Source organism: Ursus arctos, unplaced genomic scaffold (genome assembly GCF_023065955.2).
Source record: "Ursus arctos isolate Adak ecotype North America unplaced genomic scaffold, UrsArc2.0 scaffold_1, whole genome shotgun sequence".
NCBI classification, from domain to species: Eukaryota; Metazoa; Chordata; class Mammalia; order Carnivora; family Ursidae; genus Ursus; species Ursus arctos.
This window is the reverse complement of record NW_026622763.1, coordinates 92,575,983-92,648,071: the sequence shown is the minus strand read 5'-3', so window position 1 is coordinate 92,648,071 and position 72,089 is coordinate 92,575,983. Positions and strand designations below refer to the sequence as shown.

At 41.1% G+C, this 72,089-nt stretch overlaps 1 long non-coding RNA gene across 3 annotated transcripts; it reads left to right on the top strand.

Moving 5' to 3' along the window:
• The first annotated feature begins 27,072 nt into the window (after positions 1-27,072).
• Positions 27,073-67,375, top strand: LOC123000608 (uncharacterized). 3 transcript variants are annotated; one of them, XR_008956703.1, is made up of 8 exons: positions 27,098-27,300; positions 29,492-29,687; positions 29,813-29,963; positions 30,246-35,721; positions 42,501-42,593; positions 54,363-54,501; positions 63,443-66,309; positions 66,676-67,375. It is a non-coding gene; the product is annotated as an uncharacterized LOC123000608 (long non-coding RNA). The 3 variants fall into 3 exon arrangements; XR_008956704.1 differs by having other exon boundaries at positions 27,073-27,300; positions 29,813-35,721; XR_006408693.3 differs by lacking the exon at positions 30,246-35,721.
• Positions 67,376-72,089: the final 4,714 nt, after the last annotated feature.

Here is a 72,089-nt window from a genome sequence, read left to right as displayed (position 1 = left end):
CTTTGACCTTACATTGTTTAGAAGTTTCTGATTTAATATCCCTGCATTTGGGGGATTTTCCAAATATTTTTGTTATTGATTTCTATTTTAATTGTAACATAGTCTGAGAACATGTGCTTTTTTAAAATTTGATTAGGTTTGTTTTATGGTCTATACTGTTGAATATTTCCCACTACCCACTTCTCTCATTTTCTGATAGAATTGTTCTGAAGTGAGGCTTGGATAATATTATTTTTAAAAACTCTTCGGATTATTCTTACATACAGTATTGAGAACCACTAGTAAATATGAGATTCTTCCATCTTTAATTCACGGGGGTTGCTACATAAGGGAATCTTTTCTTTCTTTCTTTTTTTTTTTTTTCATTCTCATGTACTTTATTGAATTAAAGAGTAAAGTACAGTGCCTTAAACTACACTAGGAACATCTTGAGGATTACAAAAATCATTAGGTCCAGGTTACAAGAAAAAACTGAGGCTGCAAAAGCGATGTTGAGGTCCCTATTGCACTCATCCATGAACAATGAAGCAATTGGAGAAAACACACCAAGATACTCTCATTATCTTCTGTGCTTGAGCCTTTGGCAATCACAGGATTTAGTAGAGTGACAGTATTTGCTAAGTTCCTGTGTATATATAGTTACTTAAAACCATTTTCAAACTTGTGTTAAAGAAGGGGCACCTGGGTGGCTCAGCTGGTTAAGGGTCTGCTTTGGCTCAGGTCCTGATCCTGGGGTCCTGGGATCAAGCTTCACATCGGGCTCCCTGCTCAGCACAGAGCCTACTTCTCCCTCTGCCCCTTCCCCCACTTGTGTTCTCTCTCTCAAATAAATACATAAAATCTTTTTAAAAAAACATGTTAAAGAAGAAAAATAACTTTTTTACTATATAAGAACTAATAACAGAAAACAAAAATATTGCACATGTATAAAAACATGGGTGGAAATGAGAAAATTAAGCAGAAGGGAAAAATGAACACTCCCTGAATGAGGAAAAATTTCAGAAGCAAACTGAATAAATATCCAGATAAAATATTCGTCTATATTATTTTTATGATTCTAGTTAAATGTAATTGATAAATTTAAATTGCATATTTTATCAGACTTCGGCTTTTCTCCTAGAAAATAATTAACTATTTGCTATTATTTTATGTATGTATATACCATCTTCATTTTTGGAGAAATATAAAGCCATCTGGAAACTATTAAATGTTGAATGAAAAATTGTTATTAAATTATACTTGATAATATGGATGACTTCATTTATTTTTACAGTTTATCTGAGAACAGAAGAGTTCGCTGTATTTATAAATTTCTTGGCTTGACAATTTGTATTCTGCATATGTTCCAAACCACTAGGAAATGATGTTTGTACCCTTAACTAAATGCATACACCATTAAAATTTCTCCTTATATATATATCCAATGTCAGTCACTATGTTTCAGAGAGGATATTTTCCTTATATTTAAGTTGGAAATACTCTGCATCCTATTTCTGTTAGCAATTTATCACTTATATTGGAAAGAAAAGGGAAAAAATCTTGTATTTGGTTTGCCATTTAGCTCATTTCAATTTCCCTCACCATATGTTATGCTGTGTTTTGCCGCAAATACTGAGTCTGCCGTCTTGTAGAGCTGCCTTAGAAATGATGGAAGGTAGGAGAAATCCTAAACTCTATTATCCTCTAATTCGATTCTTTGATCTTGACCCGCCTATCTGCTTTCACTTGTTCTGTCCTGAGTTGCCCTCTAATAAGACAATTTGTTTAACAATCTTTTCCCTCATTGCTCTCTCACTATATGGTGATCTCATCAAGAGAAGGGAATTGTATGGACAAAAAGTTGTAAACTACAATTGTTCACCTACAATTTCAGCACCATGCTCTGCAGCAGACTTCCAGGTGGGCGTCCAGTTGGCACATTTGTTATAGAGCAGAGACAACTGTCATGTTCAGCTATGAAGTTGTTTCCAGATTTCAGTTCTACCTCGAAGGGAGTTCAGTCCATCACTCACTTCAGTGTGAAGCAAGGGCTTTGCTTGCCATTTCAGACTGTGCCAATAGACTGAAGTCGGACTGGTGTATCAAGTCGGCATCTTCAATTCGGAAAAACAGCACTATCTTCTTAAAGCATCTTCAGATCATAACATCAAAAAAAAAAAAAAAGAAAAAGAAAAAGAAATAAAAGAAAAGTACAGCATTGGCTTAGTTATTTATATCTTCATCTTTAGAATTGTTTTTTCCAGGTACAAATAAGAGCATCCTCTTACACTATTTCTCCCAATGCTGAGAAGAGACTGTGGTTTGGAAGAACAAGCATCTATCAAAAGCTCCTCAACTACTTAAGAGACAAAGCTGGGATTAAAGAAAAAAAAAAAAAAAGCTAATGCCATGGTACAGTACTTCTCAACCTCTTTTTTTTACTCAATTATTTTTATTTTTTTCATTTTTTAATTTAAATTCAATTAGCCACCTTATAGTACATCATTAGTTTCAGATGTAGTGTTCAATAATTTATCAGTTCAGTTTCTTGCAATCACAAGATAAACTATTATTCATGCTAGTTTCTTTTGGAGACTAAGGTATATTACTTTGAAGGTCACATGTAACTAAGCCTTTTAAGACTTGGCAAATAAAAATACAGAAGCACCAGTTAAATTTGAATTTCAGATAAACAGGAATAACTTTTTTTAGTATATGTCCCAACTATTTCCTGGACATACTTCTAATTCTCACTGGAATTAAAATAGAGCTCTAGTTTTAGGAGCAGGGGATTTAGAATCAGGATCTAGGAGCAAAAATAAGAAAGAATTTCTTGACCACAGGGAAGTTTTTATAGACATTGTTATCTATAGCACTGGTAAGGAAATGGCAGCTAAGTCAACCAATACAGTTTAGAGAGGGTCGCATCTTTTGTATGAAGGTAATACTGAATCTGTGCTTCTGTCTGATAAAACATTGAGTGATCTCATTATGTTTTCAGGTTGGTTTTGAGCAACTTATTGACCTAAGAGACACAAGCTATGATATAGGGGAAGGCAAGGGACATTTATTTCATTGTCCAGCCATATTTATATCCTTCCGAAGCCAGGAAGACCCAGGTATGACACCGGTGAGAAGCCCTGTGTCGCGGAGAGGGAATGCACAAGGCATGAGCTAAAGCTACCATACCCAGAGCCCCTCACTGCTGAATGGACCTTCAGGCCAGATGGTTGATGGGGCAACGCAGAAGAGGGAGAACAAAGTGGGTAACAATCAGCACAGATGAGTTGAAAATGTAGGGCTATGGCAGTAACTTCGCCTTGCGAGCCATAAACACGCACTTGCCATTCCCATACACTCTGATCACCGCGGCAGGAGATGAGGCTTGGTTTCTGTGGACACACTTGTTGGTTCCAAGATGATAACTCATCAACAAAACCTTAATTTACAAAAGATTGATTTTGAATAGCGTCATCTTCTCCTAAAAGAGGAAGAAATTACCCTTGTACCTCAAGCGGTACTTGTTCAACCGAGTTCGCCTAGTTCTCCTGAGATAAACCTTTGCCAAAGCTACAGCGGGACCATGAAAGGAAAGTGAAGGTGTTCAGGAAAAGGGAGTCTGCAGCCCTGGCCTTAAGGTGGTAGTGAAAACAGGGCATGTGACAGGAATGCTGTTTCTGTCTGTGCTCTCCCACAGGTTATCTCCTTTACTCCTTATCTCAGTTCTGCCTCATTCCAAAGCGCATGCTCTTTCTTTAGTGCCAGGCCATGCATCATTCCTTCTTTCATTTGTTTCATTTAATATGTACGAGATAGTCTACTTTTCACATGCCATTCAACATACAGGCACAGGGGACACCTGGGTGGCCCGGTCTGTTGAGCATCCGACTCTTGATTTCAGCTCAGGTCATGATCTCAGGGTCCTCAGATCAAGTCCCACATGGGGCTCAGAGCTCAGGGCTTGTCCCTCTCCTTCTGCTCCTCTTCCCACTCTCCCTCTCTATCAAATAAATAAATAAATAAAATATTTTTAAAAATCAGCATAGACATACAAACACGTTCTCCCTCTCTCTCTCTCTCTCTCTCTCTCTCTCTCACACACACATCTTTTGACTTTATCCTTCTATAGTCTCTCAGTGATAACTGACGTTAGAGTTACTAGCACAGCTATACCTCCCTCTGGCGTGAGCAGATACCCTTTCTACTGGCTTGGTTGGGACAGGAGCTGAAGAATATTGACCAAGGGAGGGCTTCCATGCTGCCAGCGGCATGCTCTCAAAGAAGATGATTACTTCTTTGCATAGGAGAGGGGCCATGCATTGCTCCATGAGCTGTTAAACTTGCTTAACCTAAAGGGCATTTGAGGTAGAGGGCATCCAGCATTGCCAATGGCTAATTTATTGTGCCACATGGGATCATGCATTTTATTGACTCTAATGAGAAAACTGAATTTGGGTAAGAATAATATTTTCTCAGTGGATGCCATCCTAGTGGCAGAAGACAGAGGGGCAGTCTATTTCTTTCCTTTTTTTTTTTTCCTCTTCCTCCCCAAGTACAGTAATGAGAAATAGCTTTTATCTTACCTATTTTATTAGTTTGCTAGGACTGCATGACAAATCACTACAAACTGTGTGACTTAAACAATAGCAACTTATTGTCTCAGAGTTCTGGTGGCTAAAAGTCCATGATCAAGGTGTCAGTAGAATTGGTTCCTTCCGAAGTCTGTGAGGGAGAATCTTCCAGCTTCCTCTTCCAGCTTCTGGTGGTTTCTAGCTTTTATATTCCTCAACTTCCCTGCCTTCATCTTCACATGGCCTTCTCTCTGTGTTTATGACTTCTCCAAATTTCCCCTTTTTATAAAGAAACCAGTCGTATTTGTTCAGAGCGCACCCTAATGACCCCGTTTTTCATGAGTACTTCTGTCTCCAACCAAGGTTACCTTCTCAAGTACTGGGGGTTAAGACTTCTACATCTGAATGGGGGGAGGACACAACTCAGCTCACACTACTTGCCAAGGCTGACTGATTTGTGGGAGCTGCTGCCCGGAGGGCTGTGTGGAAGAAGGCTCCCTGGTGATGCCTGGGATTCTCAGAGCCGAGGATGAAGCTTGATGAGTGATATCTACCGCAAGACAGAGTTGTTTCGATGTCCGCGACACTACTGACCATCCCAACCCTAAAGGAAGGGATTAGTGAGGGCATTCACATGGTATGTCAATCAAATCAACATAATTTCTATTCATCTATAATTGGAGGTGACCATTATTCTTAACACACAACAAATAGAATCGCATATCCTTGATTTCTGGACCATACCACTGAGATATAAAAGCAAGTTTATAAAGAAGAAATAGATTATCTCTTGGTGTTGGGGTATAAGATGGGCTTTGGAAGCACACACGTCTGCAAGTCTTGTCTCTGCTATTTACTAGTTCTATGACCTTTGGGAAATGATTTTACCTCTTGGAGCCTCATCCATGAAGTAAGACTGATACGGGACAGCAAATTCAATGACAACTCACTTTAAGCTCTTAGCACGCTGGCTGCTTAATCCATGCCCACGAGTGGTTACACTGCTCATTTCACCCCCACAAAAACACCCTTAGTTCCACACAGAGCTGTTACAAACTTCTCTGATCGTTTTTCCTAGTCTGCGTCCCTAACCCCTTCATTAGAAAACACACCCATATAACCCAATACCTAGTCCATAACAGGAACTCAAAAATTACAGGTGCTTCCTAAATGAGCTGGGGAAGATACTTACAATAACAGCGTCACTACCCCTTAAACCAAGCAAACAAATGATACCAACAGAAGTCTCAAAAGAGACACAGCTCACAGAGAAAGTTGAAGTATAACTTTTTTTTTTTTTTCCAGTCTGTTGTCACAGCCACGGCATAGAAGCCTAGGAGGGCAACAGGAAGTAAAAGAAAAGTCAGCAGGATAAATGATGCACACAGGAAGAAACTGGCACCGAATAAATGAAAGTTGGCTTGACAGAGAGTGGAGCTGACAGAGACCAATGGCTCTGCCTGAAGGAATGATCCAGGAGCTGTTGGACGTGAGGCCAACGCAATGAAAAGGCATGAGGGCAGGTCGAGGGAAAAGCAAGCACTCTCCAGAACCGAACACACGGATTAGTATTTCCCCGGCACATTTCCTAGCCACTGGGTGGACACAAGCTAGGTCACCGCTTACAAGGGTACACAGAAAACTTTCAAATATATTCAGTCTGGAAATGTTTCTTCCTTGTCCAGAATCGGAAGGATAAGTGCTTTGACAGCAAAGGTGAGAGAGCAGGGACGATTCAGCACAGCCTCACGAGCCAAGAGAATTTTGGATTGGCAGAGCCCCAACTCTTCCATCACACAAGCCCTGGTAGACTTTTTCTTTACTAAAATGTGCGGATAATGCCACTGATTTATGACCTATCCCCTCTCCTGAATGTGGAGAGGCAAGGGACGCCCGGACGTCTGACGGCGGGATTCAGCCAAAGCAGCTCTTCACCCTCCCTGGGTTTCCCTTGCGTTTTTCAACGGGTCACAGTGAGTGACACCCTGTATGTTTAGGGCAGAGGCTCCTGCAGAAGGTCGGGTTTTTCATTTCGCAGTGTTCAGCCTGACCGCTTCGCTGTATAAACGCGGACTAAATACAGTGCGGGTTGTTACCGCTGACAATATATTGCTCATGGATATATAATGCAGAAAATTCCCGTGTAAATTTCCTATAGCTTGAAGTGTTGAAACCCTAGCCCAGTTTATCAAAAACACAGCTGCCTTCCTTGGGGTTTCGGAAGGCTCATAACCATTTTTTTCTTTATGAACTTGTGAGAACACCCTGAGGAAAACAGCTGCGTTATTGCAGAGATGAAGAAATCTCAGATGAGTGTGAAGTATTGTAATTTAAATAAGAGCGCTATTTTCAGGCCTTTTCATTTTAAGATCATTTCATTATTTTATTTTCCCCTAAATAAGTTATCCAGGAAAATAAGAGAGCAATTACTCGAGGGACTGCGGCACTATAGCAGGCAAATTAAGGGTTTTAATTGAGAATATCAAATGTTGTACGACTTGATTAATAGAAATACGATACCAGTATTTACATATGTGAAATATTTACCATATTCGCTTTGTTCCATTTAAATAGGAAACCAAAGCGAGGGAAAAATAACAGACTTTGTTGATTTTAAAATTTTCTTAAACTACACTGTCTATTCCAAGCTGCTCATGCCACTCGTCATAAATGGGAGCGCTTTCTCTCGTGCTTGTGTTTGTAAACCATACACATTTTATAAATGAATATAAACATACTGCTGTTCACAAAACAAACCACAGAACGAGAAAGAAGCGTTGATGTTTGAAAACTTTTAAACAAGGAGTTTTATCTGTAACTGAGTTCTCTATTGAACATGCCTTATCCCAACTCAAAAAACTGCCTTGATCTGAGTGCTCTGAAAAAGATATATGGTTTTTATGTTTCATGTCTTTTTTTAATTAAAGATTTAAGTGCTAGTACTTATACCTTGACTCTTAATAAGCTGATTCATGTCCTCAAATTTTTATTCAGGAAACATTGGGGTATAACTGATAGAAACCCAACTTAAACTAGTTCAACTTGAATTATGTATTTCTCTCATATAACTAAAAACTGGATGCAAGGATATGGCTTGAGAGATTTTGAATCCAGTTATCAAAAATTGATATTAAATCACTCCCTAATTGTCTTCCCCAGCCTTTCTCCTTTTACCTCTGTTTCTCCCTGTCTCTTTCCCTCTTGCTTTCAATTTTTCCATTTTTGTCTTGGACTCTTTTCTCCTCTGCAAACAAATTCTTCCAAGTGACTATAAGGAAAAAAACCACAAGTAACCTCTGCATACATTTTTTTTTTTTTATCATAAAGAAGAGAACCTGAGTCTTTCACAGCTTTTATGGCAAATATATGACAAGTCTGCTTGGGGAAGATGCCAGGTCTACACCAATCACCATGTCCAGGAAGCTGGGTTATTCTGCTTGGCCAGGTCCCTGTGTCTTCACCAGGAGCTGGAAAAGGGTGGGGAGGAAGAATCATAGCCCCCTGAACTATACAAAAAGGAAGAAAGAGGACCCAGAAATAAAGAAGAAGTGATAGTGGAGAGAAAGAGTTGTTTACTTTTGATGATGTGATTGTAAAGAAGGAGCAGAGGGGCACCTGGGTGGCACAGCGGTTAAACGTCTGCCTTCGGCTCAGGGCGTGATCCCGGCGTTATGGGATCGAGCCCCGCATCAGGCTCCTCCGCTATGAGCCTGCTTCTTCCTCTCCCACTCCCCCTGCTTGTGTTCCCTCTCTCACTGGCTGTCTCTATCTCTGTCAAATAAATAAATAAAATCTTCAAAAAAATATATTAAAAAAAAAGGAGCAGAGAAGAATAGAATGAAAAGAAGAGGAAAAAGAGGAAGAAGAGAAAGAAGGGGAGGATGAAGGGGAGGACGAGGACATAGTAAGGAGGGAGAGGAACTGTTGATTTATTACTAATCTGTCTAATCCACATCTCAAAACAGGTCCTTAAAAGAAAAAAAAAATAGATATTGGAAAAATCTGTTGTGACTTACTAAGGTGTGGCATGCATGTGCCTGATGGGGCCATTTTTAGCTCTGGGTGCAGTCAAGGAATAAGTGCTATACTTCAGAGGGACTGGAAGTTTTTATTCTGATTTATTTACGTTCATACAAATATGACTCAATTAAAAAGTTTTAAAACACCAGATTTTCTCTGGAAAATATTCCATTGTTTAAAAATGTAAAAATGCTCAGGGCGCCAGGGTGGCTCAGCTGGTTAAGTGACCAACTCTTGGTTTTGGCTCAGATCATGATCTCAGGGTCGTGAGATCAAGCCCCAAGTGGGGCTCCGTGCTCAGGGTGGAGTCTGCTTGAGATTCTCTCTCCCTCTCCCTATGCCCCTCCCCCCACCACACACGCTCTCACTCTCTAAAATAAATTAATTTAATTAAATGTAGAAGGGCTCCATTTCTTCAACATTGCCTTTCTCCTTCCTCCTCCCTTCCTTCATCCTCATCCTCATCCTCGCCACAGTCACCTCTAACAGGCTTGGAATGCTTACCAGGTGCTAGACTCTCGGGCCATTTCATCCTGACAATAATCCTCTATTGTAAGTAGTAGCACTCTCCATTTACAGATAAGAAACTGGAGTCCAGAGAGATTAAGTAAACAGTTTCATAGTTCAATGTGCCATACATACATTTTTAAAAATCAACTCCCCCCCAAAAAAACAAAATAGCAAACAAACCAAAAGACCAAACAAACAAACAGGACCCTTCCCAGGGACCTTCTTAGTATCTTTTAGATCCAATACATGAAAAAGAAACCACTTATATCTTTAATCACACTGTTTCATATCGCAGTAACTTCATTCAGCTTTTGAACTCCTTTATCCAAATTGTTTTTTATGACATCCCATTCTCTACTTTCTGTTCCATGATGTACAAAAGCTCTTCTCTTAAACTACAATGAGAACCCTGATACTTCACCATCCCAAACTTTAGATTTCAGGAAATCTTATGACTTCTACAAAAGCAAGATCCAAAAACATACATATATAAAAATTTAATTTAAAAATACAGAAATTGAATCTGAAATAATCTATTATTGCCCATCAGGAAGCTAAAACTCAGACAGATAAAGCAACTTGCCAAAAACTGTATACGTACTTAGTTGAATTCCCTGACCAAGAGCCTAGGTCTCCTGCCCCCCTATTTTAGGCTGTTTTCATTGTGACACATTTTTGTCTATTTTAAGCAGTAATTGTAAGATAAACATCCACATACTTACTGCCTGTGTTCCCTAAGAGTCCCCCCTTGTGTCCCTCCTTGATCACAATTTCCAAAGAATGCCCCAAAGGTGACCATTAATCTGAATTTTGATTATTTGCTAGTATTATAGTTTTACCATCTATTTGACTCTCCGAACACTATATTATTTAGCTTTGACTGTTGGGGGGGGGATATGTATGTATGTATACATGTAGACACAGCCTATACATTTCATTTTATGTTCTCCATAGTCAGTGAGTGTCCTTATAAGTGAAACTCCATGTTAGCAAAGCTGTTTGGGAAGACATAATACCAACATCTTTGTAAGATCTGGTCCAGCTTTCCTTGCCTTCCTTTCCAGTCTTTTCTGCCATTTCTCAGCTGCAGACCATGTCCTAGCCAAAGTGAAACCTCCACACATTTGTTGGCTCCTTTGATAACAGTTTCTCCTTCACTGCTGTCTTTGATGGTCATTGAAGCCCAGGACTAATGTCCCCGGCTCAGGAGTGCAAATGGGTGAATCAGGGGAGAGGTGGCATTTGTACAGAAGTTATCCCCTTCACTTCCTGCCATTTCCTAACACTTGGTTAGAATCTGGCATGTATAACTTTTTACTGGTATTATTATTAACCTATTTCTTATCTCTTCTACTAGACTAGAGAGAATAAAATGGTCCAAGATATGGTCACTATCTGAAAAACCTACAGCTGGGGCATAAACTGGGTACAGATGGGGTAGCCAGTTCCACTGGGTGGATTAAGATGTTGAGGACCAGTTTGGCTTGTGAACCTCTCCTAGGCCCTACAGTATATGTAAGTCAAAGTCTTCAAGCCCTGTGAACATAACATACTCGAGCTCTCTACTGATCTTTTTCCATCACCTCTGTAGCTATTAGATTTTTAGCTGAGAACATGGCTGCCAGAATAAGGACTACATATCCCAGCTTCCCTTGCAAAACATGTGCCATGTGACCACATTTAGATCAATCACCGGTGGGCACAAGTGAGATGTGGGACTTTCATGCCATGTCCTTAAAAACAAGGTGTGTATCCTCCCTTTGCCCTTTCGTTTTCATAATAGCTGAAATCCAGATATGTGCTAGCCAAGGACGAGGAGCATTATAAAGGAGCTTGGACTTCTGAGGACCATGTACTTCAGCAGAGCTTCCCTACCAGCCTGGATTTTAAGGAGAACAATAAATTAATTTGTAGCATACTTAACTCATTGCTAATTTGGTCTTTCTCACAGCACCACATCTAATATCCTAGCTAATGCAGGCCCTCCAAGACTGAGCCAAAGATCACTTTTCCTGAAACAAAAGCCTGTGATTACATGCATTAAGTGCAGGGCTACTCTGGGGGCCTCCGTTTACTGCAGTGTCTGTAATGTGACATTGTCACCCTGGAGCTTCGAGGAAAGTGGCCTCTTTATCCCCCAACCAGTTCCAGAAGGAGTAAATTTTCATATCATGGATATTTGGTATTACATTACAAGAAGCCATTTAAAAAATAAACAGTGACCTTTGTGTTGTAATTCCTTTGGTTTGAAGTTATTAAGAACTCATTTATGATTAGAACAGATCCACTAACTAGGGGAAAGCCACTAATGAATAGGAAGCTAAATTCACAAACTGTGAAGATTGTATTTGGGTGAATAACCACAGCTGTGATATTGAGGTTTTTATTTTGTAATTACATCTAACTTCTTCAAGATTAAAGTAGTTTCAAACCCTCTCTCCTCTCCCTTCCTCAAGTCTTTTCTCTCAACTTACGTACCTAGTTTAGTGGCTAACACACCCACGATTTCTATCTACTCAGTCCCCCTGCCCACATCCGGGAGGGCTTGGGATATGCAACTGAGGTATAAAGAGAGGAAAAGAAGAAGAAGAAGAAAAAAAAAAACTAGATGCTTCCGTGTCACCCCACAATGACTTGAGATGGAAAGAAGACAATCTCTCTCCTTGTCAAGGCAAGGCTGAATGAGGACCTACTCCTTAAGGGAGACAAGCAGCCTTTGGACATAAACCAGGAAAGCCTCAGGTTATGCCCCACCCCAGTACCACCATCCAGCCACACTCAACTTCTTTGTGATTGGTCATGTCTACAGTAAGTTGGGTCGTAAAAAGTAATACGGAGGAGTTTTCCCAGAGCCCTGTACACCAGCCTTGCTTCTTATGTCTATTTAATACAAAACTCCCATTATATCAGGCTGGATTTCACCCTCATCCTTGACCTGAATACCATCCCAAATTTAACCAGGCCTTGAGCAAAAGACCCTGTGCTCAGAGCATAGTGATAATAAAAACTCATATTTGTTGAACAGTTCCAATGTGCCAGGTGGTTGACATACATCACTGCCACTAATCCTCAGAATGATCCTCCAAGATGGACATTATCTTCCAGTTAATAAGGGAGAACCCAAAGCCGAGAGAAGTTAAGGATTTTTAAGTAACTTTCCTAAAGGCATACACCTAACAAGTGGCAGAGCCTATAGTTGACTCAGATAGTCACATGTGAACAAATAAACTATTAGACACTATACTGTCTGTTGTCATACATTCATTCATTTTTTTTATAACCGATGTTTATGGAGGGCCAATATGTGCTGTGCACTCTACTTAGCACTTTTACACATGCACTCATTTAATTATGTGAGTAACCCTATGATTTGCCTTGTGTACAGACGAGGAAACTGAGCAGAGAGAAGTTAAATCACTTTCCTATATAGAAAGTGAAGAGTGGCTGATTGTGAGCCCAGGTTAAGACCTGGAAGAGAAGGGGCACCTGGGTGGCACAGCGGTTAAGCGTCTGCCTTCAGCTCAGGGCGTGATCCCGGCGATCTGGGATCGAGCCCCACATCAGGCTCTTCCGCTATGAGCCTGCTTCTTCCTCTCCCACTCCCCCTGCTTGTGTTCCCTCTCTCACTGGCTGTCTCTATCTCTGTCGAATAAATAAATAAAAATCTTAAAAAAAAAAAAAAAAAGACCTGGAAGAGAAAGAACCACAAACATGAGGCATGAGGCATCCATCCACAATGGATGATGATGGTGTGAGCCACTGTTTGCAGGAGATGGAAACGCACATACATGCACCAGAATGATGTGGATTCCCCAAATGAAGAGGCCAAAGAGGATGCTTGATGGATGAGGACACAGTTTCTAGTCTTTGGGGCATTTGGTGACCAGACTGATTTAATAAGCCATTGTTGTTTTAAAGGTAATAAAACATTACTTGAGCACTTACTGTTCGCTAGACACTCTGCTTGGTGTGTACCTCATTTGGGAGGTAGAAATTAGGATCATCTTCACTTTGTAGAAGCTTAGAGAGGACCAGGAACCTCACTTAAGATCACTCAACTTCTAGGTGGCGGTGTTGGAGCAGAGACCCCCATTTGTTGGATTTGGTAGACCTGCTTATACCACTAGGCCATACTGTCTTATTATGAAGAGAGGTCTTTTTCTGGGGAAGGACTGGTAACTACACTGGCCTTATTAGAGTTAGCTTTATGAGAAGTAACTAACATCCTCCCAAGGTATCCATGCAATTGTCCTAGACCCTGGCCATCCCAATATCCTGCTCACTCCTACTTAAATCTCAGCTTATCATCCTCTCTATGATGTCTTTGAATCTTAATTCTGACCCTCTTGGGTGGACAATGCATTTAGCATTAGTTCTGCACAACTAGCAACCAGTTCTCACCTCTACTGCCCATCCACTCTTGGCCAAATTCCCTAAGGCTTGTTAGGGCCAACCACAACCACCGCATCCCCTATATTATGTCGCCTTCTGATCTAACATCACCATCCCTCCTGAGCTAGCCTTTTCTCTTTTGGAGAAAGCATAAAATGGATTTTTCAAGTGTGTTACTACCAACATGGGACTCAAAATAAGAAGTAGTTTGAAAAATTAGAAAAAACATGAACGGAAACTCATCAAGCTGTTCCAAAAACTGAGAGGGGAAAAAAGAAAAAAAAGCCAAGACAGGACAAGCCAATTTTGCAGAGGAATAGGTGCAAATACGTGTGCTATAAGAAACCAGAAGTCACAGATTGTCAGCAATGAAATGAACAAAGAAACCAATGGCAGAAGACAGAGACCAGGCCCATGACACACATGTATGGGGACTTGACACATGACAGAATTATGTTCTCTACATGGTGAGAGGAGCAGTTGGTCAAAACTAATAATAGCCACTTTGAATACCTATATTACATCATACCCAAAAATAAAATCCAAATTGACCAAGGTCCTAAATATAAAAAGTAAAGCTTTAAAACTTTTACAAGAAAAGATAAGAGACTATTTTTATGATGCTGAAATATGAAAAAAAAAAAAATCCTAAGTAAGACACTGAATGAAAACCCTGAAAAAGGACATTATAAATCTGACTCCATTGAAGTTCAAAACGTCTATCAACAAAGTAAAAAAGACAAAGGAAAGACTACCTGGAAAGTTATTTGCAACCCACATAAATAACAAAGGATTAATAATCAAAACATGTAAAGAGCTCTTACAAATCAAAATGAAAAATCAATAGCCAAATGGAAATTTTACAATATTTATGATTCAACAGGTCACAGAAGAGGAAATATGAACAGCCACTAAATAAAAGAAAATAGCTCAATTCCACTATGACTGAAGAAATAAAAATTAAAACAAAAATGAAGGCCATTTCATACTCATTACAATGGCAAAAATTAGAAAGTGAAAATTCTAAGTACAACAGAGATTTGTACCAATGGGAAGCACTGTCAGTGGGGATAAGAACTGAAGTTGCTATTTTGAGAACGATTGCCCCATATCTAGTAACATGTGGTTGTCTATAACCAAGTACTCTGTGACTCCCTTCCGAGATCTATATGCTAGAGAAATGTTCGCCATATGCTTAAGGAAACACATGCAGATCTTTTCTACAGCACTGATTAGGATAACAGAACAATTAGCAACAACAGACATGCTATCAATGGGAGAATGGACAAATAAACTGTACTACATTCACACAATGGAAGAACACAGAGCAGTAGAGATAAATGAACAAGAGCTACATGCATCAACTGTAATTAATCTTGAAACACAATATGGAGTGAAGATATAAATTGCAGGACACTATACTCCTTTTTTAAAAAATTAAAGGCATTCAAAATAATGCTATATACTATTTTAAGGAACATGTATACATATAAACATACTAAGACCTACATGGAAAGGTACATGCTAACTTCAGGATAGTACTTATTTTTGCAGAGGGAAGAGAGAAGAATAAGATCTGAAAAGGGTTAAATGTGGCTTTAAATCTATTGGTCTTTATTTTATAGAAAGAAGCAAATACAGAAAATGGTAACATTTCTTAAATTTGGGTGGTTGATGTTGATAACTTACATACATATGTCATATGTATATAATTAATATATGTATGTATACATATATGATATATATGAGATATTTGCTGGGTAGGCTTTGGGGTCAGCAACTCTTGCGTTGGGACTTTGGCTCTGCTTCTTCCTAACTGTATACCCTAAGCAACTTATTTCACCAGAATGACCTCAGTTTCTTCTTCTTTCATAATACATATTTCAAATGTTGTTCTAAAGATTAAATTTAAAATACATTTATATAGCATAAAATATATATAGCATATTAGTGTAATACCTGGCACAGAGTAGACATCAATAAAACAGTACTATTTTTTATTTCTTCAATAAATATCTACATCTTGTGTATTGCCAAGCTTGTAAAAATAAATTATCTGAAGTCAAATATAACGTTTTATCAATAGCCTTAGCATCGTGTGCAACGGAATTGAATGGTACTCTTTTGACAGTTTATAGATATGATTCCAAAGTGGCCTAAAGCAGTTCTCACCTGGAAATTCCTTTAAAAAGTTTTCTGAAGCAGTGAGGGCCCATAGAACTTTCTGCAATGATGGAAATGTTCTCTATGTTGCTCAATACAGTGGCCGCTAGCCACATATGGGCTATTAAGCCCTTGAAATGTGACTAACGTGACCAAGAAACTGAATTTTTAATCTTATTTAATTTTAATTAATTTAACTTTAAATAGTCCCATCGGCTAGTGCCTACTGCATAGGACATCCCAGGTCTAAAGTAATACTATGGATTTTTCAAGAAGAACTTGTTGAAAACCTACTGTATGCAGAACATCATGTCGGGCCACGTAGGAGAAACACGAGGCAGTCTGTGCCTGCGAATTTATAACCCATGAAAGGAAAATAGTCATACATGAGACATTTCAATGACAAGAGGAAGCAGCGATTGAACTTTTACATATGGTGAATATTTGTTAGATCATCTTGGACAGCTGTAATAAAGGAAGGCTGCCTGGCTATGGCAGGCTGTAATCAGGACTGAAGGGATAGACCTGTTTTGAAGGAGTGGACAGTAAGGGGCAGATACACCAGGCACCCAGTATAGCTGAAGCAGATCAGAGGCTGGAATGATGGAGCTGCTGGAGATGTGCATGGAAGACACAACTGTGAATGAAGTTGGACTCAATATGACTTTCCTTGATCTGTCCACATGGCCAACTTCATCTCCTTCTATTGCTTTCCCTAAACCTTCCTTCCAGCAGCTCTGAGCTATTCTTAGTTCACCTACATGTCCCCACCTGCAAGCATTAAGTGATCCTGCCCTGTCTGATCAGGTGCATTGCTTGGGTAACTTCTACTTATCCTTTAAGACTCAGCTCAAGCATCATGTTCTCTTGAGAGGCCACTCTTGACCTCCCACTCCCACCCGGGGCATAGTAGATGCCTTATCTGTGTTTCCAAAAGACCCCATGCAGGTTTTTGGCATTGGTCTTATTACATGCCGTGTAATTAAGTCCATCCTCTGGAACTGATCAAGAGCTCCTTGGAAGCAGAAGTTGCATCACATTTATTTTTTATTCCCAGCTTATTTTATATTCTGCATGAATAAATGAATGACTTTGCCATGGAACAAATGAAGATTCCCTGAAGGTTTTTGAAACATGAATGTGGCATGATCTTTGTAGTGCTTTAGGAAGCGTGATTTGATAATAATATTCAATCTGGATGTACCTGCTTAAAACAAAGCATCGCCTTTTAGAACCAGTGATGACCAAGTAACAGGGATATTTTGAAAAATATTAACATGAATTTCCATTTCTAATTTTATATGACCTTCTCTAGCATGACCTTCTCCCGGATGATCCATATGGCTTGGTCTTCAGCTTCCCTCAGGTCTTGTTCAAATGTCACATTTGAAGTGACTCCCAGCATTCCAACTCCAGCACTTGTTATCCTCCCTTACTTCATTTTCCTTCATACCACATAACATCATCTCATGTACTTTTACTTATTCATTTGGCTTATTACCTGTCACCTTCCATTAGAACGACAGCTCTTTGGAAGCAGGAATTTTTGTCTGTTTCTTTTACAATGGCTTCCCTAGCACCTAGAAGAATAACTGATACACAGTGTGTATGTCTGGGGGGGGGGGTTGTGTGTGTGTTGGGGGGATGTATTTGAATTCTTACAGTTGAAAGAGAAAAAAATAGTTAATTCTCTGTTTCTAATTTCTCTGTATTCAAAATAAAAGTTTGCAATATGACAATATTCTCTGAAGCCAGGCTTTGTTGAGAAATATTTATCTAAAGGACAAAGCATTTTTGCATAACAAGTACCAAACCCAGAGGACTCTGATCTTGAAGTGTCTTCTGTGGTATATCTAAGATGCCCCTTTCCCCCTTGACAACCAGGCCATAGGCTTGTCTGCCAAGAATAGAAGAATGTGCTATGAAGCAAAGACAAGTCAAGCCTGCCTTCTACAGTTTTCTGGGGCTGAGGTAGTAGTAAGGCAGGAAGGTCCAGTCTCCTTTCTCCAGACTTGGACTCAGAGATGAAGAGGTGTTTTAGGTAAGCAGATGAAAAATTCAAGAGCAAAGAACTCCAGAAAGGATGCTATGACAGATTACCACTGTATCAACCCAGTGAATAGGAGAGAAGAGGCTGTGCCATCAAAGATAATTAAGAACCCATGCACGGTCACCAGAGGAATGGTCAGTATGTGGCTTTCTTGGACCTCTCTTGGTTCTGGTATGCTACAGGCGGGACCTAGAATTTCCTGTTGGTTTGTTAAAGATGCAAGGCAGTTGAGTTAAGAAATTATACACCCTGCTGATGGTGAGGAGAGAGGAGACTCTGTGTCAGTACTGGGCTAGGAATGGAAGGGGAGGGTGGCTGAGAACCAAAGTAGACCACAAAAAACCAGAAGAGGTCAATTTGCAGGGACGGACTCCCTAACCTAATGGGGCAAGAGCAAACACATCACAAATTCTGGAAGGGACATGGTAGAGAAAGATATCACTCAGAGAGCAAAGGGGCCATGGGATTCTGCTTAGAGCTTAGAACCCCACCACTCTTCCATCTCAGGGTCACAGAAGCCACTTTGAGGGTCTTGGGGAGTAAATTATGGAAATCGAGGGACTTAGCATTTTTACCTATAGGCTGAGAAACTTAAAGAGATAGTTTTGATGGGTACTAAGGAGGGCACGTATTGCATGTTGCACTGGGTGTAATACGCAAACAATGAATCATGGAACTTTACATCAAAAACTAGTGATGTACTGTATGGTGACTAACATAACATAATAAAAATTTTTAAAAATAAATAAATAAAAACAAAAAAATACAATTAAAAAAAGAGATAGTTTTGATTATTTATCAGACTTAGATTATCAAATTGATCTCTCCCTACAATTCAGCTGAAGGGCGACCATAAAGAAAAACAAATCAGTTATAGATACAGTAGAGAAACTACATCTTCCCCGCATAGCTGAGCAGACCGTGACTACCAACCCAACCAAACAAAAGTGTGCCCAGCCGGAGCTCCATGGTTTTGCTAGTAGGCAAAATCCAGAAAATTTTCAAAAGGTGGGTTCTTCTTGGCCACTGGCACACCCCCTAGGTATACCACCAAGTTGTGAAATAACTGCTCTGCTTCATTCTAATAATGCGTAAGGACAGATCTTGAGACAGTTTCCTTGGGGATTTTAGACTAGCACACCATGAATCACATTTATACTGCATTATCTGGTTCACCAGCAGCTTCTCCAAATATGATCTTATTTCATTTTTACAGAATACCCTGGGGTTGTCATCAACCCCATTTGACAGATAAGGAAGCTGATTCACGGGCTCTTACGTTGCAGGGCTGTGTATCTGGAACTCAGACTACACAGATTGCCCAGAATATCCTGTGCTGTGTAAGTTAACAGCTGTTCTCATTTCAGAAATTGAAGGGTTTCTCCCAATTCCTCACAAAGAATTTTTCTCCAGCCACTGATTTGGGAATCTCTCGTTCAATTCTGCTGAGCCCAGTCAAGCGGGCAGGTACCCGCACGCTCCTCCTCTAGCAGGGGCAGTCAAATGAATGGCGGCATTGACTGCCACTTAATGAGCCCCCCATGCTGGCGCAGTTACACATTCTGGTTTGAATTTTTAATTCTATCTCATAAAATAGTGCCATAAATCATCCTGTGCTCCATTTAGAGTTGCATTTTCCAAAACCATCTCTGAAGTAATTAAGGAGAAACTACACAGGCCTTTAAATCAGTTCTCCAAGATATGGAAGAGCAATGAAAATTCTACAGCTCACTTTCCCTTTCTTCTATGTCTCGCATCAATTCATTCTGGCTATGACAAACTATCATCCCCAAACCTTCATTCACAAAATATTTATGAGCCATTTGTGAACCTTTAGCCACTGAGAAGTATAATGCCGCAGGACAAAAATGAGTTATAGGGAAGTGTGCAGTCTTACTTTAATATAAGCCATCCGGCCCCAGGTCCATAGATTAATAACCCAAACCTGATTCCAGTATGAGATCCAGACCAGATGAGACATTCTAAAAGCTCATGGCTGTGCCCAGAGACCCCACAACCTAACCTAATTCACCTATTGCCTACATTTTCAAAATCAAATAAATACATAAATAACAACTAAGTCCAAAAGAGATTTCTGCAGCTCTGGGGAGCACTTTTATGGCATATACAAAGCAAAGCAATTTGAATGTTTCCCAAACATGCAGGTGCTAAATACTCGTGCTTGGCAGGAATAATTATTCGCTGTATTCCCTAGATCTTCTATTTTGCTGAATTTAATTTGTTTTCAATACTTAGAAGGAGTGAAAATATAAAAGTACACCAAAACAGTAGAAAAACTGCGACAGTAAATGAGAGATTTACCACAGTGCTTGTTATGGGTATTGTTTAGGCAGCATAAAATTGAAAAATAGCAAGAGGGTATCTATCCTGATTCTCTTCTTCCCACTCTGCAGCTGGTAGAAAAGTGTGAACCTGAAAGAGTGGAGTTCGGAATGAGAGTGGGAGCAGAGCTGCCATGAACTGCACTTGAACCAAAGTCAATGGCATTCTTGAGAAAGGAAGTGATCTGTGACTTCTTCATAGTCTCCGGTCACCAACAAAGGCTCTGGAATGATGACAAAAGCAAGTGTTGCTGGAAAAAGAGCTCTTGCATCTGAGGGGATGCCTGGAGTCATGGGAGCAAGGTGGAGATGGATATATCTCCTTGAGACTGCGGTTCTCAAACCTAGCTGCCCATGAGAATCACCTGTGCAGTTCAAAAAACCACTGACACCAGAGCCCAACTCATGACTGATGGTATCAGAACTTTTGCAGGTGGGGCCCTGGCCCGGGTAGCTGTAACATACTCCCCAGATGAGCCTAATGCTTTGGTTGGGCTGAGAATCACTGAGTTGTAGTTGACTGTGTTGATCAATTGCCATTAATGATTGACTGCTCATGGACCCCTGGTAGAGATGAGAAGTTGCAAACTTGAAGCTTGACGGCTTTATTTAGCATATAGATGTGCTAATTAGGGCATATATTATATTTAAAATCCAAACAAGATATATATGTTTTAAATACAGAATATTTCACATAAAAATACCCCTCTGAAAAAGGAGTTCTAGACATTCTACATGGCACATTCAACTGGATCTGAATGGTACCTGTCCTCTTACACAAAGCAGATTCTTTCCAACTTGCCACAGTCCCCATTATTTCCTTTTACATAACATAACAGACCACCCCTTTCCTAATATTACCTGCATGGTTTTTATAGCTTTTTTATTCCTTATGACCACCAGCATAGACCTATAAAACTGTTAGAAATCATAGTCCCAAGATTCATTTTTTTTTTTTAAAGAAGGGAGGCCCAGAAATGCAAACTGCTTTTTAGTTCTATTATTTCTTAAGCTCTGTCATACTTTCACAAATTCCCATTTACCTAAGCCAAACTTCCAGTGAAATTTGTTTTTGCAGATTGGCCTATTAATATTTAATGATATTTCTCTTTGAATTTTAAAGTAGTAATTAAATTGAGCTGTTCAGAAAGAGCATATTAATTCCAATTTTTTAAATATGAAAGAGAATAAATCTTGCTCAAAACAAAAGCACAGTAAAAAGTGAACATTAATTCTGTAGGGTGAGCCAGGCTATCTTTCATTAAATATTTATTTCCATAATGAGAAATATATTGGAACAACAGCTACTATAGAAACATAAGATAGATACCAATAAGAAATGTTTCCATTTCCTAAACTTCTCATCACCTTAGCACTTCTCAATGTCTGACTTAATTTATATATGTTTATATTCTTCTAATATATTATAGATTCACCCGGGATAAAGTGCTTGCCTTTTTAAATCTTCTGAGTCTACAATAGCATCCAGCAAAGGGCTTAATGTATAATTAGTATCCAATAAATATTGGTAAACATCCAATAAAATATCTAAAATAGAGCCCAGAAGTATAAGAAAGCAATATTCAGAGCAAAGAAACAATTGATAGGCACACCGTGTGGTCCTGACCATTTTCTCTATATGTAATTCACTGGGAATTAAACAAAAGTGAGATTAAAATCTCATGAACATCAGTAATGTGGAGAGCACAATACTGTGAAGGCATCTGGAGAAGGAAACACAGTGATCCGTCGGTGATCTGTCCTGCCCACTGTCATTTACCCACGGTTTCCATAATAAAAGGAGAACTCAACCCCACTGAGTTTCAATCACACTCCAGGCACTGCAACTAGCAATAAGGATCTCATGTAGCTGTTATAACAATCTTAAGTATCACTGTTCCCGCTTTACAGATGAGGAAAGTTTTGGTTTAGACCTGAAGTAACTTTCCCCAATTCATACAACTTGTTAGTGGTATAACTCAGAGCTTTCCAAACTTCTCACATCACCTGGAGATCACATTAAATTGCAGATTCTGATTGAGGAGGTTTGAGATGGGTCCTGAGATTCTGAATTTCTGACACAGCCCACATTACATTGAAGCTGCTGGCCCATTTTCAGCACTTAAATGGAAGAATAAAGTCAGAATTGAAGTATGAGGTCCCTGAAAGACCCATCAGAACCTGGGTTCTTTGAGGTTTCCCTAATTCAATGAAACTGCGTAATGGTTGCTCAAAACTGCCACATAATTCACACAATCTCTCCCATTTTGCCTTGGAGTTTACAAGATCCTATCACACTACACAACTCCACATCTCCTTCCCTTCACTCAGAATCCATTGCTCATATTCCCAACTGAAAGGGATTTGGGATTCTAGGCCCAGGGTGGACCACCATTCATGTACACATTTGAAAAAAGTCTTTTTTTCTGGAGTACCTCGTCTGCTCCAGGCTTTATGCCAGGCCCTAGGATGCTATTATCAACAGAAAAATCCAGTTCCTAAGCCAATCTAAAATTGCAGTCTAGAGGGGCAGAATCATTATAGAAAGAAGGCGTTTGCTCCAAGAGCACTAATGATTCTGCACCCGATTTCAATGTATGGGGGTGGTTCTCCCACACACCTAAGAAATTCTCCAACACGAGCTGAGTGACCTACAAATCAGCTCAATTTCTGACACCATCTACCCAGAGGGAGCTCCAGATTCCACATGTCAAGGGCTCAGTCCCACAAAGACTGCCTCAACCCAACACTCAACTTCAGAAGACAATTGGAAGTTCAGGTTGTCACCTGGGCTTCTAACTGGACAGGCTAGAAAGAAGAAGCTGTAGATTGAAGATTCCAATGCCCCTCTCCCTGGGTTCAGTTAATTTGCTAGAGCAGCTCACCAAACTCAGAGAAGCACTTTACTTATTACATTACCAGTTTATTATAAAAAAAGATATCACCAAAAAACAGCCAGATGAAAGAGGTGCATGGGGCATGGAGCTTTGATGCTCTCTCTGAATGTGCCTCTCCCCCCATATTTTCACATGTTCACCCACCCAAAGCTCTCCAAATCTTGTCCTTTTGGGGGTTTTTATGGAGACTTCATTACAGAGGCATGATTAAGTCAATATTGGTCATTGGCAATTGATTCAACCTCCTGTCTTCCTCTCCCCAGAAGTCAGGGGGTGGGACTGACAGTTCCAACCCTCTAATCACACAGTTGTTTCCTTGGGTGACCAGCCCCTCCTCCCCACCTCAGGTAACCTAGGCCCATTCCAAAAGTCACCTCACTAACATAACAAAATACCCCTTTATTGCTCTCATCACTTGGGACAGTACAAAGGTTTCAGGAGCAGTTAATTTTTATGTCAGGTTGACTGACTGGGGTGCCCAAATATTTTGTCCAACATTATTCTGAGTGTGTCCATAAGATGTCTTTAGATAAGATTAACGTTTGAATCAGTAGACCCAGTGAAGTGGACTGCCCTCCCTACGTGGGTGGGTGGACCTCATCCAGTCTGTTGAAGGCCTGAATAGAACTAGCTAGAAGTCTGTCCCTTTTGTGAGTAAGAAAGTATTCCTCCCATCTGACTGCCTTCCAGTTGCGACATCAGTGTTTTTCTGCCTCCCCACTCTTCTTGGCTCTCAACCCTGCTGGCTTTCAGGCTGGAACATATACCATCAAGCCTTCCAGATCTCCAGCTTGTCCACTGCAGATCTTGGGATTCCTCGACCACCATGATCACATGAGGCAATTCTTTTTTTTTTTTTTTTTTGAGATTTTATTTATTTATTTGAGAGGGAGAGAGAGCCAGGGGAGGAGTAGAGGGAGGGGAGAAAGAGAATCTCAATTAGACTCCATATTGACCCCAACATGGGGCTCAAGGTGGGGCTTGATCTCATGACCCTGAGATCATGACCTGAGCCAAAATCAAGAATCCGATGCTTAACTGACCAAGCAACCCAGGAGCTCCAATGCATTTCTTTATAACAGATCTCTTTATATATAAAGCGAGGTCTTTATACATATATAACTTATATATATAAATATTTGCATTTATACACACACACACACACACACACACACACACACACACGCATTCTATTTCTCTGGACAACCCTGACTAATACACTGAGTAAAGGGCCAGGAGTCAGGGAGAGCCCAGTGCATTAGAGGAACTTCAGGTAAAGCCCAGTCCTGCTGAGGTTTAGAATGATACATGGGAAAAAGGAAGCTATGAGGGTGGAGAGCTAAGTAGAACAGACCAGGTAGAATGAGCTATAGCTTACCTCAAGGCTCTGTGGCTCACCTCCATGTGCTCCTCCTCCCCATGGAAAGGAAAGAAGAAAAAAAAAAAAAAAGCTCATCAAAAATAAAATGTCAGAAATACAAGACAATAAGGGAATGTGTAGATTTTTATTGATTTTATTAATTATTCATCCTGGTCAGGAGCAGAAGCATACATCTTGCCTTCATTCATTCATTTAATATGTATTTATTAAGGGCCTACCATGGGCATCATTCTAACTGCAGAGGAGAAACCAGTGAGCAATGTCCCTACCTTCAAGGATGGTGATGAGGAGAGAAAGACAGACAATAAACAAGTAGGCAATACTATCTGATCTTATTTCTAAGGAGAAAAATACAGCAGGATATTTAGACAAGGAGTACTGAGGTAGGGTGTGAGTACTAATTCATGGAGGGTGTCAGGGAAGGTCTCAGTGATGAGGAGAGAGTTGAGCAGGGAGCTTTCAGCAGGGGCATACTGGGTGTGTTCAGGGAACAGAAAGGAAGCCAGACTGGCCAGGGTAGAGTGAGGAGGGAAAGTGAAGGAGGTAAGACCTAGAGATGACAGAGATCCGACCATGGAGAGCCTTTTTGGCTGGCATGGGATCTTGACTTTTACACTAAAAGAGATTAAAAGCTCCTGGGGTATTAAGCAGAAGAAGGAAGTAACCTGGATTATCTGGATGTTAACAAAATCACTCTGGGTTTTGCATGGAGAACGGGCTGCGGGGGAGAGAAGTGTGCAAACAGGAAGACTCTTAAGGGGGTTACTGCAATAATCCCCATGAGACATGATGGTGAATGGGACAGACAGGGTAATAGTGGAAATGGTGAGAAGGGCTCAAATCCTAGATACATGTATTTTAAATTATTTTTGTTGTGGTAAAATATACATACCATACTATTTCTCATTTTAATTGTTTGTAAGTATACAATTGAGTTGCATTAAATACATTCGCTATGTTGTGTAACCATCACCACTATCTATACCCAAAAGTTTTTCATCATCCCTGAGAGAAATTCTGGACCCATTAAACAAGAACTCTCTCATTTCCTCTTCCCCCAACCCCGTTAACCACAATTCTACTTTCTGTCTGCATGAATTTGCCTTTTCTAGGAATCTCATGTAAATAGACTCATACTTGTCCTTCTGGTTTATTTCACTAATCAATGTTTCAAGGTCTTTCCGTGTTGTAGCATGTATCAAAATTGCTTTATTTTTATGGTTAAATAATATTCCATTTTAGGTATATAGCACAGTTTTTAATCTATTTTTTTCTGTCAATAAACACGGGTTCTTTTACCTTTTGACTATTTTCAATAATGATGCTATAAACACTGGCTATACAAATATCTGTTCAAGTCCCTGATTTCAATTATTTTGAATGTATACCTTGAAGTGGAATTGTTGCATCATAAGGTAGTTCTATTTTTAACCTTTTGAGAAACCCCCAAACTATTTTCCACAGCACCTGCACCATTTCACATGCCCACCAGCAGACACAAGTTTTCCAGTTTCTCCACATTGGAGATAGATGGATAGAGAGAGAGAGAGAGATTTTAATACAGAGTCGATAGGATGTCCCTATCTATTGAATGTGGTAGATCAGTGACATGACCTTGAAATAACAAAAATCTATGTTACTCCAAGATTTTTGACCTGAACTACCAGAGGCCAAGTTTGGGGTGGATGCAGGGGGTGCATTGCTTGATATCAAACATTTGACTTTGGATGGGTAAGGGTTTATGACGCCTATTAAAGAACTAAGGGAACAACTAGGGAAGTCTGGAATTCAATGGAAACACTATCTCCAGACTAGAGATAGTATTTACGGCCGTGCACCAGGAGGAGATGATCAAGGGAGGAGGGGAGCCTGTGTGGGAAGGAGAGGAGGTCTGTATGAGTCAGCATACCAACACAAAACAGATGGCGTGTTCAACTTTAGGATAAACTGGAAAAGGTTTATTTACACAGGAATAGATTTCAAAGGTGTGGGAAGGTGTAGGGCAATCACCAAGCACATCGTGGCCCTCAGGCTAGCAGCAGCACAGCCACTACACCCCTGAAAAGGCTGACGTGGGAACCAATGCAGTGCTTTGCCTGACCTCATGAGAAGAGCACCAGGAGACAGTTAATCCAGTGCCAACTCACAAGGAGGGAGCTGGGGGCCTACGGGGCCTGATCCACCCTCCTTTCTCCCTCCAGTCTCCTACCAGATCCCCATGGGCCCAATCCAACCAGAAACAAGAAGCACTGTATTAATTTGCCAGGGCTGTTGTAACAAAGTAACACAAACTGGCTTAAAGGGCAAGAATTTATTGTCTTACAGTTCTGAAGGTAGAAGTTCAAGACCAAGAGCTTGCAGGGCTGGTTCTTTCTAAAGGCTGTGAGAGACAATCCATTCTTTGGCTATTACTTAGTCTCTGGTGGTTGCTGTCAGTCTGGGTGTTCTGTGGCTTGTAGATGCATCACCCTGATCTCTGCCTTCATGTTCACATGTCATTCTCCCTGTGAGCCTATCTATGTCTAAACTTCCCCTTTTTCTAAGGACACGAGTCACATTGGATTAGAAGTCCACCCCTTACTAGTATGACTTCGTTTTAACTACTTACATCTGCTGTGACCTTATTTCTAACAAATTCATATTCTGAGATACTGGGGATTAGGATGTTAACGTAGGAATTTGATGGAGGCACAATTCAACTCTTAACAGGCACTGTAGATTACATTATTATGTAATCTACGAGATCAGCGTCCAGGGCATGGAGCCAGTTGGAGAAGGAGGGAGTGGAGTCAGAACCCGAAGAAGCAAATGGAAGATTTCTCCCAGCACCAAGCTAAGGGGAATTTCAGTATTTGGTGACCTGGGATGTGAGAAGGAACTGCAAGGAGACAGAAAACAATGAGCCTGGGAGACAGGAGGGAAATCAGAAAGAGATGTCCCAGCAAGTGGAAGAAGGGGTTCAAGGAGAGAGTGATCATGCCATCCTACATTGCTGGTGAGTGAAGTAAGATGATTTTAACATTATCACTTCTTTGAGGGACTCCAAGGTGGAGACTACTCTAAGACTCCTGCAAACTGTCAGGTTGCCCAGACCGCACTGTAGGGACTCTGTGACTGTCAGAAAAACCTGTGCTTGGAATAATTTCCCACTATCCAAAGACACGCACTCTGAAGCACGCTGGTTGCTTCTGCTGGAGATCAGCACCCATTGGTGAGTGAGAGCGGCTCATACTACTCCAGCGCTATATTAAACACAGCAAAAGCAGGGGTGGATTGGCTATTAATCTTTCCACTGCAGTTTGGCTCACTGCCACAATATCTACGAAATGAAAAATAAATGGTGTAGTATTAAGGATTGTCAACTAATATATAATCCCAAAGGGTTAATTCTGTACTAAGCCTCCTTGAATTTTTCTTTTTTTAAGAATATAACTAAACCATAAAGAACAAAGAGGCATGTTCATGGAGAACTCTTGCTGACCCCAAAGGAAAGAATGCCCCAACCATTCTGCCTTCCCACAGGCAGGGGAAGGGAGGAGGACTCCCCACGGGCTGGAGAACAGCTCTCTTCAGTGTCCTGGACTCCAGCTCAGTGACTGACGCTGTTGGTGATTGAACTGAATGAATCAAGGCAGGTGGAGAAGTCCCCACTAGACATTGTTCTGTGTCCTTATGAGACCCCTGAGGGAGCGGGGCTGGGCTGGGGGGTGGTAAATGGGCAGCATTCTGCCCATGTGTTGTGAGGCATCAGTGGACAGGCCCCAGGCAGCTGAGGGTCACTGTTCTGGGCAAGCGGCCAAAACTGGAAGACATTGGACTGAGGCAGAGGGCCACAGACAGAGTCGACAGGCAGCCTGAGGGCAAATACAGACGTCACGGCATCGGGTCAGAGAGAGTGTAGAGACAAGAAGGCCACAGGGCACACACGCTATGAGGTCTGGCCCTCCGAGGGTCACCAAGGGGGTGGACGGGCAGGCCGGAGGGCAGGCGGCAACAGCAGGAAGTCGGCTCAGCAGACCCAGGTGTGGAGGTCAAGCACGAGGACCTCAGGAAATTTCAGAGCATACTAAGGGACTGGGATTCTACAGGAACAAGACTGTAGTAAATGGAAACACATGCCCTTGTCAAGGAGGTGACCGCTGTAGCAGTTTCCTGACCCCGCTTTCTAGTCTTTTCTATGCTGCAAGCGGTGTCAAATGCCAGTTCCAGATGGCCTCTTCTGAGGCCTGCAGGTGGGAAGCGGCCAGCGACAGCCAGCCGAGGTGGGGCACGCGACAGCTGAGCAGAGACTCCGCTTCTCCCGGCCACGCGTGTCTGCACAGGTGGGAGGGCCCAGGCGAGGGATACTTCGGTGCTGCCAACCCAAGCCCTGATTCCTGCCTCTCCCTTCTCGCCTGTACTATGATTATTAATGCCATTTTATTACCATTAAGTCAGTGAACGCCTACTGCACAGTACAATGTGCTTTGTTCTTTGCAGTCATTGTCTCACTGAATACTCTAAAAATGAGGTAGATACTCTCATTATTATTTTACACATAAAGAAACTCGAGTCAAAGAACGTGAGATCCTTGCCCAAAGTGCCACAATTAGAGTTCCTTTTGCGTTAGTCCAGACCAGGGTTACCTTCATGAAGGCATACGTGGCTTCAAATTCTGCTGTCCTCACCTCAAAAATTTTAATAACTTTTTGACCAAAAGCCCCCCTCTTCATTTTGCATGCAGGGGCCTGGCGGGTGCTGCCCAGACCCTGTGCTGTTTACCGCACCCCGCGGACCCCCCCCCCCACCTACTCCCATCTAGATATGCAGTTGTGGAGAGTTGGTTTTCAAAGCCATTTCACGTAGTGTTGACTTTTTCCTGAAGGAAAACGGGAGAAGATATTGGCTGGAGCCAGGAGGGGGTGACTGCTGTTTCACATAAGCAGTCTGGAAAGCTGAAGGCACTGCATAGGTGGAAGAAATTAAGAATGTAATCTTCACCAAGGTTCTTGCACTTCACGATGTGTTTACCTGACATCTCTACCAATGTTTAAAAATTAAAGGCATTCAGCCAATCCCGGATGCTTTGCCTACGTGACTGGGAAAGAATGTTAGCTTAAACAGGGAAGCAAATGCATCCAAGAATCCGACCAAAATGGCTATGGTTTCCTCTCTTTTTTTTTCTCCATGTTGGACCACCTCCTCAGCCCCCCAGTGTAAAACCCTCAAGGTCAGAACTAATCCTTCTCCTGGCCAGCCCTGGCCCCAAGAAGGAACATCAATTTGCTGACCCGGGCCACCCTGTCACGCAGACATCCTCTGCCTTTCTCCCACACCACTGTTTATCAGAAGGACTCAGACGGAGCTCTCTTCGAGCCAGGACGCAGAACCATGTATATGAAAGTAAGTATGACTCTAGGAGCAGGGTCACTTGAGAGCTGCAAGCTAACTTTCCATCTGCCTTATCAAGTTGGTTCAGAGTGCTAACTTCAGCAATTCCAGCTTGAGCCAAAATATTTATTGTCTAGGAAGTAAGTCGCTGGCCGTGGGCATGGCAACACAGCAGAACAGACCTTCTTACACGGCATGCTGTGGCTTCTTCACCCAGCATCTACAGCCCTTCCTGGTTGATGTGAGTCCAACAAAACACCGCTCCCTGCCTAAACGCACTGAAAGCAGGTTGGTGCTCGGCCTTCTCTCCCCTACCTTACTGGTTCGCACAATAGTAAGGGGGCCATTCTAATTCATTCAACGCTTCACACCAAGAATATGTGTTAATTGCTGAGTCAGATCTTACAGAAAATTGGGATGTTCATCTCTCATGCCCAGGACACCAGTCTGAACTAAGGAAGGAGCAGAGGAAATGTGTATTAAGTCATGAAGCCACTGATTAAAAAACAACGACACACACACAGAAACAAAACAAAACTCTGTTGTTGTAACATATTATCCTTATTGCAGGAAGGGTTCCATGTGAAGCATCTTCGTTCCAGTCCTGTCCACATACACGCCACGAAGCAGAAGGTAGAGGCAATTATTGACCTAATTAGGGGCATAAATTCATTCACCTGAATGACCCCCAGGCAGGGAAAGGGACATCGTGTTAAGAAAGAAATAGTATCTCTTCTATATTAGTCAGCTACTCCTGAGTTTATTCCTCTCATTTGCTTTATTCATTTTTTTATTTAGCCATTTTTAATAGACTTAATTTTTTAGAGCAGTTTTAGGTTTACAGAAAAATTAAGATGGTTCAGAAAGTTCTCATCTAATCCCCACTCAGTTGTCCCTATTATTCACATCTCACGTGGGTATGATGCATTCATTACCATTAATGAACCAAAACTGATATATTATCATTGACTGAAGTCCATGCTTTATTCAGATTGCCTTAGTTTTTACCAAACGTCCTTTCTCTATTCCAGGATCTCAGCCAGGAGACCACATTACATTTAAGCTCAGGCTCCTCTTGGCTATGACAGCTTCTCAGACTTCCTTTGCTTTTGATGACCTTCACAGTTTTGGGGAGTAGTGGTCTGGTATTTTGTACGATGTCTCGCTATTGGAATTTGTCTAATTTTTTTTTCATGATTAGACTTGAATTATGGGTTTCAGGAAGGAAGCTTACAGAGGTGAAGTGCCATTTGCATCCTATCACATGAAAGGTGCACACTGTCAACATGGTTTATCACCATCAACATTGACCTTGGTGACCTGGCGAAAGTGGTGTTTGGCAGGTTCCTCTACTGGGAAGTTACTCTGCTTTCCCCTCCCTTCCCATACTGTGCTCGCTGGGAGGAAGTCTCTAGGAAAAGCCCATGCTTAGAGCGGTGAGTTATCCTCCCTACTCCTTTAGGATGAAGTATCTACATAAATTCTCACACTCAGGAAAGTTGTCGCTTCCCCCCATTAATTAATTAATTTACACCAGATTCTTGGATATTTATTACAACTTTGAGTTGCAATCTAACACGACCTTGATGATTTTTTGATCAAATTATTCCAGCTTCTGGCCACTGGGAGCTCTTTCAGGTGGTTCTTGTGCCCCTCTGACATACTCAGAGGGGCTGTGTGTGTGTGTGTGTGTGTGTTAACACTTCCTTATTTTCAGGCTCTATAAGTTGCTTCATCTTGTGTATGTCCTGTCCCAGTTGTAAAATCAGTCATTTCTCCAGGGAGCCATGGTTCCTTTTATTAGAGAATAATATTAGAAATCAACATCTGGATGCTAGGAGCGCCCATTGTTACTGGGCTGTTTTTTCTTTATGTCTCCTTAGTTGACAGAGCGAACACATGTGTATGTATTAATCTATGGATACACACATATCTATAAATATTTCCATATAGAACCATCTGTAACTATATTAGCCATTTGCTTTTCTTGTATTCAGATACACGTAGAAAGTGATTTTTTTTTAAGATTTTTTATTTGTTTGACAGAGAGAGAGAGCGCGCACAAGTAGGGGGAGCAGCAGAGGGAAAGAGAAGCAGGCTCTCCACTGAGCAGGGCTCCATCCCAAGACCCCAGAATCATGACCCCGGCCAAAGGCAGCCATTTAACTGACTAAGCCACCCAGGCGCCCTGAAGAAAAGGATTTGTAAAGCTCCTCCTATCCCAACACTGAGCTTAAAACACCCTAAAGTCATATTTGGAGCGAGCACCTCCCTGTGTCAGGCACTGGTCTGACAATCCCTGACCTTGAGCTTCCAGTCTGGTGGGGAAGATAGATTTACATGCACATAATTTCAACGAAATGTAGCAATTTGATGAGCTCATGTGAAAGGTACAGATTGCTGTGAAGCCACACAGGAAGCCGTGTGGAAGAGGATGTTGCCTGTGTGTACCTGTAACGTGAGGTTTAGGAGACCGGACTGGATTCTGTAGGTGAATGAAGACGATTACAACATTCAATGCAAGATTAAGTCCACGCAAACCCAAGGCAAGAAGACCATTTCCAGTTTCCTGTGTGCAGAAGCATCAGGACCTAATGGAAGAGAGACAGAAAGGCTAAAAATCATGAAGTCTCCTTCCCAGTATAGTGCTGGTATTCATGCTGTAGGAATGAGAAGGATGATGCTGGAATGTGGTGGCCATTATTTCTTTAGCACTTACTATGTGATAAGTGTTATCTCATTTAACTCTAGGAGAAAGGCATATGATTAATGCCACAGAGCAGATGGATAAGTGAGTCTCAGAAACTGAATAACGTACATGGAGTCCTACTGGAGTCCTACTGGAGTCCACTGAAAAGTGACTGGTGTAACTTTAGACCACATCTGCCTGATCCCTCACCATTACTCATCTTAACCGTTATTTGGTATCAAGAAAGGCAGAGTTTCCAATATTCAAGTTATTCCTAAAAAGGCAGGGCTATGAATAAGTCACAGGGATGAAAGGCACAGCATAGGGATATTGACATATGATATTCTAAGAGCGTCTATGGTGACAGCTGGTAGCAACACTTGTGGTGAGCACAGCATAACGTATAGACTTGTCAAACCACTAGGTTGTATGCCTGAAATCAGTGTAGCATTGTGTGTCAAGTATACTTGCAAAGAAAAAAGTGGCATAAAAAAAGAAAAAGGCTTATAAAGTTCTGTATTTTTTTTTATTTCTGAGAAAAATAATAATCAGTTGAGGGAGGCCTGGTGGCTACATCTAGAGTAAAAGACAATAGCTTTTGGAGAACAAGAAACAGGATAAAGACGGAAGTCTCTTCCCCCCGAAATTGGTTCACCCTGATCAAATGCGTCTATAAAATGTATGAGCTAAACCATATCCATCTTTCATAATGAGGGGAAATGGGCAAATAAATCAGTTGGGAGTCTGCAGCCCAGTCCTCAGAGGTGATGTGTCAGCCCGGTCTCTCCCTCCTCTGCTTGCTGGGATTTATGACCCCATCACTCATCATGTGTCCCATCAGTGGAATTCTGGGTAGGATCAAGTCAAGCCACTGGGGGCTCAGAACTGCAGTCCTGCTACTTCCTCTCCACAGTATTAGAACAAAACAAGGAAACATCCAGCCAAGGAATGAAAAATCCAATCAATCTCATCAGTGCTTAGCGGCATAAGGGGATCTAGCCTTCAGAAAATATTTGCTATTTTGGATTCTGCTTTCACCCGGAAGTGCGTGGCACCCACAGACCCCTTCAGAAAGACTAGCATTACTCTTTTCTTCAACTAAATGTGTTAGTTGGTGAATTCACGAGGATTGGGTTGGAGCTCAGTCACTCTGAACAGCCATAAGTAGAAGGAAGAATATAAAACACTTTTAGAATGCAGACTATAAACCTAGGTGCAAGGAATGAATATTCACTAATAAAACCAGTTTCGGCTGGCTAAGCATGTGCCTCCTTTGTGATTAATAAAAGCAGAAATGCAATCTCTCGGCCTGTAGAGTATAGAGCTCCCTATATAGAAGCAGGCTTGCGGGTTTCAAACTTGCCTCACATTCATTTATATGGATTTTAAGCCCTACCACGTTCCCCACCCCCTGGAAAAGAACTTAAGATGGATATAACTCCTATAATTCCTGTCTGAGGCCAGCACGATAAAGCAGGCCTGCTTACCTTGACAAGTGAATTCTTACTGCCCAGGGCGGCTGTCAGAAATGTCTGTGTAGAGCTCTGTGTGCTAATCATATACAAATGTTAAGTAATTTAAATTACCACTTATTTTAAATTAGCATGTTCTTAACCTCAGTATATTATATGAAAAGGATTCTAAGGATTATGGGAAAGTGATGTTCTCTTGATAAGGGAGCAATAGGAAGACTGGAGAAAGTGGAAAAATTAAATGCTTCACCATTTGAACACAAACCAAACCATGGAATCCAAGTAAAGTTCCCAAACACTACTTTGGGTCAAATATTTTAGAGTTGTTTCCCTTCCTCCCTTTCTTCCTTCTTCCCTTCCCTCCTTCTTTCCTTCCTTCTTTCCTTCCTTCCTCCCTTCCTTCCTTCCTTCTTTTAATTTTCATGCAGTCATAATTAATGCCACAGACCATAAAGCAAGTTCAGGGTCAGGAATCTAGCTAAGCAAGTCCAAGGTCAGAAATGTAGACCTAAGATATGCCACGCCTTCTAACTTGACGGGCCCTGATTTAATAAGGCCCCATAGTCACATCCTCCCATGCACTCAACTTGCAATTGCCTGCTTTAAGAGACAAGGCAATTAGTGATATAGGCAAGAGTGAGGGAATTACTGCATTCCAAACACATCTGGGGAAGAGGAGAGGTCTTCCACCCCAGGATGTAGCCAGACAGAGGGGTGCCCACCAGGGTGAAAAATGAAAACTAGTTATGATTTATAGGCTCGCAGTAAACTAATTGGAAAAGTTAAGGCATGTCATCCAAAAAAATCTTGTATTGCCTCATCTCTTAAGGTAAGATGGGAATTTTAGGAGAGAAGTTTCTGGCAGTTTCCACTGAACTAAATCACAAGGTGTTTCATAATTCTGTGTCAGTCAGTTGTGCAACTGAGCAGGTTTTATTTTCCTCAAACACATAAAGCATTTAACTCTGCCCTCTGATACCTCTGACGTCTGCTTTGCAGCTAACATCAAAAACTAAGGGTACAGCCGGACCCTAGAACCCTAAAATGGCTGGCATTTGGACTTCTCAAGAAGAACTTGGGCCAAGTGTCTACTTCAGATTATAGGTTGCAATATTCTGGTCTGTGATTTTTTTTTCCAGATTCTTTAGTTCATGTCAACATATTCTGAAATATCAGTGCTCTAAGGGAATGCCAATTGCATCACTAAAATGGCATAGGGCTTTACTTGGCTCTCTTACAGTTACATATTTGTTAACAATGTTCAGGGCCATATGGATCGACTGATTGGATGATGTTGGTTCATTTCCCAGGTATGAGAAAAAGAAGTTACCTGTTGCTTTTTCTACTATATTATTTCCCAAACCATAGCCTACATTTAATTTCTCATCCCTCCCCTTCTGTGCACTGCTGAAAGGAAGGATTTGCATTGGAGTCAATCCTTAAGCATCAGAACTGGCTCAGGATCTTCATGTTCCCTTCCCACCCCTGGATGAAGCCATAGACCCCTCCTGCCCACACAGGAACCTCTTTCCTAGTGTCTGCTTCTTGATAGCCAAACCCAGGGGCCATTCTGGACCCTTCGCTTCAGGTCAGGTAATTTGCTTTTGGTCTGCCTCTTTCCAGCTTAAGCACTGCCACCAGTTGTCATTTGCTCCACATTCCGACACTCTACGCCAGTTTTTCTCCACTCGTATGTCTAGCGCCAGCTTCCTGACTCTCAGGATGAGTCAGAGATTTTATAGAAGTATGGTCACAAAGGACAGATATCCCTGCAACATGTGCAAGCAAAAGGGGGACTATATTACTAGTGTAATCCACGGTTAGAACCCCAACTAGTGGAAAGACAAAGTGTTGCGGGACCTGGGATCACCTGTGACCTGGAATTGTAAGTCCACCTCTTTCCATCTTTTGTTTCTAGTTGCTCCAGATGTCAAGTTCGTTTTCTTTTCCACTATTTCTCTATTTTAGAGGGATATGGCAGCACACAGCATCTGAGTTTTGTATCTACGGCTTCTGCCACTTAATGGGATCTGTCCCAACCCTATAGAACTCAAATTCAGAAATCCTTGTGAAATGATTCATTGGTGTAACCAAATGTCACGCCACTCATACAGTTTGGTCATAGAGGAAGAAAGGGTGCCCGAGGTAGAAGAGAAATTCATATTAATGATCATAATATAGACATCTTTTTTGCCCCACAGCAGAGCTAAGATATTAAAACTAGTGCTTTATTCCTGGCGGGGGGAATCCAGAAGCATCTGATGAAATCAGCCGAGCTCAAAAGGGTATAGAAGCTCTCCTATTTTCAAGAGGGGAAAGTCTTCACCTCCTAATATTTGTTTTATATAATAATAATCTTCACCCTATAGCTAGGACATATAGAGTTTTTGAAGTCTGCGCACAAGTTGAAAATTATTACTAGAGGTAAAATTTCAATTTGGGTTCTTAAAATGGTATATAAAATACCTTTGGATAACCACATATAAGGAAGCAAGTTGTGATGAATTGTATTTATTCCCACTGCTTGGGTAGAAAAAAACCAAGATACAATTGAATGAGGGTTAAACAAAAAAAGGGGATTTTTTTTTTTTTTAAGTAATGGAATGCTTTATGGAACTCAAGACCAGGAATGTGTGTGTCTTCTTGGAATACGGTGGCTTCCATCATAGCCTCGTAGATGGGTAAGAGAGGAAATACAGTGTGGACAATGTCATGGGTGGCCACTATACCAGGTAGCCAGTCTTACCAAGCACCATTTTTATGTGCAGGAACACTTCACCCCTCAACTTTTCATGCTAGTCCATCTACATGTTCTCTCATAACACTTAAATAAATTAACTCTTTTAAAATTAAATTTGGTGTACCACTAAAAACATATACTGATATATATTAAGTTTGATTTGCAGCTCACTCTGCTATCATGAAACAAAATGGTGAGTAATAAAAATGTTAAATGAGCACATCTCTTCCCACAAATTTTAGTGACTATCAATTACATTCGGTAAAAGGAGAGGTCTAGAGTTCACAAAAATATATAGTATTCAATAATGGAGTTGTCCCCACATAATAAGGAGAAAGTAGTTGTATCATTTTAAGTCAACTTAGGCTATGTTGAAGAGAAAAAGTCTGGGGGTCACCCAGTCATAAGACTTAAGTAAGTTCATGCATAACACATCCAATGAGAACAGTCTGGACACAGTTTCCTGACCAGAGCCTTGCCCTCACTGCCTCCAGGTCTTGGCTCAAATTGTTGGCTCAGTCTAAAATGTCTTTTATTTTCCAATCTGCTTAGGTCTTCTAGTTTGCCTTCAAAGTTCAATTAAAATTCTATCTCCTCTGAGAAGCCCCACAACCCTCAAATTCTCCAGAGTAAAGTATTCTTTTGCTTACACTTATTTAGCAAGATGTTTGTACATGTTTTGGGGTTTTGTTTTTTAGTCTTTTCAGAGTCAGCCTTGCGTCATTGTGTGTGTGTGTGTGTGTGTGTGTGTGTGTGTGTGTGTGTGACAGAGACAGAGAAAGTGAGATTACAGATGATAGACATAGATAGATGATAGATGATAGATAGATAGATAGATAGATAGATAGATAGATAGATAGATAGATGACAGATGATTTATAGATAGACAGATGATAGGTAGAGAGAGAGAGAGATGATAGATAGAAAGGCAGACAGATAGATGATAGTCTCCACTAGATTTTGAGCTCCTGGAGTGTAACTGCCTTAACTTTTTTCCTTATCTATTTCTTCAATCATTAACTAAGTATTTCTGAGTGTCCATATGCACTGTTAGGCATGATGGAGATAATAAGACAAATTGGACTGAATTTTATTCCCTAAGAATTTACAAAATTTACAATGTAGGGAGTAAAATGTAGAAAATAAATCTAGTACAAGGTAAACATAAGTGAAATAGAGAGGTAAAAATGAAATTCATGAGAGTTCTGAGAAGACGGAAATCATTTCCACATTGAGAGAGAGAGTGAGCAGTGAAGGAGAGAAGGGAAAACTAGAAAAGACTTCGTGGAACAAGACGGGTTTTGAAGTTGTCTACCGAAGGCGGGCAGGACGTGGATGTGTGGACATGTACATTCTGCACCTAAGGGAAGCAGCATGAGTAAAGGCATAAGAAGGGGGAGAAGGAAAATGGACTCAATGGGACAATATGAAGCTACAGAGAAACAGTGAGAAACTGTTGGAATGGTAGCTTAGAATCCAGTGTCATTCTGAGGAGTCTGAACAGTATCTTCTCATTAATCTGGACCCACCAAAGAAGTGGACAAAAGTAGAAAAGGCTGGGGGTGTGTGTTAGGGGAGTATCCGTCAGCCTGTATCAAGGAACGATGGGCTCCAAGCCTATGGCACAGGTAACGGGCCTAGAGGTCTTACACGGAGACTTGACAAGGCTTGGCTCTTAGTTGCTCATGGAGGACCAGGGAGAGGAGGGAAGGGGTCCTCAGGAGCGAGGGGGATGGTGGTGCCATTGACTAAAGCCAGGAACATATGAGGATTAAACAGATTGGAAGGGGTAAAACATGATTCCCAGTGGAAATGCCAAGTAAATGTTTTTCTCTTTACAACTGCTTCCCAATTCAGCATCTGACAAGGTCATACAAAAAAATAAGTTAATAAATGTTTACTGAATTGATATTAATTTTATAATAAACATTAAAATTCTATGGTGACAGTAGTGGAAATAAAATACTCCAGAAACATCCTTGAAACTTAAGCTTGTCATCAAGGTAGACAACCAGGCCATTATATAGAATATCTCCTGGCCCCAGGTCCAGCTATCATCATGGAAAATTCTCATCACTTGGAAAGTGACTATCATTTGCTAGGTGGCTACTACAGGTAAAGCACTTAGGTGTTTTATAAACTGTATCTCACAACGTCGCCCCAGCTCTATTTCACTGAAGAGGTAACAGGGTTTGGTTACCTAAAAGCTTTCAAAGAGCAGGTAACAGCAAATCCTGCCCCAGGCAATGTTTTAAGCCCTTCATAAATATTGAACCTTTCACACCTCATCGCTCTCATGGCAAGTATTACCATCATCTCTATTCGAGGAATTAGGAAACCCGGGCATAGGAAGCTAACCAGTTGGAGCAAGGTCACACAGCAAGCAAAAGTCAGATCCAGGATTGAACCCAAGCAGGTGGGTGTTGGCATCCATGTTCTTAACCGTCACCTTACTCAGCTTCTGCAGACTTCGGTGGCATAGTGGGTTGAGAATCAAGTCTCTCTGATGCCAGAGCTCATGTTTTTCCTTCCACCTTTGCCCAGAGCAAACTTTTCTGAAGCTTCCCTCTGAGAATAAAAGAAAAATGATTATTGGATAACTGGCCCAGGATCAAATGGAAATTAATAGTGACGTCTGTAACTCATGATTCTAACACTCAGTTTAGGTTCACGTTGCCCTGCTATCAAAGAGTTAACAGTGAACGGGCTATAATCATTATGTATTTTAGGAATGTCTTTCAAAAAATATAAGTGTGCGTTTTAGTTATTTATAATAAAGGAAACATTGCACTTAAAATCTTTGGGGCAGAGGTGAATACTTGATAAATATAATCAGTGATTTTCCGTGGTTTTTACAAATCAAACTTTAAGATAAATTTCTCAAAAAAAGGTAATTTTACTTATCCACATTCAGATTTCTAGGTGCAGTTTATTATCATGAATCCCCCAATCATCCTTTAGAAACACTACAATATAGGGTTTTATTGTAGCTGTCTTTTGAGGTTGCAAATTGTTAACATCTGTCTCTTAGTATTTTTTTTTACAATACTCTAAATACTCTAATCTCTGGTTATCCTGCTAATAACTATAATTTTCTAGTCAGCTGCTATCTCTCAAGGTAGTTTAAAGGTCATTTTTTGCAATACATAAAGAAGCTTGTGAAGAAAGTGGACGTGATTTATTTTTTAGCAAGTTGAAGTCATGTTTGGATTTGGGTTTTGTATCCAAGAAGAAAGAGTCTCTGTCTAGCAATTTTGCTTCAATCTCTTATTCAATCCCAGCATGATTAATCTGGTCTATTTCATTACATTTTACTTCTGTTACCTGATGTTCCTTCTAATAGGAAAAACAGATAATATTTTCAGAAACATAATTAAAAGATACATTTATATTGTACTTTTTATATTCAAAGTGTTGGTTAATCCATATGTTATCCCTATGAGATAAAAGCATGCTGCACTTTCCCCTAGAGAGACATGTTCCTGAAAACTCTCTTAATCAAGATTTGGAGAATTACATCCACTTCATTTTCTGCAGCACCACAGTGACTGCAGAAATTACAAAACTTGAATAGATTTGTGTAAAACGCATATTCTCATTTATTGAAGGTGCCGATCAAAATATAAGAGAAGCATAAACATAAGCTATCGTGAACATATGGTGAGTTATTTGGGTTTTGTTGGTTGGTTTTGCCTTGTCTGCATCCATTACTTGCTTGTGGCGAGGAAAAAAGCCTGGGTTTCCTTTCAGTAAAATTTATCTCCACTCAACAGTTTACCTGCATGACCATGAAGATAGCTATAGTGATCCCTTCGGGGACAAACATGAGACCCACCCTTGGCCAATGGGATGCAAAATCGGGAGTCTGCAAGAACTCTTTTGGAAAGGAATATCGAACTTATATCCAGTTTATTGTTCACCAGGTACAATATCAATATGGACTGGGCCATGTCAAATTGGCTGCCATGGGGAAAAATCTAGTCTGATAGTATAGTCAAAGCAGGCTGAAATGAGATGCAAGAAACAGGGAGAGATGGTACCTTGACACCATCCCTGAATTTAGCCCCACCTATGATTACATGAAACGGGTTCTTTTCACTTAAAAATGAGTGACACCCAATTAGCTCATAAGCACAACTGATGTCTCTAGATATTAGTAAAAAATCCAATTTTACTCTAGCAGATAGTAAGTTTGAAGAGAATTTTAATGGAATCTTCTAAACGAAAATAACTGGGCAGGATTAAGTAAGAAAGGCTTCAGGCAAAACATTATCAATGTTTTGACTAAATCAAATAATTATAAAGTAGTAGCTCCTATCCCAGCAGATAAGAGTTTATATGAGGGTTTGTTATGGATTGACTTGTGTCCCCTCAGATTTCATATATATATTGAAGTCTTCACCCCTAGCACCTAAGAAGGTAACCTTGTTTGGAAATAGGGTTGTTGCAGATCTAATCACTTAAAATGGGTTCATACTAGAGTCGGGTGGGCCCCTAATCTAATATGACTATTGTCCTCATAAGGAAGGGGGTATTTGAACACAGACACATACGGGGAGAACATCATGGGAAGAAGGCAGAGATGGGTGATGCTTCTACAAGCCAGGGGATGCCAAGGATTATCAGCAAAGCACCACAAGCATGAAACAAATGGTCCCTCAGTGCCCTCAGGGGGAACCAGCCTTGCTGACCCCTTGATCTTGGAGTGCTAACCTCTTGAACTCTGGGACAACACATTTGTGTTTCTTGAGCCACCCCGTTGGTAGTACTTTGTTACAGCAGCCCCAGCAAACTAATACAGGCACTAAGGAGAATTACAGATGAAGACCAAAAAATATTCCACGGGGAAGAAAAGAGTCAAAATGAAATAGGAGAGCGTTGATCAAAGTTAGCAACATCTGCCCCAAATGTTCATAGAACAGACGTTTAAGGACTAAATTAAGATGATGGTTTCATAATGGAGATAAAGGAATATATCTGAGAAATAATATAAGGGGAAAAACTTGAAAATTGACAAGAGGAGGGATTATTGGCATGCAGGTTTGGAGGCAAAAAAGATTTTGTTTTTTGTTTGCTTTTTGAGGTCTTCAAAACTATGGGATTGGAGAATTAGAAACCAATAAGGACACTGTCCGCGAGAGAGTTTGAAAAGAATTGTGGTATGGAGTAGGAAATTCGAAGATAGAATCATAACACACTTCTAGGTACACATCTGGTCGACTTCTCAACCAAGGGGGAAAATGTAATACCACCAAGAGTGGGACAGCTGCCGTTCTGTGTCTCCTGATGTAATACTCTTAGAAAAACAAAAGGTCACCTGTTTGTATTTTTCCAAAACTATCTAGCCTGCATCAAAGTGTGAGGAAACATTCAGACAAATACAAACCCCTGAATGTTTTACAAAACCTGGGCTTCTCAAAATGTATTAATTTCAAAAAAGTCAGCAAGGGTTGGTGGAACTAGTCTAGACTAGAGGAGTGTAGAGGAGAGATATGACAGCTAAAGGGGGTGTGCAGTCCTTGAGTAGATCCTGAGCCAGAAACAAACAGACAACAAGAGGGGCGCCTGGGTGGCACAGCGGTTAAGCGTCTGCCTTCGGCTCAGGGCGTGATCCCGGCGTTATGGGATCGAGCCCCACATCCGGCTCTTCCGCTATGAGCCTGCTTCTTCCTCTCCCACTCCCCCTGCTTGTGTTCCCTCTCTCGCTGGCTGTCTCTATCTCTGTCAAATAAATAAATAAAATCTTTAAAAAAAAAAAAAAAGAAAGAAAGAAACAACAACAAAAACACACGGTGCTAAGAGACGTTATTGGCATCATTTGAATATGGACTCTACATTAGATCTACGTTAGATTAGTGTTACATTTCTTGAATGTGGTCACAATATCATGGTGAGTTTATTTTACTCTTTCAACTTTTCGGTAGGTTTGGTATTGAGGAAGAAGGACTTAAAGTAACTGGCCTGTCATCCAATTCTCCTTCCATAATGAGGGGTGTGATCCCAAGAATAGAGAAAAGGTGGGTGATCTGGTTTTATTTCCATATATACATGCTGATAACTGGAACTCCTGATAAATACGTTACTGACATTTCCAAGGCAGAGCCCAAAAATATGGAATCTTCCTTAGCATAATGTCCTTGGTTTGGGGTTGTTTAAGGTACACACACCTAGGATCTATGGATTTATGGGTTTTGCTCCTTAGAAAATGTTACATCAGGGGCGCCTGGGTGGCACAGCGGTTAAGCGTCTGCCTTCGGCTCAGGGCGTGATCCCGGCGTTCTGGGATTGAGCCCCACATCAGGCTCCTCTGCTATGAGCCTGCTTCTTCCTCTCCCACTCCCCCTGCTTGTGTTCCCTCTCTCGCTGGCTGTCTCTATCTCTATCGAATAAATAAATAAAATCTTAAAAAAAAAAAGAAAATGTTACATCAGGTAGGTGACCATCCGGGGTACAAAATTGAGATGTTTCATAACGACAGAGCTGTCCACTGTGTGAAGTAATCTGTGTACCTCCATGAGAGACCTCATCTAGTCGGGGTCAAAATGTATGTGTGTGAGGGAATAAAGGAGCCAGGGAATCACCCTCAGGGTTCCACATCTGTTCTGTGCTTCACCTGTGCCTTTTTTTTTTTTTTTTAAGAATCTTCCTTTTCTTTCTTTTTATTTCTTTCTTTCTGTCTTTCTTTCAGGACCAGGGGGAAGGGCAGAGGGAGAGAGAATCCCAAACAGACTTCATACTGAGCATGGAGCTCAACACGGGGCTCAATCTCACGACCCTGAGATCATGACCTGAGCCTAAACCAAGAGTTGGATACTTAACTGACTGTGCCACCCAGGCTCCCTCACCTGTGCCTTTTGGCTGTTTGTCTCTGAAATTATGAGTATAGGTTGGCTCTGGGAAAGATCCTTAGTTGTGAAAATCTGATTTGATAGTCTAATCCTTCGTGTGAGCTCAGCCATTTTTCAAGTTAAAAAGTTCTTTGGACAGCACGGAATGTCAGCTTTTAAATTTTTCATAAATAAGATTTGGACTAGATCTATACAAATGATGGCAGGTTGGGTTTTTTTTTTTTTTTAATAGACTATTTTTAGAGCAGTTCTAGGTTCACAGCAAAATTAAGCAGAAGATACAGAGATTCCCTGTATCTCCCCTGTCCCCACACATCCATTATCAATATCACTCACAGGAATGGTCCATTTGTTACGACTGACGAATCTGCATTGACATATCATTACCAGCCAGATGCCATACTTTACACTACCGTTCACTCTTGGTGTTGTACGTTCTATGGGTTTGGAATAAATGTATTATGATGTGTATCCACCAATAAGTTATCGTACAGAGTCGTTTCACACCCCTAAAATCCTCTGTGCTCCTCCTGTTTACCCCACACTTTCCCCTCTACCTCCTGGCAACCACTGATCTTTCGACTGTCTCCGTAATTCTGCCTTTTCCAGAATGTCATATAGTTGGAATCACACAGTGTGCAGGCTTCACAGACTGGCTTCTTTCACTTAGTAAGATGCATTTAGGGTTCCTCCGTGTCTTTTCACAGCGTGATAGCTCATTTATTTTTAGCACTGACTAGTATTCCGTTGTCCAGATGGACCACAGTTTATTTCTCCATTCACCTGCTGAAGGACATCTCGGTTAACTTTTAGTTAGTGTATCGTGTTGATTCTATAGCTAAGTCTCAGTACTGTTGCCGTTTCTTCTGGTTAGAGAGGTCATGCAGATGTGAGTGACAAGGGACATATCCCAAGGTTCGGTCACCAGCTTCTGGTGGTCAGGAGTCAGTGGTGCAGCTGCAAGAGAGTCTTGATCCCTGAGATGTGTCCTCTGGGGTCTCAGTGGCGTCTCCTCCAGGTTTCCCAACAATCTTCTAAGCCCTTAATTTCCTACATGAAATCCTGTTCTGCTCAAAATGTCTAAAGAGGTTTCTGTTTCCTGTGCTGAACTCTGAATGATGTCACTAATTACTAAGCCAAGTAATTGCTCTATTTTAGTTTGGAGATTTTTTTCTCAGGTTCTTGATCAATATTTTGCCTACCTTTAAGATTTTTAAATGTTTAAAGTAAAAATAAAAGGTAATAATAGACATACCACTTGACCAGGCAAAAAACAAACAAAACAAAAACAAAACAAAACAAAAAAACAGGGGACGACCTGTCATGTTTCACAACCTATAGGCTTTATTCATTGTACACATCTTTTTAGATAACTGTTTGTGCAGTTGCTGAGGGTTTTTTCCCTCTGCATGCAAGTTTAAGTATCTGAATTCTTATTAAGAAATAGAACAAATGCACTGAGATTTCTTTTCTGGATGCAAAAAATGGTTTGAAGATTATTTGAATCTTTTTTTTTTTTTTGATCAGCAGATATCACAGCAAACTAATCCAGAATCTAAAATTGTTAATGCCATATGTGTCATTGATTTCCATCTTGCCAATTAAATAAAGGTTACCGCCTGGGTGCTTCAAAGATTGCCTCTCTCCCTAGGCACCAACACAGTGATTCAGCTCAGCCAGGACACTCTTGCTGGCAGTCCCCAAATTCCCTCTGCAGGAATGAACGGCAGAATGCCTTCTGGGAAAGACTTCACTTAGGGAATGGCAAAACTGCTGATAACCACAGCTCCAATTTGCTGACCTTTCATGGCTCATTAAAAATGGTTCCTCTTTTCTGTTTTCCCAAAGAGACCCGAATTAATTCAACAAGCATTTATTAAGCACCTATTAGGTACCAGGCACTGGGCCAGGCACTAAGGATCCTAAGAAAAATAAGATGTGAAGCTATGTTCCTGTCCTCCATGAGGTCTGACTTGGAGTAGATGGTTACATATCTAGCTTTAACACCATGTGATCAGTTCTAGGAATTGAGTGCTCTTGGGTGGCATGGAGGCAGGAAGTGTCCAATCTCACTGTAGGAAGGGAAAGAATTGATTTGCCAAGTAGAGAAGGAGGTGACATTTGAACTCCATTGTGATGGAAGGGTTGTCCAGGCCAGAGAGATGGAAGCATAGAAGAATTCCAAGGAAAATAAGTCCAGAATGACCCAAGGCAAGAATACAAAAGAGGACCAGACTTGGTTAGGAAACTACCAAGACGGTGGCTAGGAAAAGTGTGAGGGTGAATTTTATGTGTCAGCTTGACCAGGCTATGGGAGCCAGAGATTTGGGCAAACTTTATTGTGGGTGTTTCTGTGAAGGACTTTTTGGATAAGACTAACAATTAATTTGGTAGACTGAGTAAAGCAAATTCTCTCCCCTAATGTAGGTGGGCCTCATCCCATCAGTTGAAGACCTGAATAGAGCATAAAGACTGACCTGCCTTATTTAGGAATAAGACAGAACTCCTGCCTGACTGCCTTTGAGCTAGGACATCATTTGTTTTTTGGGTTTTGGGTTTTGGGTTTGGGTTTTTTTTTGTTTTTTTTTTTTCCCTGCCTTTGGACTCAAACTGAAACATCTGCTCCTCCTGGGTCCCAAAGCATCCAGACTAGAACTCCACCATTGGGTCTTCAGGAATTGCCAAATGCACATCTTGGGACTTGTCAACTTCCATAGTCTCATGAGACACGCACACACATACACACACACACACACACACACACACACACACACACACATTGTATTGGTTCTGTTCTCTAGAGATCTCTGGCTCATACAAAAGAAAGGGTGGCATGAGATGAGGTTGGGACAGTAAACACAACTAGAATGTGAAGAATCTCACAGGCTGTTCTACGTATATTAAAAAACATCTAATATTTCTTTTCAGTATTATAACTGTTATTGTTGACAATGCTGCCATTTATTTCATGGGTGGACAAGACACTCTTCCGAGTGCTCTGTAAGTACCAGCTCATGTATTCCTGGCAGCCCATTTATGAGGGAGGCACTGTCACGCCCCCCAACCCCTACAGAGGCACACATGAGGCACAGAGAAGTGACCAGCGCTAGGTCTCACGCTGCTGAGTGGCAAAGCCTGGGTCACAACCCAGACAGTCATGTCTCCGGAGTCTGTGCTCTGTTGCTGCTTTGTCGATGCTCTGATATTGAACTAATTCTACAGGTAGTTTTGATCAAGGGATATAGATCAAGTTTGCCATTTGAGGAAGAGGATGGTGTTGGTAAGATAGAGAACGAGTCAGAGAATGGAAAGGACAGAGTAGGGCAGAAATCTGAGATGAGATGTGGTGATGTGATTAGAGTCTGGCCTGGACCAGGAGTGCTGGGAACCGGGAAGGGGATGATCCAAGAAACCTCTTCTCAAGACAGCGTCACCATGATTCGGGAGCTTACGGGGTAATGACAATGAGGAAAAAGAGGTAAAAATCAGCGTGATTAGGAATTGCTGAATGACTACCTGAGCGGGCAAGCATTTTGTGCGAGAAGAGAGCTAGAGGTGATGTAGAAATGGAAATTGAGACAATCACAGAGAGGAATTTGAATCTCAATTCAGAAGAGAGGTCAGATTAGAGAAATAAAGCTGGGAGTTGTAATAGTTTCCTAGGGTTGCGGGACAGAGTACCACAAACGCCCTGTCTTAAAGCAACACAGTTCTGGAGGGCGGAAGTCCAAAATCAAGGTGTGGACAGAGCCACACTCCCCCTGCAGGCTCTGGGGGAGAATCACTCATTCCCGGCCTGGTTCCGGTGACGGCTGGGGTTCCTCTGGGGTCCCTTGGCTTGTGGCCACTTCCTGGCAATTACTGTCTCCCTCTACGTGCCTCATCCTCTAGGAGTGGGTTGAACCCCTTCTACTTCTTAAAAGAACATCTGTGATGGCATTTGGGGGCCACAAAAAATCACCGAGGATTATCTCTGTATCTCAGTATTCTTAATTTAATCACACCCACAAAGACCCCTTTGCCCACTTAGGTGACATTTATAGTTCCAGGCATGAGGACCTGATCATTTTGGGTAGTTAGTCTTCAGTCTCCTGCCGCAGGCGTCTGGAAGTGGAAGAGGAGAGGTGAGATGAATCACCAAGGGTGAGAGATGGCAGGAAGCCCCCACTGGGGGAGGGGAAGCGGCCCCTCGACTACAAATCCCACTTTGCCCCTTCTTGCATGCACCGGACCAAGCGGCGCGGGCGCTTTGGACCGTATTTTCTCCCCCGCCAAATGATGCAGGGCCACTGCATGATTTTTCTCTCGAGAAGAAAATGTTAAGTGCGCATTTCATCTAAATAAGTGCGCAGAGTCCTTTGGAGCCGCGGCTGTTTCAAAATAATATCACTTTACCTAAATAACAATATTAAAATGAGAGGATAAATCCAAAATTGTCCATAATCCTTTCATTTAACCAAATCAGTGTTTTCATTTGTATGACATTTTCGAGTCCTTGAGCAAGCACACATTCGATTTTTACATATTGGCCACACTTTTGTAGGTAGAATTTTATAATCTGTTTCGTTATTTAAAATGTCACTGTGATTATGTTTCCATTCTGCTACCATCCTTTCTTCTAGAAGCTCCCATGTTCCCTTCCCTGCCCATGCTGGCGGTCACGTTGTGCGGTTAAAATGAGACGTATTCCCTCTGAGCGGAGGGTAGGAGGGGTGGGGAGTTGAGGAGGGTGGAGGGGCGGAGAGGCTGGGGGGGGGGGGGGAGCCAGGGGAGAGGAGAGGGGGGAGGGGCAGGAGCTGGGCTGGGGGTGGGGGTGTGGAGCAAGGCATGCTTGTACCCCCACGGGCCCCCCTCCAGCAGCCCCAGTGCTAACCAGCTCCAGTTAAGGTTTTTTTCTGTTCCAAACTAAGATTCTCATTCCTACCCAGGTGAAAATACACCAGTATGCAAATACTTGAGGTAACTTCTCCTAAAGCTTTCATTTTAGATCAAGCTTGAAACAACACTTGAGAGAGTTAAGATACGTCCTGTATTGAACTTGCTTAGCTTTCCACTTAGGTGACCCCTCAGCTGTGGCTCCTCAAAAAATTAAATCCCATTCAAGCATACCTGCTACGAGCTCTATCGACACCAGTTTACAGGACATGAAATAACTGCTAAGAGAAAGTCTCGATGTCAGTCATATCTACCCTGCATGGGAGTGCTGAGCATAATGTGAGACTGCCCCACTTTTCTGCAATAAATAGCAATCTGAATATAGCCGCAAAACTTCTGAGCCATTCTTGGAAATGTATTTATTCTATTTGGTCTTTGCTTTTTTTTTTTTTTTTTTCCAGGAGGACTCTTCCCTTAAATAACCTCACAGTCCACAGACACATGCTTACACACACACACATACACATACTCTCTCTCTCTCCCTCTGCTCTACCCCCCCCCCCGCCCACACACATACCACAGGGGAAAAAAATTTTGCTTGAACTATCGCAGTCTGTTATAATCAATTTTTGTTCAGTATGTATTAAATTTTGAAATGGTACCAAAGAGCATGAAACTAAAAGAATCAATCATCCTTTATCATGTCCTTTCAGGATGAAATTAACTTGAAATGGTCATTCTTGTTTCTTTCCACTGGAAGAGAAAAAAATAGCTTATGGGTGAGAGTTAAAATCTGGGACACTGAACACCTGCTGTAGGGGAGTAAGGTTCTTGGTGTGGGAATTTAACAATCTTCAAGGTGTTACAGTTCACACAGATGTTCGGATAGTGGTGAAAATACTGCATGTAACTCAGCACCCTGTAACACCGGACACAGAAACTCTGGCTCAGGTCTGCTGTCAGCTGCTCTTCTGCCTCGTGTTCACTCTGCAGGAAGCTGCCTGGATCTGTGTGGCTTGGGCAGGTTATTTAACCTCTCAGTGCCTCAGTTCCTGCATCTTTGGGGAGGATGGGGCTAATAGTGCCTTCCTTAAACAGAGGTTGATAGGTTCAAACCAAATGATGCATGTGAAATAGAGGGTCGTGCCTGTTGTTTAGTAAGTGCTCAATAAATCCTAGCTGCATTATCCAGCTTTTTACTCTATAGAACACTTTCATCATCCATCCTAATCATGCCATTTTACCAGTGTTCCTTGAGGACAATTTGTGTGAATCCCCATCAGTCTTCAAATCTCCCTGCTCTGCCTTCCAGCTTCACCATGCAATAGTCATGTGAAAATTCCACAGTCGCCCCGTGGGGCCATGTTGAAACACACAGACCTTTGGGACGGGAAGTCCAGGTGCAGCCCAGCATCAGTTGGTGAAGCCGGCTTACCACTTGAGTATTACACATGAAACCCTGGATGACACAGAGGAGAATAGAAAACAGTGGTTGGTACCCACCTCCCAACGAGTTAAATGAAACCAACACATGTGAACCTCCAGATTGGCCTGTAATTGAAAAAAAGGTTGGCACCATGCAGTTTGCCAGCTTTCCAAACGACATTCTGACCTTTTTGTTTTCATTTTCTATTTATCTGTTATTGAATATCTTTGGATACTGTGATGCCGACACAACAGAACTCAGTGGCAGATTTTCCTTTTCTTGCAAAAAGGATCAAATGATAGGATTCAAAGCTGTGAAAATCTCTTACTTTAAAATGATTTAAACAATAACTTTTTAAAAAATAATCTCTGTCATCATAGAACTCATTGCTGGAAAAGTCCTTAAATCCTCAAACACAATGATTAATTTTCTCAAATGGAGAAACTGAGATCTAGAAAAGTAAATATATTTCATCCGGAAAGGCTCTTAAAATTACCCAACTGTGGGTCATTCTTTGAGGATTAGATTATATGACTCATTATCTACGTTGATTCAATTAGCTACATAATTGATCAAATTAACTATATAATCTATGCAACTGACCAATCTTTACCAAATCAGGCCTTACATTACATAATTGTTTAGGTTTTGATATGTCATCTAAATCATTCTTCACACCAGTCCTCTGATAAAGGCATTATAATACACCTCTGTTCAGATAACTATGCATGGTGACAGGTGTTAACTGCAATTATTGTGGTGATCATTTCACCACATATACAAATATCAAATCATTCCATTTACACTTGAAACTAATATAATGTTGCATGTCAGCTGTACCTCAATTAAAATCACAAATTTCCACCCTTTTTGGGAAAAAAATGAGAAATTTAGACCTGGAAATTAGTTTATCTACCAGTGGCCCCATAGCTGGCAAGTGGCAGAGTTGAAACTTGAACTCAAGCTTTTTGAATCTCTATTCCATGTTCCTCCTAAGGAAATTTCCCTAAGAATAATGAATAGCTTGTCATAGGGAATTATTTTAATTACCTAAGAACTAGACCAACTGGAAATGGAGCACATATTGGAAACATGTGGTGGAAGCAGGGATACCAGGGCTAAAGGAAGAGTTTAGGTAGATTTAATCTCAAAATAAAAGCTTTAACTACTTACCAATATTGTTGCACCCTAGGCCGTGAATATGCTAAAGTTTGGTAGGAAAAAGGTATTTGATTTTGTTTTCTGGGATTCAACCATATTTTCACAAACTAGCCCATGTGTATAAAGAAACATCTGAAGTTGAAATCAATCATAAGGGGTGCCTGGGTGGTGCAGTCGTTAAGCGTCTGCCTTCGGCTCAGGGTGCGATCCCGGCATTCTGGGATCGAGCCCCACATCAGGCTTCTCCACTGGGAGCCTGCTTCTTCCTCTTCCACTCCCCCTGCTTGTGTTCCCTCTCTCGCTGGCTGTCTCTCTCTGTCAAAATAAATAAATAAAATCTTTAAAAAAATTAAAAAAAAAATCATAAAAGCCTCCTGAAGCCCCCCCACCCCACCAAATATTTTAAGTGGCTACAAGAATTCCATCCTTGCTGGTCCTGAAGTATCATTATTTTTTCAGGAGCCAAAACTGCAAGTACAGAAGAGGAAGACCTTTTTATGAGAATAGCTGAACACTGATAGAGCCATTTCCTCAAATGATACTTACCTTTAAGTAACAGTGCCATAAGAAGTAGATTTAATGCAGGTGTTTGGGGGAATATTAAGTTCCAGCACAGGATTAAATTCGCCGTGCCTAGAAAACTGGCAGGGCTCCTCCCCCTTTGGTACTAACACATCTTTTCAGACACAGCATTGAAAAGATGCATAATTGTGCATAGCTCCCACTCTGCAATCTACATAATATTCTTGCCTGTATCATAGCCCTTTTCTTAAATCTAGAGAAATGTTCACTCTTTCATATTTTAATTAAGTTGGTTGGTTTAACCAGCTGTGCCTTAAAAAAGGTAACCACCCAGGACTCCGCACTGACACCAGCTCTGTTCAATAGCAGTAGACTATAAACAGGCCAGTCCGACTGGCGTATAACTAGCCACATGGGAACAGGTAAGAAAGCGAGGTTAGCTAAGCGCCTTCTCCTTTCCCCCAACACCCCCCAGAGCACCTGTATTAGAATCATTTCAAGTTCATATCCACAGGGTGACGCCTGGAGGAGGTCTGCTCTTCTCCCTGGATGATGCATTTAGTCCTTAGAAAATACTCTTGAAATATTACCTTGATTCCCAGGAGGCAAGGAAATGTGGCAAAGGATGGAAAGAAGAGAAGATGAGGGCAAAAATGTTCTTTCTTATTCAGCCGTCCTAGTGGTGAAGGTAGATGATGGACTATGGTAGAAGCAGTTGGGTAGCCGTGCGGGTGTAGTGTGCATGTGTGCGCATGTATGTATGTTTGTAAGTCTATGTTTGTGTCTGTGCATTTACTCATCATTACAGTTTTTAAAGAAAGAGTCCAGTACAAACTACCTCTTTATTTACAAATCCATTGATCTATAATATCTGTGTACATGTGGGCGGCTGGGTGGCTCAGTTGGCCAAGTGTCCCACTCTTGGTTTTGGCTCAGGTCATGATACCCAGGGTGGTGGAATTGAGCCCCGTATGGGGCTCCACATTTGGTGGGGAGTCTGCTTGAGATTCTCTCTCTCCCTCTTCCTCTGCCCCTCCCCCACTTAGGCACGTGTGCATGCCCTCTCTCTCTCTCTAAAATAAATAAGTAAGCCTTAAAAAAATGTGTGTGTGTGTGTGTGTGTGTGTGTGTGTGTGTGAAAAGGGTGTATTCCTCTCCAAATACACCGTAGTCCACTAGAGCAGATACGTACTATATCCTTAACCCAAGGATGGAAATTCAAAATCCTAAACTACCTCTTTAACTGTTTCAGGACTGGGCTCCCTTTTGGTCACACAGAGCTCCTTTCTCAAGGTGTTATTGTGTGACTAGCACCCATGACAATGCCCAGTTTCCTCATAGACACGTTTCCAATCAGAGTACTTGGAGATGAATCTTAAAAAGAAAGTCAAAAAGTTCACGTCCACTTTCACGCTTAAAAGGGGTAGTTTCCCTTGTAAGTAACAATAAATAACAATTTACCGTCATGTGCGGGCAGCATGTTAGGACCTTTACACACATTATCTCTAATTCTAAAAACAGTTCTACAAGTCAGATATTACCAACCCTACTTGATGGACGAAAATAAGAACACATTGACGTTAAGTGGTTTATCCATCATCACACAGAAAGGACCCGGAAATCGAACTGAGGTCTCTCTGGGTCCAAGCCCCTGGGTTTCCCTTAGGGAGGGTCTGCAGCTCTTACCAACACTCCAGGGAGGCTAATTTTTTATCCATTTGTTATTATCTGTTTTCAACTTCACAAGAAATGCATGGGAATTGTGGAAAAGTTAGAAAATGCACATTAACAAAGACCAAAACAGAGTAAGAAATATAATTACTTGAATTCCCAATAAATTAGCACCATTAACTTATAGGAGTATATTCCTCAGCTTTTTCTTACCTCTGTATCTATACAGATATCTATGTCTTACCTCTATATCAATATATTCACATCTATAAAGATATCCAATTATATCCATGTAATAGTATCTGTAGAGGTATCTATATACTCTACATTTAGTGGCATCTAATCTAGTTTAATATTCCATATAATAATGCATTTTTAAACAAAAATTGGAAAGATATTATAAATACTGCTTTACGGGATTTTTGTTGTTCTTTTTCCTCTTAAATCCTAAGCAGAGTGTATTCTTTTGGTAGCTAGATATTCACCTTTGTTACAATAATTTGGTAAATAAGTATCGGTTTGCATCACCTCCCTGTGTTGTAATGTACAAGGTCCCATGTATCAGGCACCATATGAACAGCTATCAAGGCTGCACAGGGTAACCTAGTATGGATGCAATATAATGTACTTTACCAGTTTCCTGTTGTTGAATATTTAAGCAGCTTCCAAATTTTACCATCATTAACAATGTTGTGCTAAGTATCACTGTGTGTGTGTGTGTGTGTGTGTGTGTGTGTGTTAATAAGCACATGACAGTAAATTGTTATTTATTGTTACTGTCATTGGGAGACTATCCCTTTTTTTTTTTTTAAGATTTTATTTATTTATTATTTGACAGAGAGAGACAGCCAGCGAGAGAGGGAACACAAGCAGGGGGAGTGGGAGAGGAAGAAGCAGGCTTCCAGCGGAGAAGCCTGATGTGGGGCTCGATCCCATAACGCTGGGATCACACCCTGAGCCGAAGGCAGACGCCCAACGACTGAGCCACCCAGGCGCCCCAAGGAAGACTATCCCTTTTAAGTGTGAAGGCAGATGTGAACATATATATATATACATATGTATATATATATACACATATATATGTGTATATATATATATGTACATATATATATATATAATCTTGTGCATTTATAAGATTATTTAAAACTTTTTAGAATAAAATTTTAGAGGAGTAATTACTTGACCAAATACTCTTAAATACATATGAAAAGTTTGGGTAACATATTATTGAATTGCAGTATAATTTCAATCCAATAATATTTTATCACTTTACTCCCTTGCAGATCAAAGTGAATGAAACGTTTTCAGACTAGAGATAGTGGCCAAATAACTCGGTTGTGGAGCTGCATACACACCATGTTCATACCAGTGCAAGGAACGTGATTTGTCGTAGTTTTTGAAGTCCAAAGAAACAACAGAACGGTATGTTGATATAACATCAACCAACATTCACTGAGTGCTTACCAAGACTGATATTCAGATCAACATGCTGGTTAAAGTCTTCTGATTGGTTGCTGTCCATGCTGAACTGTTACGTATTTTAAATATCACCTGGTACTTACCATATGCTAGGTTCCATCCTGACCCTGGAATATAGCAGTGTACAAAATCCCAGATCTCTGAATTCATGATACTTATATTCTCGCCTACAAATACATGCATAAAATATACAGTATCTGCAGTGAGTATACCAAAGGTAAAATAAGGCTTAATATCCTTCCAGTTTAGTTAGAGACACAGCACTTAAACATATGCAACAATTAAAAGCAAAGATTACACTGAGTTTCAGGACATAGTAATTTTATGATAAGAATATGGATACATTGATCGACCCAGGTGCAACCCGGCCCCCGGGTCTGCCACCCTTCCCATGTCTCCCATACGTTACCTGTGGCCTGAAATGCCACATTTTCTTTCCTTGGAGGCAAATCTTTCCTGATGAGCTTTTGGGCAGCATATTATGCCACCCCCAGTCCTGCTGGCGGTGGAGGAGGACATGGCATCTCCAATCTGCTCGTTTCTTTCAGGCGTCCTAATTGGAAGTCCTGCCTAGAACACATGGCCAGAGCAAGGAGCCAAGAGAAGAACAAAGGACAACTGCTCACATGTGTTCCTTCCCAATCTGGTCCAGGCTTTCTGGCTCAGCACAGAGAGTCGGCAGTGCAAACCGCTAAATGGTGCAGGGTCAGAAGCAATGAGTGGTCACATCCCCGGTGGGCCGTGGGCCTGCTAGAAGAGACACCAGCTAGATTAATTTTACAAAGGAACTAAGGTGGAGATTGGAAAATGAGATAAAATGGAAGGGAAAACTTATAAAAGAGGAAAACCCACATTTCTGTACCTAATGCCTTTCTAGAATTAAAAATGCACAAAGAGGCGAAGGCTTTCTTTTTCTTAAAATTTAAAAAATTAATCTTTTGAGGACACATTATGCTGATAATATGGGGAGAACATTGAGGTAGAAATGGCCGGCCTTGGATTTTAAGCCAAGCTCTAACATAAACTCTTTCTATGGTTTCAATTCATAAACTCATGTATGTGGTACGAATCCTACTCAACATCTTAGATGTGTCACTTACGGACTCTTCCAAGACCAGAGCAATAGGAGTTGGTGAGACATAAGGTGAGATTTGGGGTAGGAATAGTTTCACCTAACTGTTGAAGAATAAAATTGGTCAAACATCTTTCCTAGACAATCCACATGTAAAAGACTGAGAGGGTAAGGGTACAAATAGAAGTCTACTTGGCGAATGTTTTACAAAGAGGCGTGATTTTTCCAAGGTAATCAATCCAGAGAAGTTTCACTCCATATTGACTTCTAGTTTGTACTCAAAATCTTCATAGGCCTTACTCAAGACCCACCTTTCCACCACCTCTATTCAAAGCACGTGTGCGTGGACATGCATACACAAGTCACACGTCAATTTTTTTTTTAATAAAAAGAAACAACAACTCTGAAAAGCCAGCAGAAATATCTGAAATTCTTGGAACCATATTTTTTGGGAATGCAGGATTTTGCGGATTTCCGAAGGATAAGGGAGTACAAGCTCCCTATATTATGTAACACCCTCACAAGCACCTCACAAGCAAACACATTAAGATCTTTGCAGGAAAACATATGAATGTCCACTCTACCTGAGATAAACAAAGACCACATGCATCCTCACATCAGCGCAGGTCAAGTTTTACCAAATAAGGTTCAGTGACCAAGTTACAAAAAATGGTTTTAATTGTTAGAGCTTTTGGGATTTCCAAATTGCGAATGAACTGACTAATGAACTGTGTATCTCCCGACACTTTCCCTTTATTCAATTCTACCAGTGATTGGGATCCTAACCAAATTATGACATAATTATCATCACCTATAAATATTTATTGATTACCAATTGAAGAAGATGGGGCATTTACTCAGGATGACACAGCTTTTCCCATCAGCTGCTTATACACCATAGACAGTGCAGAAATTTGAAATGCTGTATGACTAGAACATGATAAAAGTCTTAGTTATACGTTATATAAAATTATAGTGGTTTTGTTTAAATGTGAGGTTGTGTTTTTTGTTTCGTTTTGTTTTTTGGACGAAAGGTTAGTTTGTTGCCTAATTCCCATTCTTCCATCTTAACACTTCTTCTCTTCCCCCTCTTCTTCTCCTGCCTCAGCTCTGTCACCATTTCCTTAGGGCAGGGTCCTTGCCTGTCCTAAATAGGTAAACGTGCTCTGTTAAGTTTTTATGCATTAGGGGTGCCTGAGTGGCTCAGTCGGTTAAGCATTGGGCTCTTGATTTTAGCTCAGGTCATGATCTCAGGGTCTTGAGATAAAGCCCCGAGATGGGCTTTGCACTCAGAGCTCTGAGCTCAGCACAGTTTGCTGGAGATTCTCTCTCTCCCTCTCCCTCTGCCCCTCCCCTTTCTCTCTCTATCTCTGTCAAATAAATAAATAAATTTTTTTAAAAAAAGTTTTCATGCATCATGTACATGTCCTCCATGGAAAGTATACAATTATTTTGTGATTTTCAAAAATTAGTATCTTACTCTCCTCTAGACCAGAGATATGTCTGAGGTTTTTTTCCCACCATTATTTCTTCAACATCTAGCAAAGTGTTAAACACAGAGAAGTACCAAATAATACATATTGGATGGGTGGATGGATGGATGGATGGATGGAAGGATAGTTGATTGGTCTAGTATAAGCGGATCATTAGGGTCAAGTTGAGGTTAAAGTGAAAATGAAGCTTTGTCTCCTTTTGCATAAAGTAGAAATAAGAGGGTAAATACATATTGGGGGGGTATTCCAAGACACTATTGACAAGATTATTTATATCCAACACCCCAGTTCAGGTCTCCAGATATGTTTATATGAGAAAGAATAATTTGGAAATCTTGACCTCTAGCTTGAGACAAAATAGCTTAAAAGCTCTGAAAAAGAAGAGGATCCAAAATTCAAACCTTAAAATAAAAATAGGATTAATGCAGAAAGACCCTCTTTAATCTTGGGTACATTTTTATTTCGACGAAATCTGTAGGAAAACTGAGCTTGGGAAGAAATTATTTGCAAGTGGTGATGGGTGAAGATGTAGCTCAAATGAATTCATTCGACAGTCCTAAAAGGTGGCCATAATTTCCTAAAAGAACAAACATGTTCTCTGCAAACAGATTTTCTTTTCTTTCTCTCCTGGCCGATATCTTAAAAATAATCAAATGCATGCAAATAAGAAAAGGAAACCAATGAACTTCTAACTAATAGGAGTCATCCTGAGGGTATGAATAAAAAGAAACAGAGAAGAGGAGGGCATGGAATCCATTAAACTCTCCAAGTATCCGAAACCTGCCAGCAATAGCAAAAATGAAAATGAAACCTTACCTTTTTGAAGTTCTTCCATTACTAATTGAAAGGTAGGAAGACTGGGTCTCTATGCCTTACGAAATACAGACTTAACAGATGTCTTTATTGAAGACTCTGCTGTTCTAAAGGAAAGGAAGATGGATAGCTCTTCCTAAGCCCTTTTGTCGTGGCATACCCAAGTTCTGTCACCTAAACCTGATACACTGTTAAACAATTGGCTAGGGTGTTGTCTTGACAGATTATTCGCCATGCTGGAAATGAGGACATATTTGCTGCACCACTCACTTCTCTTGCTGGAAATGTTCCTAATGAGCAACATTACCAGCAGGAATTATTCTTGTGTTTGGGACCCTCTCTCTAAATGGGAAAGGAAAAGTCAAGTTTAAAGCTAAACTCTACAAATTAAAGGAATAAAAAAGGATTCTTAAGTAAAAGAATGGCACTAAGAGGAGGTTAAGTGACTTTGTCCTTTATCTGAAAATCATTTCAAATTAATCACATCCCTCTAAAGCCCATTAGTGAGCAATATTTTTTATGAGTAATATTTGAACTTGTTTGTTCATTTCGATATTTTAAGGAATTTTACTTTGTATCTATAGTTTGAAACTCTTATTCAAAGCAACCAATTCTGAAAGATGGTACTTCTTTGATGTGATAAAGGCCTTCATCAACACATATGAATGAGGGTGTAAAGCCTGGAAGACATAAACGTTTGCTTCCCCTGCCTCCAGCATCAGCAGAGGTGATAGTGTCATATGATGATTTCTACTTCATTCTATGTCAAAACATGCGCGTGGTATGGAAGCAGTTATTATCTCAAATGATCGTTTGGGTCTTCATCACTCTTGTAAAGATCTGCCAAGGAAGATTTTGCACCTGTACTGACTCATGGGCATGCAATGGTGTAACCGTATCTATATACACACCAATATGCCCGTGCATTTGTGCATCTCGATGGATATTATGCAAACATGAATGTGTAGCTATATGTCCAAATGTGTTTATGCATTCAGTTTTGACCCATCCTTTACAATCAAGACAACATCTGCTATTCAACTTTTCTCGCAAACAAAAGAGGAGGAATCAGAGAAAGGACGACCTAATTTTACTACATAGTTTTAAAACTTTACCGTACTCACAACTGATCTGGAGTACTGGTGAAATAGACTGATTTCTAAGGCCCAGGATTCTGCATTGGATCAATTCCTCCACGGTGTGAGTGTCTTGTTACCCACTATAAATATTATGGCCTAGTGGCCAAGCCAATTTTAGGCCAACTTACAGTCAGGGATGTTCGCCCCTAGAAAGGGAGTTAGCAAACTCCAATCCGTTGCCTGCTTTGGTTCAGTCTGAGAGCTAAAAGTGGTTTTTACATTTTTAAATGATTGAAAAAAATTGATAGGAGAAGAATGTTTTGTGGCACATGAAAATGATATGAAAGTCAAGGTTCAGTGTCCATAACAATGTTTTACTGGGACACAGTCATTTAGGGATCCTCTGTGGCTGTTTTACATGTTACAGCGCCAGATCAATAGTTGCAAGAGAGATTATATGGCCCACAAAGCAGAAAATATTTATTCTCTGACCCTTTGCAAAAAAGATTAATAAATAAAAAATAAAAGGGTGCTGACCCCTGTCCTAGAGCCCTACCCCTATTCTATTGGTGGCTTTTAAATCTATCCACGACATACTGTTTTACCCCTTCTCTCCTCCTCTTGTCCTTGAAGGAGGACCTGACAGCATACACCTCTTCGTCTTCAGCCGTTTTCTCATTGTAAGTCTTGGATCTTCCCACAAAATTCAAAAAATATTTCCACTATTCAAAAAAAAAAAAAGTGAAGCTTAAGGAAGACGTAGGAGAAAGTAGAGAGTCTCTACTGGTGTCCTTGAAAGAATACTATCAGAATATTCTAGTACCAGAGGAGTAAAATAATACTATAAGAATGAAGGGCTTTATGGTATACAGACCTGCTCATACCCAGAATTATTTGAGGAAAGTTAGGGACTTCTGGACAATCAGGAAGGTCACAGAGAAGAAATCATGATTCTTTTATTTTTTTATAATAATTTTTTATTATATTATGTTAGTCACCATACAGTACATCCCTAGATTTTGATGTAAAGTTCCATGATTCATTACTTGTGTGTAACACCCAGTGCTCCATGCAGTACATGCCCTCCTTAATACCCATCACCGGCCTATCTCATTCCCCCACCCCCCTCCCCTCTGAAGCCCTCAGTTTGTTTCCCAGAGTCCATAGTCTCTCGTGGTTCATTCCCCCTTCTGTTTATCCCCCCTTTCTTCTTCCCCTTCTTCTCCTACAGATCTTCCTACTTCTTATGTTCCAGAAATGAGTGAAACCATATGATAATTATTTTTCTCTGCTTAACTTATTTCACTTAGCATTATCTCCTCCAGTCCTGTCCATGTTGCTGCAAATGTTATGAAATCATTCTTTTTGATGGCTGAGTAATATTCCATTGTAGATATGGACCACATCTTCTTAATCCAGTCATCTGTTGAAGGGCATCTCGGCTCCTTCCATGATTTAGCTATTGTGGACAATGCTGCTATGATTCTTTTAAATATTAATTTCAGAATTTGTTCAAAACTCAATCAATGATTTGTTGATTCTAAATAATCCTCTAGTCTGCTAGGTAAGTCTGTGGAGGTATCTTTTCTTGTGGCTTCTGCCCATGAGATATGTCTAAAGACCTCTTCCAAGTCTGATCCAAAAACAACATTCCTAGCAAGCAGGAAGGAAATCTGAGTGTTCTGGATCCTTCTTTCACAGCAACCACCACAATAGCAACTACAGTGATAATCAGTGATAACCGTATGATCATCTCTTTTTGTGTTTTTTTCTTAAGATTTATTTATTTATTCCAGAGAGAGAGAGAGAGAGCACGCAGAAGTGCAGGGGGGTTACGGAGTGGGAGGGAGAGGGAGAGAGAAACTCAAGCAGACTCCTTGCCGGGCATGGAGCCCACCAAGGGGCTCAATCTCATGACCCTGAGATCAGGACATGAGCTGCAACCAAGAGTCCGACATTTAGCCAACTGTGCCACCCAGATGCCCCATGTGTGATCATTTATTTAATGGCTACTTCTTTCCAGACTTTCTCACCCAGGGTTCCTCATCTGAATCACAGAACCCAGAAAATGTATCGCAAATTATTTTCTCAATTATCCCCAAGAAATTTGACCTTAGGCAATTGTGGGACCTGGTTATCTCCTTTATATGAGGTTGTTATTTGTACATCTGAAATCTGCAGGACAGGCAATCAGCCAGGAGAGATGGACATGAATTGGGAAAAGCAAGGTCAAACTAGAACACATAAGACTGACCCAGAACTCACATTGGTTGTTCACCAGTTCTGAGCCTCAAACCTTGAGGAAGGGGGTGTCCTGAAGATAGGACTAGCTTCATGTGTATGTGGCCTATGTAGTCACTCAGAGTCTCCTGCTAAGAAAGATCTCATGTTTGCTTTCATGCCGTGCTGGTACCATCTTGAAATTCTTAATGATATTTGAACTAGTGGCCCCATGTTTTCATTTTACACCGGGCCTTAGAAATTACGTATTTGGTTGCGCCTGCTGGAGAAGCTGGTGCTGCTGGTCATGCACCTGGCTCAGGAGCTGGAGAAACAGAAGCAGAAGATCCAGCAGGAGATACTGAGGGCCAGCTGTTGTCCCATGTCAAGCAGATGAGCCAGCAGGTGAATGGCAACATGGGTCATATGCTAAGGAGCCTCATGCTTAGCACCGACCTCCCCAGGGAACAGGAATATGGCCACTTCTTCATTTATACCATCTAAATCTCCCCCCAAAACAAATATCTCCAGTGGGCCAATACTAACTCAGAGCTGTTCAGGGAAAGGAATTGTTGAAAATGTAATATGAGCTTAGTTAAGTTGGCACACTAAACACTCACCATACAATCAAAACCACTTCAGTCAAATCCAGTGGGATGCAGTAAAGCAGAATGGAAAGAGCCACAAGACCTGAGTTCAAAGCCCAGATCTGTCACTCACTGATCAAAACCTTACACAAGTTATTTAAACTTCGAGGTTCATTTTCCTCACCTATAAAATAAATAGAGCAAAACTAACTTGCAGAATCACCGTGAGAATTTGATAAAACATCATTAATACACTTCCACCATTTTAAATAAATAAATAAATAATAATCTGAAACTTTCTGCATTCCTAAGTAAAACACGTCAACAAATGAACAATTTAAGAGAATGACCTCTTGGTTGAAAGGACCAGGGTTCTTTTTTTGCTACTGTTTTAGCCAATAGCAGCACCTCCCCAAATCTCCCCTGGGAAACCCCAAGTGATAGAAGAAGGTAAACTTACTCCTTCAGGGGCTTCTCGCTCACTAGCAGTGCAAAATTCAGTGGTCTTATTTTATCTTGAACAATCCATGGGACTTGTGTCTTCTGTGCTGTAATAGGGCTGTGTTTGTTTTAACGTAAAAAAAAATTCCTTGCATGACTTATGAGTGAAATCACTTCTGTCCCTTAAATCCTCAAGCACTGTTGATGTTACAGAAAGAGGCAGCCTTGCCCTTGGCACCTCCACAGTGGTTATGATGTGATGAAGAGTAGCCAACTGTACTGAATACTGAGTATGTATCAGATGCTACACGAAACATTTTCAATGGATGATCTAATTTCATCTTCATAACATCTTCATTTTATGAAATGGAAATCAGGAAATGAAGGCTCAGAGCTGCTAGGTAGCTCTTCTAAGATCAAAAGACCAGGTTCATAAGTGGTACAACTGATCACAAGCTTGGGATCTCAAGTCTACATTTGTAATCACTGTTCCACATTGTCTTCCCGAAAGGACTCAGTGCTAAGTTTAAGAAGCACAGTGAAGAGATCTCACTACAATGCAATCTGTAATATGTATGTGAAGCAAAGCTGATCCACAAATAATTACTTTTAAAACATATATTTGGCCAATGTGAGAGTTTAAAGCATATCGATCGGTACTCCCCAAAGCATTAGGAAAATGTGGGTGGGCAAGTGAGAAAGAAAAGGGAACAGATGGAGGTTGAGATGAAGGAAAAGAGAAAGGGAGAGACGAGAGAAATTCACTACGAATCTAAAATGAGCACCTTAAATTTGATAGGTCTGTGTGCCTTTCCTCAGTTGCAAAGTACAGGTCTGGCTGACAAGTAATTGCGTCAAAATCCAGATATTGGGAATATGTACTGGTGAAAAAAAAAAAGGCAGCCACTCCCATCTACCCAAGAAATGAGAAGCACAGGAGCTCTGGAATCCAGATTTCTGGAGCCTTGGTTCCAACTCCCCATAGAGTCAAACCCAACAAGGCTAATGCGAGACTGTAAAGAACCCCTTGGGCATAATACCCTCAACAAGTAAATGTGCCTCCTCCTAGAAGCCCTAGAAAATCCCAGGGGCCAGAACCAATACTTCTGACCTATTCTAGTAGCAGAGGCTACAGCTCCTTCCTTCAGCGTCATTGGGGTACTAACATCCCTTTTCCAGCGCACAGATCCTGGAGCCCCGCAAGGCTAGGATGGTACTTGAAAAGCAAAAGAAACTGCTGCAATCCTCCTAACATCCAGCACACGGCTTTGCTCATAAAAAGCGTGATCAGTAAGTATATGTTCATCAGCAGGTGATGCCACTTCTCACACAGACACTAGTCCAAACCAAAACTCTGCTTAAAAAACATTTCAAATTTAATAAGTGAAAAAGTGGCTAAAAGCCACTGCATTATGAGAAAACATGTTTTTAGTGTACAAGATAGTTTGCTGAGCATTCCAGGTTTATTTTAATTCAAAAACGGCATTAGACATTGAAAAACATGATTTTTTTTTTCTTTGCCATTCTGGACGTCCCGGGGGGTAGAAACCGTGCCGGTGTCATCTTCCTGTCTCTATTCAGTGTGTTTTATCAGGGTGACTCAGACAGAGAATGTCCTTTTAGAGATGGGATTACTTTGGTCTAAAAAGAGAAAATCTGCAAAGCTGTGACGTGTCTGGCTGATTTGGGAGGATTTTTTTTTCCTTCTTTTCCTTTTCTTAAATTAACAATCAGTGACTCTGTGTGTGTGTGTGTGTGTGTGTGTGTGTGTGTGTGTGTGTGTGCGTGTGTGTTTAGGGTACTTTTCCTCATGTGGTGGTTATGGTGAACCCAACAACCCTTCATGATTTTGTTGTTTGTACTGACCCCCTTTGGCCCATCGTCTTTAGGATCGTCGCCAACCATTTTTCTTCATTCTGTGATATTCAGCGATGACGCTAAACGTAAGACTGAGTCCCACAGTGGGAAGTGAGTATGAATCCATATAATCGGAGCCCTGATAGGCTCCACTGTACTAAAATGTCTCCTAAATAAAAGAACATTCTTGCCACATTGGTCAATGGTAGTCACAGAAGGTAGCTTTGCATGGATTCCGCAATCCGTAATTTGAATACCCCACAGAAGCATACCCCAGTATTCCAGTCTGGCTGTCCTTCGCCTCACAGCTTACATGCCACCAGTTCCAGGAAGCCTTCCCGGATACCTCTTTCACCAGATTTGCACAGTATGTGGCGGCTGGCATTATTAATACTTTATTCCCGACGTGGACGTCGGCTTTGATTGCCCTGAAGCAGAATTCTGAAACGTTAGCCTAGGTTTCTGGGTCCTTCCCACTTCCTCCCCTTCACGTCCCCCTCGACCATCTCCTGTCACCCACAGTCGGGCCCCATTCTGACTTTGCCTTCCACAGAAGGGAAACCACGAGCTGTCCCAGTGCCTCTGACAGCAGCGCATCACCTCTTTTAACCTCCACATGAATTTATCACCCAGACTAGAGGTTTGAGCAATGAGCAATGCTTCTTTAATTTTTCTTTCTCTCTGTTTCCAGAGTCACTATTTTCAGTCCCCGGCGAGCCCCCAAAACTGATTTTTGCTAAGTGAGCAAATGAACTCTGAGGAGAAAATCCACAAATAAGACTTGGATGTCAGGTCAATAAACCTGCAGAAGATCATTTTTAAATTCCATCAAGATGATGCAAGTTTGCTAACGAGAACCCATTTATAATTACAGCCTTTATCAAATATGTTTTTCATAACTGAAATTCCATTGTCATTAAGCTGCTGCCTGCAATATTAACCCCTGGTCATTTCAGATTGAAAATACGAAAGGAAAATTTAAGGAGACATTTTGGTTTCTTTCATTAAAAAATCAGGTTATATCATGAACTGTTCTTAATGGATAAGACTAAACAATGACAAAATTCAACTTCATGGAATACCTTTTTAAGAAACAAGATTGCTTTCTACAACAAGACTTATTTGTTTGAATAACCTCTTTCTATAATGGCTAAAGTTTAAAAGAAAAAAGCACAATTACATGGTGCACCCACGTCTGGGGCGAAGGGCAGGTAGAAAGCAGAGGAAAGACGGGGAGAAGGAAAAAATAACCACAAAGGAAGGTTAGTTCTAAAATCCTAGCACACAGATCTCCAGCTATTTTATCTTGACTTCATTCTCCACCCTATGTGGCCCTCAACATGATGCAACCACAGAATTCACTTTTTGGCATGACTCAGAACTAGTTGGCTCAAAAGGACTTCTCACTGCTACAAATTTCAGTTAACTTTTTAACTTTTTTTTTTTTTACTTAAGAACCTTTGAAAAAATATATCAGTATAATTTATTAAGCTGTGTGTATAAATACAATCTATAAAACATATTTAAACTTTGGTTTCAATGATTCTCCATTGTCTGCTAGATTTTAAGTTCCTCAATAATGAGGACATTTCATGTATCTTTCCACCTCTAAGAACTTGTATGGCAAGTAGTCATGTTTAAAATTATTGATCTACACTCCGGCTTATTTCGAGAAGTCTTGGGTTGTCCTCTTAAACTGGTTATTATACAACACAAGCATCTTTAAATACTTAGTCATGGATACACTGAGGAGTTCAATCAGCATCACTAATATAAATGTAACTCCCAAAAGTATAACTGAAAATTATTTTTATTTTTTTTAAAGACTTTATTTACTTATTTGACAGAGAGAGAGGCAGCGAGAGAAGGAACACAAGCAGGGAGAGCAGGAGAGGGAGAAGCAGGCTTCCCCCTGAGCAAGGAGCCCGATGCGGGGCTCGATCCCCGAACGCTGGGATCATGACCTGAGCCGAAGGCAGACACTTAATGACTGAGCCATCCAGGCACCCTGAAAATTATTTTTAAATCTGCCCTGAAGAGTAGACTTCTTATTATTTTCCCCGTTCTGTTAATATGATCAAGAAAAATCTCTTTATTTGGATTCTGAATATGAGACCGTGAGCTTTCAGACTGACCATGACGATGCTCGATGTCCTCAATGCCTAGCCCACTTCTTCAGCAAAGAGAAGGTATCAATGAATGCTCTCAGTTAAAAATAGAGATTGACTGCACATTATATTAGGTATATGTTAGTTAAGATAAAAGTAACAATACAGAGACTATGGACTCTGAGAAACAAACTGAGGGCTTCAGAGGGGAGGGGAGTGGGGGAATGGGATAGACTGGTGGTGGGTAGTAAGGAGGGCACGTATTGCATGGTGCACTGGGTGTTATATGCAACTAATGAATCATCGAACCTTGCATCAGAAACCAGGGATGTACTGTATGGTGACTAAGATAATGTAATAAAAAAACATTAAAAAAAAAGTAACAATATGGGATTTTAAATTTATATTCTTTCTGAAACAACTTGATGCTCTTGTTTTCATCTTCAGCAGAGACCTACGTGCATTAGCAGCAAATGGGTGTTTTTGCTTGCACTGCAATCAAGAATTGAGGCTCATTGGAAAGTGGATGAAGTATGGTGGGACTCTTTCTATTGGAAATCAATGCCCCTTAAGAAAATAATGCAGTAATATATAAATCCAGATATTCCGCCAACCAACTCAAATTCCCTTAAACTTCACAGTCAGACAAGAAAGGTCTGATTGAACAGGCTGCAGGAGGCTGTGAATTCTGTCCCCTGACACCGAGTTGCAAAGGCATTCACGTTACATATTTTCAGATGGTCACCTTCAGTGGGAGAAAGACAGAGAGAGAATGATAATATAATGTCTTGCTTTGGCAAGAAAAATTCCTTGCGCAAACACTGGAGGTAGAAAATTCTCCTTGTGTAAGAGGCATGGTTACATAACGTGCCTGAAACAGACGAACCATGAATTCCAATGAAAGCGTCATTCTTTCAGAATGCCGTAGGTACTAGAAGTTAATTTATGGAGTCTCCTGATGTACAGATGCTCAATCTGAGTCCTCCGACAGCCTCACTATTTTAAAAGCAAGTTAGATCCCAGCGCTCTTGAAGATGGAGAGGCAGCAGAGAACGACCTTCCCCGATTGTCTGATCAAGATTCCACAGGAGAGGAGATACCACTTTACCGGTTCTTGTGCCTAATGAGTAAATTTGCAAACCTCCCACTTTGAATGAGTTGTGTGCGTTTATTTTCTACAAATGAAGCGATCTGGTAAAAGGTTTTCTAATTTAGCCTCATTTTTTTACACATTTTCAGACAAAGCAAGGAAAAACAGTCTTTAAAAACAGACTAATGGATTCTTTTTTTTTTTTTTTTCCTGTTTTTGGCAGGAAGGTAAGGAAAATAGTGCAGGGTGTTCTTTGTGAGGTTTCTCTGCCCATTGACAATTACTTAACAAAGTTACCCCAATCTGCATTTCATATCTTTAGGTTATTGACATCCATAGGAGCTGTCTAGCAGTTTGAGACTGGCTTTTATCTTTTCTTAGCATTTGGAGTCTACACTGGACAATGACAGCAGTCCCAGCCTCACTGAAGCTCATCACACTGTCTCATTCACAGTGATGACTGAGTTGGATTAAACCCAAGGACTCGGCTGCTGGTATTAACCCATCAGACGTTGCGGGCCCTCAGCCGCTTTAATCATTAGGGTGGGATTAATAGGTTTGCTCTGCCACAGCCTCTGTGCCTAGGAAATCACGCCAGGAGAATGTGGACGCTTCAACGGGCCGAGCTTTAATCACACCAGGCAAAACATGACAGTTTAGAAATTAACTCAGGAGGATAAACTTGGAAAGGAGATTAAAATAGCCTGGGTGTTTATCAACAGATTGTACACTATTAGCCAAGCAGATTTCCCAAACTCCCAGTGAGAACCCCCGTGGTTGGCGCTCTCCATGTTCTTTCTTTGGAAATCAACAATGAAGAGTTTACACAGGCACATCAAACGTAAGGCAGGTAAGTAGCTAATAGGGTTATAGGTAACAATCCTGCACGTTTCAGGGAGAACAAACACTCAGATCAAGACCGCATTGGCAGGTTCTCCAACAGAATTTAAAATACTTTCTGCTCCAAGTCTGCACATGTCCAAATAAATCATGATGCACTTGAGCTCCACTGGACTCCTTTTTTTTTTTTTTTTTTTCCCTTCCTGGCTGTAATAAGCATGCTTGATTGTCAGGCCCTGCTGTTCTTAGGGCCAAATCAAAAATACAATATTAACTTCTTTCAAAGATGCAGTCACCAAAGCAATAGAAGAATGCAAATAAATCGATTCTGCATGCTTAAGCCCATCTCCCTTTCATGCAAGCCCGGTGATAGAGAGGGCTTCTTTTCTCCCGACTCTGCCTTATCATTTTGAGGTATGAAAAATAGATTGTGTCACAGTAATGAAGCACAGGAAAAGGGAGCTTGTTATAAGCTGATTACAGTTTAGATTGAAGGACTGGTTCTCATTAGCTATTTTAGATTGGACAGCATCCTTGAGCTGTAGTAATTACTGAAAGTAATTTTTGAAAGGGAGGGTGGGGCAGCTGGTGCAAGGAGAGACTCCAACAGTTGCATGGGGATTGGAACGAGGGGTGGGGGGGAGAGACCTGCAGCCTGCCTGGTTGTTCTTACCCCAGCGCTAGGGCAAAATGAAGCCGCTGTGCCTGGCGACTTTCTTGTTAGGCTCTCCGGCAATGCGAGAGCGCTTTGCATGGAGGAATGAATACAGCATAAGCGGTAAGAGGCCCTATTGAAAGTTCAAGTGGGCAGGGTGACTCCCCGGAGCTATGCCATCAACACACAGAAGCTCAGTTTTCATCCCATAATAAACGTGTTGAAGGCAGGTTTCATTGCTGGTTACAGAAGCAGACTTAAAAAGCAGACGCTAAGTGATGGTCAAGGTAAAATGACCTATTTTCTTGCTTCATTAAGTGGCTATGAGAGCTTGACCGTTTCCCTGGTCCAAATAGGATGAAATATGCAACTTGACCAGTCTTGAAGGTATGCTGGGAAAAATCGCTGTATGTGTTGTTCCAAATTCATATTTTTGATCCAGGATTTTCTTCGGTACAAGACAGAATTTTCAGGGGAGAAAAATGTGTCGTTTATTTGCGTTTGTTTCTTCAGTTGGGGAGACCCGGAACTTGGAGGTTTGATTTCCAGCTCTAGACCTGCCCCTACCTAGCTAGACCTCTTGCGACCCTAAGTAAACCATTTAACCTCTCACTGTGTCTGGGAAATAAAAGGAGCAAATTCAATGTTTTCTAACATCCCTTAAAGTTATTGACTTCTAGGATTCCAATTATTGTGTCTTTGATCTAATTTATTGAGAATGAGATAAAGAACACAGAAATTAAAAAAAAAGGGGGGGTCTTTTCTTCTAAATCAAGAAACAAATTCTGCATGAGATCGAGATGAAACTTTCTTACTCTGGAGCACAGGAGATCCGGGCTGCACTCCGATGGGAAAATAAGGAGCATTTAACGGAGACTCTAATATGTGGGAGACTTTTCAATGTATCGATTCCCCAATAACGCTGCGACGGGCAGATGGAGACTTCGAGCTTTAAAAACGCCATGCCTCGTGCCCATGGTGGCACAGCTCACAAGTCGACAGACACGAAGCGATAGATAAGGCTGCCCACCCGCATGCGCAAACCGACCATGAAACAGCGGCCCCGGTCACTGCAAATTGCAGGAGGAATGGATAGCCACTTCCGTGGACTTATTTGAGCAGTCCAAAGGCTTCTCTTCTCTAAACACCTCTTACACTCTCTGAATGTTGCCCGCATTCCCTCCCTTAAGGCCCTTCCTTTGGGTTAACAAATGCACCCTCTCTAGAAAGCCCTGATTAAAATACAAATGTGTTACCTGGGAGGAATAAATTCATTAAGCCATTAGTAAAAATTAACAGTCTTTATAAAATTAACAGCCTGGGTGTGTCTGATTAACCAGCTGTCATTCAGTGGAAGGCAGATATTAAGGGAAGTCTATGAAGCTGAAGTTTCTCCTTCAGAGAGGAGATCCAGAAAAGTCTGGGATTCAGGACCCTGGGGCAAGGGGCAGGTCCAAGTGCATGTCCCTGTTAGGGTTCTTGAACAGCTAGACAGCAGCGGAGGCAAGAGGGACCTGGGGTTGACTTGTGGGGCTGGTGAGGAACAGGCGGGGAATGGAAGATGAAAACCAGAGAGAGGGATTTCTGTGGTGGGAGAGAAGGGGTGGGGGGGGTCACATTTTGTCACTCCACTCTGGCTACAGACCGAAAGTAGCTCTCAAGATTCAAGGCATTTGCATACATCGTTCTTATTAGAGAATATAAAAAATATTTAGTCCAGTGACTTTCAAATTAATGTAACTGAAAACTACCCCCACACCCAAACCTTCGAAATAGAGGAGGCCCGCTTCTATCTGTGTTCTGTACTGGGCTCCTTTGCAATATATTGTTTGAAGAATGGATTCGAATGTTAAGAAAGAAAGACAAAAAGTATAAGAAGGAAGGGAGGGAAGGAGGGAGGGAGGGAGGATGGATGGATGGGAGGGAGGAAGGGGGAGTGGGAGGAAGAGAGGGAGCGAGGGAGGGAAAAAAAGAGGAGGGAGAGAGGAAAGGACAGGGGGAGGAAGAAAAGAAAGTGGAAATCAATGATCTAATTCAGCAATTGGCAAACTTTCTCAGTAAAGAGCCAGATAGTAAATATTTTAGCATTCACAGTCCGCTAGTCTCTGTGGCAACTACATAATTATGCACAAATGGATATGTCTGTGTTCCAATAAAACTTTATTTACAAAGCGGGAGGTGGTTGGCCACTGATTCCAACCCAAGTTCCCTATGGCCTTATAGCTAAAGAAAATGAGGCCCAAAATTCTTAAGAAATTGGGGCGCCTGGGTGGCTCAGTCGTTAAGTGTCTGCCTTCCGCTCAAGGCATGCATGATCCCAGTGTTCTGGGATCAAGCCCCGTGTCAGGATCCTCTGCTGGGAGCCTGCTTCTTCCTCTCCCACTTCCCCTGCTTGTGTTCCCTCTCTCACTGGCTGTCTCTCTCTCTCTCTCAAATAAATAAATAAAATCTTCTAAAAAAAAAAAAAAACAGGTACTTAAGAAATTGCCCAAAGCTACTCAGGCCTTCTTCTCCAAAGTCAGGGATTTTGCTATAGAATCTCAAGATAGACTTACTTGTGTTTAAAGTATTAGTTACACATTGAAAGGTGCTCACGGACCCCTGAAGATGCCCGTCTGAGTTCAGGCTATCGGTCCAAAGTAAGGTCAGTTTGCAGTTAACCTGTGGAGTCACTGCACAAGGCAAGGAGAGAGGCTGAGCCCTAGAGGAAACCACTGCGGAGGAGCAGCAGGGAGATCTGCACTGAGACATTTAGGGAATGCCTCGCTGGCCGTGGCCTTGGAGAAAGCGGAGCCGGTTTGCGCGTGCGCATACGCATGCGTCAGTCACCTCTCACAGCGCGTGGGTGGAAACTGAGGGTCAGAGCTCCAAAAAACTGCTCACATTCCCGTGGTTGGGATGTAAGAGCCAGGATTTGAACCAGTTACATTTCATCTTCTGTTGTTCTTGCAAGAAAAATGGTAGAGAGGCACCTGAGTGGCTCAGTCGGTTCAGCCTCAACACCGGTGGCTCAAGTCACAATGGAACCCGGGTGGGGTTCTGCGCTCCGCCGGGGTCTGCTTGAGATTCTCTCCCCCTCCTCTGCCCCTCCCGCCCCTTTAGCTGGACTCCCTCTAAAAAATTTTTTAAAAAAGGTAAAAAAGTCTAAAAACAATTTTACCTGAGGTTTATTATCATATTTCTCTTTGTATATCATTACGTTAACCACCTGATATTAACAAGGAAGAACATCTTTGAAATTTTATAATTATCTAAGAATTATACATTAGCCTTAGC